Consider the following 72089-nt stretch of genomic DNA (forward strand, 5'->3'; position numbering starts at 1 on the left):
CAATATTGTTTGATTCATCCTCCCATTGACTTTGTCTTATTGTATGATAGTCCTTTTTGCTGACGTTGTCCCATTTCTCCTTCCAGAGAACTGTATATAAGACGCTGTACTTCTTAATAAAGTTGCTTGGCATAGACATAGCTTGTACAAGACTTCCCAATCCCAAACTTTATTTTCTCTGTCTCCTATTTCCCCTTCTGATTTCTGGGTCCTCTCTCTCTCAGGACCCTGTCACTGAAGAATCACCTGCTTGTCCAGACTAATTCTCTCTGCAGCTATTCAAAGACTAAGGTAGAAAAGTTTACGCAGAATGCAGTAAAAGGGGTGTAGTAATGAAACCCAGGGAGCCCATCAAAATTCCAGGGGGACCAGAAAGTTAGATATAAAGGCTAAACAGTGACTATGCCAGGGGGTCTCCCATTGGTTTTCAGGGCACCCAGGTCCCAGAGTATACACCAAGACTCTATGCTAAGACTTGAAAAGTAATGTATGTTTATCCTTAAAAAATGACCAAAGATGCCAGGAGGCAGTGGTGCACACTAATCCCAGCACTCAGAAGCAGAGCCAGGCGGGTCTCTGTGAGTTCAAGGCCAGCCTGGCCTACAGAGCAAGATCCAGAACAGGCACCAAAACTACACGGAGAAATGCTGTCTCAAAAAAAACCCCCAAAGACATAGATTATGATTAATAAAGACATTCACATCATTGAAGATTACTTCTGCTAGTTTAAAAAAATCTGGAGTAAACTAATTATTTTTAATTCATAAGAAAACTTGTTTTAGATAATTCTTTTCAGTTGCTCCAATTATTTTCTCACAAGCATTTATAGGTGCTTGCATTTATAACTCTAATTTTGAAGCATTTGGCATTTTTCAGAGCACCTGCTTTTGGGTGGCATTTAGGAAGACAGAGTGTGTGAGTTTCCTTCTGGATTTATATTTCCCAATAAAAATCTTCAGGCAAACCTTAGTTTTGATTTCAAGAAGTCTCTAGAAGTAATCTAACATAGTTATTAATACTCAGATCAACCAATCTACCACTATGGGATATGTGTGGAGTTATTTTTAAAAATACGTACATGAAGTATCAAGTAATGCCACTGTAATGCTTGACCTCTGGCGTAAGAAGGTACACATTTTATATGTTGAATGCAAAAGTACTTGGACAACCACTCCACTTCATGCATGTATGCATACATATGTAAATAATTGCCTAACATCGGCTCAGTGCTATGGAAAAACTGTAGGGTTCAGAATTGCTCAGTCTACCGCCTGAAAAACTGTAGGGTTCAGAATTGCTCAGTCTACCGCCTGCCTCTCTAACATGGCCTTGGATAGGGGTATTTGCATCTTTACAAACCGATGCTTGTGTTTTGAGCTCGATGCTTTATTGAAAGGTGAGTTATACCATGAATTTAAAAATGTGTTTTTGTGATGCCTGGGTGGAACATGCTAGGCAAGTTCCCTGTCACTGCGCTACATCACATTCCCTTACAAGTGATTGCTTACTGAGATGTCTTTCTTTGTTGAACTCTGGGCTCTTGGTGGTTCTCCACAGCATGCCCTGTATCTACCCACCTGTCATGTGACTTTCCTGGTGAGACATGAGCAAGCATTTACTTATCCCAGTTGGGGACTGGTGACAGCTTGCAACTAAGTCTACCTTGCAACTCTATTGTGGTTGCCTACAGGGGTGTGGTTGGCTCAGAGGCACAGGAAATGTGATACTCCCAGCATGGTCTACAGCTCACAAAAGCTGCATCTCCGGAGCTCTCTGCATGGCTTGGAAGCATCAGGCAGCTTGGCTGCTTGGGTGGTGGGAGCATGCTCACAGCAATTGTCACTGTTCACATAACCTCAGAGAAGGGCTTTGCGAAATTTAAGGGATTTCCTGAAACTTGTGAGTTGCTTTTGTCCTGATCCTTGTAAGTTTCATTTACTTTCTGAGTATTACTGGATCCCTCTCCAGGACAGAATGTTTCAAGTGGGAGGAAATTGCTACACAACACCACCAGCTTCGCCAGATACTGGAGCCCCATGACCCTTGTGCACAGAGTGCTGTGGGATGTTCTGTATGCTGTGAAAAATGTGTTGCTATGATTGATTGATAAATAAAGCGCTGATTGGCCAGTAGCCAGGCAGGAAGTATAGTATAGGCGGGACAAACAGAGAAGAGAATTCTGGGAAGAGGGAGGCTGAGTCAGGAGCCGTCACCATGAGAAGCAGATGTTAGGATACCGGTAAGCCACGAGCCAAGTGGCAAGGTATAGATTTATAGAAATGGGTTAATTTAAGATATAAGAACTAGATAGCAAGTAATATAAGTGTCTGAGTGATTATTTTATAAGTGGGCTGTGGGACTGCAGGGGCTTGGCGGGACCCGTAGAGAAACTCTCCAGCTACAACAGAGTTGCCTTCTTGTAGGACCTGGAAGCTTTGTGGGCATCTTACTATGCACTGAGTTCTTCATCAGTTCAAGGGACGCTTATTACGTGAGTCCCAGGGGCTCTGTTGGCCAAGGCTCTGTTCTGCAATTGTTTGAAACTGTCATAAGGGACTGACTGTCCACTTTGCGTCCGTGTTGTCCTGTATGATGGACTGAGGAGGTGTGGTTTGTGAGACTCAATTAGAAGCAGTCTAGCAACCCCGCAAGAAACATTTGCCTTGGGAGGAAGTGCTTCGTGGCAGTTGGCGGGAGAACAAAGTTGGAACAAAGTTTGTATCCGCCACTATGTCTTCCGCTATTCACTCTCAAGTCACCCAAATTATCTGAGTGGGTGAGTATTTAATGCAGCCGCATCGCGTATGTAATTCGAGCTATCTGCTTTTAATCTTCGCGCAAGTTTTATACTCTTAATAAAAATTTAATTAAAAATAAATGAACTGAATATGCCAACAGGATATTTTCGGTACAGACTGTATCAGGCTAGCCAAACTTAGCTGGAACTGCAAACAAAACTATCACAGGCCTCTGCTGGGAGAGCATCGCATTTCAAAGGGTCTGAAAAGGCGACAGCTGTTCTTGACTCTCAAGGCAGACAGATCCAGACCTCCTTCTGGTTCAGTTTGGGAGACATGCGACTCCAGTGCACAGAGCCTCCCGCCTCTCTCCGGTAGTCGCTCTCTGGGGTTAACTGCTCACGGGACTTTCCCTCTGTCCTGCACAGCTCCATGAGGCAGTAGACACAGACTCACGCTTTTCTCTGACACCCATGAACTACTCAGTTCAAATGATCTTATTTGACTGAGTTCATGTCAGTGGCAGTGATGGCTCATGCCTTTTCGAGGAGTCCAAAGTTCTGCGGTTTCAAGAACACATCTAATGAAATGTCAGGGGGTATTAGGAGGCAAAGTATAAAATTTGAGCACTGTGAATAGAAGCATTTCTAGAGTTATGAGCAGACAGCCTAGATTTCCCAGAGGGGAATTATGATTTCGAATAGGTCATGCCTATGTCCACAGAACGTCCAAAGAGTGTTCAAAGCCCTATATGTCATAGTTTTTAAAATAAAGTTTAAAATGACTCTATTATGAATGGGGGATGTAGCTCAGTTGATGGAGAGCTTTCCTAGCGTGCACAGAGCCTTGAGTTCAATCCTAGCTCTGTTTAAACTAGGCACAGTGGTGCACACCCACTAGAGATGTAAAGGCAGGGAGATCAGATGTTTATCCTTGGCTATGTAGTGAGTTCAAGGCTGGCCTGGGCTACTCGAGACCTAGTTTCAAACAAAAAGAAAGCACACACAAACATACAACAAAATTGTCCAGTTGTATATATTTTGAAGAAATAATATCAAATCCCTGGACCTCATTTGCAATGGGCTTGGGGTTTGCTTATCTGTTATTCCTTTGGACTTTTATTTATTTATTTTTTTAAACATTTATTTATTATGTATATAGTGGTCTGCCTACGTTTCAGAAGAGGGTACCAGATTGAATTATAGATGATTGTGAGCCACTGTATGGTTGCTGGGAATTGAACTTGGGACCTCTGGAAGAGCAGTCAGTGCTTTTAACCTCTGAGCCATCTCTCTAGCCCCGATTTGTATTTTATTGGAAATTTTCAAGCATTAAGAAACAAATACTGCCAAACCAAGGTAAAACCAAAGCTGCGTTTACTATGTGCCTGGTGATGGAAATCCTGCTGGTCAGCCAGGGAGCCAGTGGGCCCTTAAAAACAGAAATTAGAGGAAATGAAATGAAGACACATGCCAGATAGACAAGAATCTAGGCTCAGGGCTTTGCGTGCCTCAACCTGGCAGAAATGCACCGGCTGGTCACTTGTGGGATCACAGAGCTGATGCTTCCAGGTTGGTTATGTCGGACTTCAGGGGGCCTGGGTCTTCAGGCATACTTCTGTATGCCCGTGAAGCTCCGTGTGGTCACATTTCTTCTCTTCTCTTTTCCTCCCTTTCTTCTTTCTCCTTGACTATTTTTTATGTACTCAGTAAAATGTATTACAAGAAGATAAGTTATTATGCTACTGACATTCAAATACCCGGCCTCTTGGGTTTCAATTAGACAATATTGGGGTGTCAGTTCATCCCCTTTTCCTAAGTGTTTATGAAAGTGCCACTGTACATCCAACCTGGCTGAAATGTTCGGGATAACAGATGTAACTCGGACGTCACAGGAGATTAAATTCCTTTTCTTTAACGTCTGAGGAATCTTGTGTCTCCTATCAGTGATGCAGATCTAAAGCCTATATAGCCCTGTCTGTTCCTGTATACTTCACATTCAAAACTGCATCGACCTGGCTGGTTTTCCAGAGCATTCTTAACGGGGAGGCTGTGTGTGCCATGAACTTTCTGGAATTTACTTATTCTGACAGGAGGCTGTTCAACCAGACTACATCAAGGTAAACAGCTCCTTTCCCAGAACAATAAACTACTGAACAGAGTTTATTTAAAGATCGTTTACTTTCCAAAGCTGTTTTCAAAACCCTTTGCTGTTTTCAAAACCCTTTCCCCACTCCGTCTGTCGATTCTGAACTACCGAATGACACACCGTGCCCGGTTGTAAACAGCCTTCCACACTGGGAGACTCACTTAAATCCAGATCTTTGTCTTCTGTACTCTCTTTCGAGACTTCCAAGACTCTCGCCAAGGTGGTCATATTCCTTACGGCAGCGAGCAATCGACATGACTTTGCTTCATTCAGGTCTGGGGAATCAGCATCTAAAGAGATTCTTTTCTTCCGGGCATTCTGGCCCAAGCTCTTGATCTTGCTGAACTTTTGTTCGTGTTTGATCAAGATGCAAACCTTACTCATGTCTTATGTCTCGGCTCCTCAACCCTAGCAGCTACTGATACAAAGTCCATTCTCACAAAGCGTTTACATTCCAACTACAATTTAAAATTTTGGTAGTATGAGGGTGTAGGGGTTTGGGCAATAACACAATTTTAATTTCCCTCCCGGTACAAGACAGAGGAGATGCCCGCCTCTTCCTCTTCCTCAGGACTAGGGCATGGGTAAAGCATTGTTAGAACATTGTGTTGTTGATATTCATGCTAAGCCTTTACTACGAGCACCCTTTTAATGTTTGTTTTTCTTTTAAATAAGAGAAGACGGCAAGGGTCTGGGTCAGTTGACTCCCCAGTCCTGGCTACTGGGAGTCAAGGACTGTCAGGGGAGTAGCCAATAAGCCTACTCATAGTCATCACTGATGATTAGAAATAAAACAGCACCTCCCCAAACAAAACAACAAACAACAAAACGTGACCCTTTCCCATACCTGTTTTTGAGATCATTTAATCTTTATGATTATTATGAAGACTTCCAGGTTTTCAGTTTGCATGGGCTCCCATCCCACATGCAGGCTTAGAAAAATCAGCCTCCTGAGTGTCAAGCACAGAGCTCCGTACTCTCTGTGAGTTGGCTTGAGGTGGAGAAGGCGTACAACACACTTGGGTCTTCTGCTGAACAGCGGGGTGTGTGTTCTGGCTTTCACCATACAGCTGCATGGAAATGTGGGAAGAGGTCTGGCAATTCCCATCTTTTCTCTCCCTGTGAGGTCACTATAGGGAGAAGGCAGGACATTGAAGTCTGTTTTGCTTAATAGTACTGTGGCATTACTTTTCTAACTAGGTAAAAGATGGTACAGGCAGCTTTGTCTTTAAATAATATTCCTGTTTCACTACCACATAATGAATTAGATATTGTCCGTGACCTTAAATAACTCATTGTGTGAGGAAGTCAGTGTATATGTATCCCATGGCAACAGGGTAATGTGATTGCATGTAGGGAGAGCCCCCGGGGGCCAGAAGAACTCTGAGGGAGGAGCTGGAGAGAGTCCAGGGATTCGGGGAATCTGTTGCTTCGTGTCCTTGAGTCAAGGTTGGAGACGTGAAATGAAGCAGGTGGAATTCAGAGTGTAACCATGTCATGGCATCTATAATACACAAGTCATGCTTCTACCACCTGTGGGTGGCTGCAGTTTATTCTCTGGTGGTGCCAGCATGTGAGGAGGCTGGAGTAATGGCAGGCTCACGGTTACAGAGACAACACGTTTAATTGGATTCTTAAAAGATGGCTGATAAATTTGTTAGCTTTCACGATGAATTAATTCCTAGGTTGGATCGTTATCAAATAGTTCTAACCAGTCTCCTGCTAAAGATTTAACACTGTTATCTGCACCAATTCTGTTATGCCCTGGCTCAATTTAACGATTAACATGGCATAAAAGTAACAATTTCTTGATTATTAAAACTCTATTTGCTGCCACCCAACAAATACAATCTATCTCAAAGCCATTGTTAAATAAATACTTCATAATAACAAACCAACTTTGAATAGCCTTTTTATAAATTCTTAACCACAAGTTTATTAGGTAATTTTAGTTCAAAATAGTAAAACAAAAACAAACTTAGATACTGTGTTTTTTTTTTTTTTTAAAATTCTAAATCAAAGAACTTTTCAAGGAGAAATCACTCCATACGTCAGTAACAGTTAGGGACATGTCCCCAAACAGGCATAGCGCTTGTGAGAACAAGGGACTTCTGAGCCACAAAAATGGCCCAGCCAGGCAGAGCTCAGCAAGCCATCAACGTCTCCCATCACCCAGCGGCAGGGCTGTTTTTGTCTAGGAACATAGATTTAGAAAGTTGAGTGTGAGACACTTGACTGTGTCTCGGCTTCAAAAAACAAAACAAAACAAAACAAAACCATCCTCAGGGAAGTGGTTGTCGAAAGAGCACATGTAGGTGACATCCCATTGTGTCAATAGTTGCAGTCACACACTGAAATACTCAAGTCTTTTATGTCCTTGTATATTAAGGACACTAGGAGTCAATAATCAATAATACCACGGCTCATACATGGCCACAGTTATTTTGATGTATGTGATTCCAGAACTGTCTACAACTCTGTGTTTGTCCCAGAATTACATACATAACTATCAGGGAAGTGATGCAAATGTTTAGATGTGGATTGCCATGTGGAAATCTTAATATCTTAACTTGTGAGGAATCGAAAACTGTTCTGTTGTCACAGGTTGGGTTAGCTCAGAACACGTAGCTTGATCTTATACTTGGAAGTATCCTACCAAATTCCTGACCTGAAAATAAATGATCCCAAGGGTAGACGTCACATATCAGACACAAGAAGGAAAATAAAACAAAACCAAGTTCACTGTGGGTTGTGCTATAGTCTATTTTTATCTCCCTCACCCCAATACTTAAAGCCCCTCCGTCTCCCCCACTTTCCCCTTCATATCACTTGCATCCTGCTATTCCCATCTCTACTGCTCCCCTCCCTATAACGGCCCCCACTTCCTTCCCTGACTTCTGAAGTTACTCCAGGTCATGGATTCACATGTGAAAATTTGGAGCTAGGAATCTCAAATTAAAGAGAACAATGTTTTTCTGTTGTGGGTCTTGAATTACCTCACTCAATATGATCGTCTCTAGTTCCAAACATTTATCTGCTCTCTTAGTTAGGGTTACTATTGCTGTGATGAAACACCATGACCAAGGCAACTTATAGAAAGAAAACGTTTAATTGGGGGGCTTGTTTGTAGTTTCAGAGGGTTAGGCCATGACCATCATGATGGGGAGCATGGTGGCAGGCAGCTGGAGTGGTAGCTAAGAGTTCATCTGCTCTGTGAGTTGCAGGCAGAGATAGTAAGGCTGAGCCTGTCAAAGACTTCAGAAACTCCCACCCCCAGTGACACACTTCCCCCAACAAGGCTACACCTATCCCAGGAAGGCCATACCTCCTAATCCTCCCAAACAGCTCCACTAATATACCCTTCATATATCACAAACAGATATCTGAGCCCATGGAAGCCATTCTCATTCAAACCACACCTGCAAAGTTTACGATTTCAGTTTTCTTCACAGCTGAATAGTACTCTGGGGTATCTATGTTCCATGTTTTCATCATTCATTTGTCAGCTGAAAGATTTTTAGGTTGTTTCCATTTCCTAGCAATTGTGAATAGGGAGGCAATGAATAAGGCTGATTATTTGTGGAGTAGGATTGAGCCCTTTGGGCCTATGCCAAAGACTAGTATAGCTGGGTCCTATAGTAGATTATTATTTTAGCTTTTCGAGGATTCTCCACACTGATTTCCAGGGTGGCTGGGCTGGTTTGCAGTCCCACCAACAATGAATGAGGGTTCTCTTTCCCCAACATCCAACATCTGTTGTCTGTTGTTTTATCGATCTATTCTAACTGGTGTATGATGAAATCTCAAAGTTATTTTGATCGAAAGTTTCCCCTCTGAGGACCAGCTCTCACAGAACCAGAAGGGGCTATGCAAGCTTCCAAAGGAGGGACACAACCAGCTATGGGGTCTCTGAAGCACAAGGATGAGCGTGGCAAGAAAGCCCTAAGGGTACAATAGTGCAAGCATTTTAAAATTTGGTATAAATTGCCAAGCTGACCTTTGACCTTGGCATTCCAGGAGCCTTGATGCACACATTTCAGAAAGTGTGTGAGCATTCCAGGAGCCTTGATGCATACATTTCAGAAAGTGTGTGAGCATTTCAGGAGCCTTGATGCATATACTTCAGAAAGTGTGTAAGCATTCACATGGTCTCACCTATATACATTTGGAGATTTTTAACAATCCTGGCAAGGAAAACAGTATTACCTTCATGAGGAATAGGGGGCATAAAATCAGGATTCATAGCTTTTTAAACTTGTGTTATCATGCAAGAGTTCAGAGCCTTGGCCTCTCGGAAAGGATTTCATTGTTTGCTTGTCTCGAGACAGGTTCTTGCTATGTGACCCAGTCCATCTTACAACTTGGGATCCTCCTGCCTCCGTTTCCCAAGTGCTGGGATTACAGGCCTGGCTTTAGACATATAGTTGACTGTTGTTTTGATAGCCAATGATTAAATGAATGATGTATACACGATCATCAAGGTTCAGATCCTTGCATACACTTCATTAAATAAACGTGAGTTAATCACAATAATGGGAACAACATGTAAGAGCCTTGCTTCAGGAGCCACAGAACCCTGTGAATTTAGAGGTTGTGCGGTATAGACCCAAAGCTAGCATTTACACAAAAATGGTAACTTTTTTGTACTTACTAAGTGTAAAAGAAATGATTTCACTAGTCTAAAGGAATAATTAACAAATGCTCAAAGCATAGGTTTTAAAAGTTCAAAGGGGCTGGAGAGGGGGCTTTATAGTTAAGAGAGCTTACTGCTCTGGCAGGTGACCAGTGGTTGTGTCCCTGAACCTCTGGTAGGTGACTCATAACCACCTGTAACCTGACCATTGGGTATCTGACGTCATCTTCTCTTCTCTGTGGGCACCCACACTCATGTGCACATACATATACGTTATAATTAAAAATAATAAAATCTTTTCTAAAATGTATTTATTTTTATTTTGTTTGCGTTGGTGCTTTTGCCTGCATGGATGTCTATGTGAAGGTGTCAGGTCTTGGAGTTACAGACAGTTGTCAGCTGCCATGTGGGTGCTGGGAATTGAACCTGTGCTCTCTGGAAGAGCAGTCAGTGCTCTTAACCGCTGAGCCATCTCTCTAGCCCAAATAATAAAATCTTTAAGAACGTCTGAAGACAGTTTCCTTGAATGAACACGTACTAGCGGGGTGTTGATTTCATTACTTCAGTCTCCTCCCCAGACCTGTTGCAGAAATGCCTGTCGGCAGGCCGAGCGGAAGTCACTGTAGCTGACGGTGTGGCTCGGCTGGTGGCAGCCCTATGCTAAGTGATAGACGCGCTCGCCTGTGATTTTCTCGCAGTAACGTCTCTATTACAGTGACTATCATTTATTGTGTGAACTGCTGCCTTGTAAACAGTCCCACTAATCTCGCATGGCAACGGCTGTCACTCTTCGAAGCTATGAACGCTCCCGGAGCATGACACAGGCACACCTCCTGCTCTACCCTGGCGTGCAGCAGGGTGATAAGACAGTGGAAATTGGGTCAGTGAGCTTGCCCCCTGGTGCTGTTGGGGCTGTTCATGCATGGTTCATCACTCTCTGCAGCTGGCCACTCAGTCTTGGTGTCTTAGTCATGTATGCTGGGGAAGGAAGGTACTGCTCACAGAGTAGACCGTGAGCAGACTCCTCCACACCCTGAAGACATCAGTCGGACTCAGTTTCACCCACAGAACCAGAAACATGGCTCTGTCAGTCAGGGTCTTCGCTCCTTGGTGGACAGACTGTGGCCTCCCTCCTGACTTTTCCCGTTTGCCATAGCTACGCTTTTGATAGTGAAGTAGGAAATACATCAAGTACTTGGGAAAACTTCAGTAGCCTTCTAGAACTTTCTTTATTTTTTCGATGCATGTTTGTGTTTGTGTGTGTGTGTGTGTGGGTGGGTGTGGGTGGGTGTGGGTGGGTGTATATGTGTATGTGTGGTGTGGGTGGGTGCACATGTGTGTGAAGGGCAGAGATAAACCTCAGATATCTCTTCAGGTGTCATCCTTGGATTTTTTTTTTCCCTCAATGGTCTGGGACTCAGTAGGTAAGGCTGATTGGTGATTGGCTAGTAAACCCCAGGGAACGCTGGGATTACCACCATGCCCATCTTTGTTTAAATGGTCCATGGGGCTCAAACTCAGGTCCCCATGGTTGTATGGCAAGGGCTTTATTGACCAGCCCCTTCCCTGAGATCTCTATGTTGCCAATACTGTTTCACATTTGTGTGAGGCTTTGCAAAATGCTTGAACGACTTCAAGGTAGCCGGTTTAGCTGGAAAGGTCTTTCTCTAACAACCAACAGAAGTAACCAACGATCACAGTTAGAGGTTAGGTTGCCAGAAGAGGATGTAGTCCAGATGCCGTGTGGTCCAGCCCTGTACAAGAGACTGGGCAAGATGTCCAGGCTTGTCTGTGTGTTTCTGTGTCGGGGGAAGGCTAGGCTGGTAAGCACTGCCAAGCCCTGCTGTGGTTCTCAACCAGCTGCCATGACAGGGAAATACGTCATGGAAGCATCACAGACACATGGCACACAAACCCGCTATCTGGTATCCCTAGCCCATGATGACAGTACTATGGCTTAGTCACCCCGGTGACCAGAGTAAATGATTCTCAAAGCTGACACAGCTCCCATTTACAGTATTTAAGACTAGGCACATGTACGCATCAGCTAGAAATGGTTCTCAACCTGTGGGTCTTGACCCTTTGGGGTAGCATTATCAGATCTCCTGCATATCAGATACTTACATTATGATTCATAATAGTAGCAGAATTACAGTGATGAAGTAGCAATGAAATAATTTTATCATTGGAGGTCACCACAACATGAGGGACTGTATTAAATGGTCATGGCATTAGGAAGGTTGGAAACCACTGAGCTCGGGGACTGGGAGTTAGATAAGTAAAATGATTCACCTAAGACTATACTAAAGGAAAGATCTATGATTTAACATCAGACTGTTCACTTTAAAGAACTGAACAATTATCCAATCAACAGTATAGTTTCAGAAAGCAGGGTTCTCAATGTCTCCACACCAACTACTGTCCCCTGACGATCAGAGAATGCCAGAGATTTCAGATGCTTTTCACAACTTTTCTAGATTATAGAAGAATTCAGAGCCCTTAGGGAGCTAGGCCAAGTGTGGGTTATGAAACATCCCCCCCCCCAACCTCAGCTGGGAGCCATCTTTAGAAAATCTCAGCTGATGTGCATGTTGAGGTGGGTCATGCCCTTGATGGGTGTGACTGAGGAGTAGGGAGTTAATGTCTCTAGTTAGAACACATGAAACTGAATGGAAACAAATGGATATTATTTAGGACCCAGGGAAATGACATCATGTCCACTGTGAAGAGCAGGTCTGGCTCTTTTCTTTTCTGAAACAATGAGCAAAGGCTTAAAAGGAGCCAAGAGGAAAACCATTTTGTTGCCAAGCTTATAAATCAACATGTCTTGAAAAACCAAAAAAAAAAAATCAACATGCTTACATCTAAACAATTAACACAATATTTAAAAGAGACATTGTAGCTTTGCAAGAGGATATATTATCTAAACAGGTTCTGGGGCAATTTGAAAAGGGAAAAGGTAACAATTGTCATATATGAAGGTCTTGTTTTTTCTTTGAAAATTTCATACATGTATGTATCTTTTAAAAATGTATCTATCCCCATTTCCCCTCCAACACTCTAGATTCCCTATACATCTCCCTCCCAAAGTTATGTCCTCTTTATTATTTCTTTTATTTTTGAGATTATAATGCAATTACATCATTTCTCCTATCCCTTTCATTTCTCCAAATCCACTCCACCCATATACTCCTTATGGCCTCTTTTTTCATTAATTGCTATTATATATATATATATATATATATATATATATATATATAATTCAATTTAATTCTGATACATATATATTCTGAAGTAACCTGTTCAGTCTGTATAGTGTTACTTGTGTCTGGTATGCATGTTTTCAGGGCTGACCATCTGGTATTAGATAGCCCATTGGTGTGCTCTTCCCTGAGGAAGACCATTTCTCCTGCTCTCAGCGTCCCTTAGTTGTCTATGGTTGTTTTGGAAGGTGTGCTTGATGGTAGTCCAGAAGGCTGCCTCACATCCCAGACAGAAAGCCATGTTAGCCATCCCAGCCCCTGCCACCCAGCAAGATAAACCAGAGCCTTTTGGTTCCTTTGGCTGTGTCCTCAGATCTCAATCCAGATCCCTAGACCCACTTAGCTTTTCCAGGGAGAGACACCAGAAATAGGTCCCTGTAGATCCAGAGCGATTGATGGTCACCTTCATCTCCATTCTGCCTCTGGCTTAGAACTGCAGCAGCTGCATTCTTTACCCTGCCCCAGCTGACCTGTCCGCCCTAACTTTCATCCAAGAAGAAAGAGAAACATCAGGACGTGGGCCAAGCATTGGCTGCGAAGACTCAAAGAACGGCTGGGAGAAGCAGGCAGCATCCTCAGGAAGAACTCATCCTTCCAAGAAGAGTACATGCTTGGAGGATCTGGAGAGCTGAGCTGCCGCAGGGCAGCGGTGTGTGTCCCGAAGGCAGCTAGAAGAATAAAGGGCCATCCTTGGCTCAGGTGCTGTTGTTAGCAGCCTAGAACTTTAAACTGAAGTTTGGTACTATTTCTGCATTTTGTCACTGGGGGAATCAAGGTCCTGGAAAAAGAAGCAAGTTTCCCAGGTTCTGGGCATGTGAGGTAGACATCAACATCCTGCCTGTGCTTGCAAAGACTTCAGTTATCAAGGCAAGAAACCTCAGCCCTCACTCCATCTCCACTCATTCCCTTTCTTCCTCCCTCCATTCTGCTTACTTATTAATTGTGCTTTTGGTGCCAGGCACTCCCTGTGTTCCAGACACACTGTCCTGTATGCAAGGTTTCCTTTCTCCTGGTCTTCACTCCCCCTTGCCTAGCCCTCGATAATGACCTGTCAAGAATGACTGGACCACTAGCCCACTCACAAGGGTGAGAGAGTTTGTCAGGTAAAGGTTTCTTTGAAATAAACCAATGAAATGTGTGCAGGCCAAGTCTAATTCTACTGGACACTAAATTGGATTAAATTAGATTTTTGTAGGTAACTTCTGTTTTACAATACAAAGAGAAACGTTATATGCACCATTCTGAGGGAATTTTATCATTTACATTTAGAGAAATTGGTTTAATTTTCAAAATGCTTGCCAAATGTAGAGTCCTATCTTCATAGAGTTTCTGGGTTTCCAGCAAACCTAAAGTGGACATTAACTTATTGGGTACATGTTAACCAAAGTAACTGTTGAGACCAGAAAAGCAGTTGGCAGCCAATTTAGACCTCATTGCAATTCACAGTAGCCACTGATGCAGGCCGCATTTTTCCTGTAACCGCACAGTCTAGAGGCTTTTCTCAGAGATGCTATGGTGTCTGTGTAGGACAGATGGTTCATGCAGATCAATCAGTAATTTGGATTGAAGGCAGTATTAGCCCTACCATCATTTACAGCCAGCATGGACAGGCTTGGTACGGAAATGCCTTGCTTGAATACATATTACGAGCCCCAAGGGGACTGCCAGCACAATTTTCACATTTCAAATGAAGAAGACCTTGGAATTTTCAGAGCAGTAACAGTATTTGACAGTCAGCTATCATGATGTTCTCTTGGCAGCTTCCCATGCCATACCCTCAGCTCTTTCCTTTTTCAGCTCCTGGAGCAAAACGTTCTCTTCCTGTTCCCCCAAGGCACGTATCCATGTAGTAGTTTTAATTTTGTTGTACCGCAATGATGCAGGTAAAAGCATTTGATGTGTAAAGCTTGAGGACCTGAGTTCAAATCTGAGGAACCCATGTAAAAGGCCAGGTGTGATCAAGGGCCAGCCTGTCACGTCTAGCTCCGGGGTCAGTGAGAGACCCTGTCTCAAGGACGTAAGAGGCAGAGTGGGAGAAGAGGAGGATGCCTGAATAATATCCTTCTTTGGCTTCCACATGCAGATGTATAACTGTGTGTGCATCCCTGCATACAACACACACACACACACACACACAGAGAGAGAGAGAGAGAGAGAATAAACAATTCTATAAAAGAAAAAAAAACATGTAATAAAATGAGTGACCAGTGAGCTTAATCACTGAGCCAGACTCATATAAATGATTTAGTCCAAACAATTTAATTGTAGAAAACAATTCAGGTAACGATGGGCAAAAAAGTGTATGTCAAAAACAAGTACTCTAAGCTCTTATTTTTGAGGTAGTTTTCTATTGCTGTGATGAGAAACCATGGCCTAGGCAACTTACAGGTGAAAGTTTATTTGTACTCACAGTTTCAGAAAATAAGAGTTGGTAGCCATCACTGTGGAGAGCATGGCAGCAGCAGCCAGGCATGATGCTGGAGCAGTAGCTGAGTGTTTACATCCTGAGACAAAACCCTGAAGTAGAGCAAAAGAGACAAACTGGCAAGGATGAACGTCTTTTGAAACCACAAATCCCACCCCCAGGGACACACCTCCTCCAACAAGACCACACCTCCTAATCCTTCCCAAATAGTTCCACCAAATGGGGACCATCAATTGAAATGTTTGAACCTATGGGGGGGCCATTCCCATTCAAACCGTTACAAAGCTGTACTGGTTTCCCCTCCACAGAAAAACAATGGCAACTTGTACGTGAGGGTTTTGTGATGCTTTGTGATTCTCTAAGCAGTTTTGTATTTTTAAAAGATATTTTTATGTGTGTATTGTGTGTGTGTGTGTGTGGTAGTGGTGGTGGGGGATGGGGTGGTGGTGGTGGTGGTGGTGGTGAGGATGCCCATGCCATGGTACTCATATGTCATGGTGCGTGTAGAGGTCAAAAGACAACCTGTGTATCACTTCTTGCTTCTGCCTTTTTTATTTTTTATTTTTTGAGACAAGGTCTCCTTCCTACGGTTCACTACTGCCTACTTATGTGACAACCCTTTTCCTGGCAAGATGCAACACATGTCTACTCAATCCAAATAGGAAGCCCACGACAAACCAAAGTACAGATACCACCAAAGTCCAACTTGGTGAGCCAATGGGTTTTATTGAGGTCACTTACAGGAGTGTGGCTGAGGGGTCACTTACAGGAGCAGAAATGACTCACAGACAGCCGCATCACCAAGGCCCATCCTTGCATGAGTAACAGTTCACAAAAGCTGGGAACCTGGAGCACACTGCACAGTCGGCAGGCAACTCAACAGGCTGAAGAGTATCCTCTCTAGGTGACTGAGTTGCTCTTCCAAGCAGCTCGGCTGGTTTCTGCTGCTTTCAGGCAGCTTACTTGAACCCTGAATCTTCCTTGAAGCTTTATCCTCTACTCTTGAGGGGTGTGTGTGTGTGTGTGTGTGTGTGTGTGTGCGTGCGTGCGTGCGTGCGTGTGTGTGTGTGTGTGTGTGTGTGTCGGGGGTGGGGGTTGGGGTGAGGGGGGGGGGGATCTGGTGAATGGTCAGTTTCAGGAACTTCCTGAAGCTGTTTTGAGTTGTTTACCTTCCCGCTTAAGGAGCTCCCCTGTAGTACAGAATGTTTCAATCTCAGAAGGAAACTGTTACACAGTACTCCAGGGTAGCTGGCCTATACATTTCTAGGAGGCTTCTTTTCTTTTCCTCTCATCTTGCCATGGCAACACTGGATGGCGATGTGTGGCGATGCTGTGCTGGGCATTTACATGAGTCGTGGGAATTCAGGCTCTGCTCTCCATGTTTGACTGGCAAATGCTTTACACACCCAACTGTCTCCTTAGCCTGTACTTACAGATTAAAAAGTATCTTTGGTAGTCTGACATCTTTATGCTAACTCATTTTCTAAGTCATAATGCCCATTCTGTCTTATTCCCTGCAAAGGTAACAATGACTTACCTGCACAAACTAGGCACATGGCTAAAGACAATGATATTTGTTCATGTAATGGAATATTATTTGACCATTAAGAAATACGATTAGGAAATGTCATTAAAAATTATGATATGTTGTCAGGCTTCACAAGCAGGTTACATGGTACTTTATAAGGACAATTCTGCCAGGAATAACACATAAGACAAGGTGTGTATATATTCAGAACAGGGAAGGTCTGTAATGGTTTCTATGCAGATAATACCATGGCCATCCAGCATTATGATGCATATATTCTTCTGTTTGTATTTGTGATTTTTTAAAACAGTTTTTATTTTTAGGTCAGTTTTGAATACACAGAAAAGCTGGATAAGAGTTATAGCTGCTATCCATATCTTCCTGTATAAATTTAATACATGATATTTGTGGCAGAAGATAATGTAACCCACAAAGTGTGTGGATATTGCAATGTTAATTTAAAAAGCACAAAAAATAAAGCATTTACCCTTTCTGAGACATCAAGCTTCCATTAAGACTTTATGTTTTAGTACATTTTTATGAGTAATAACTGTTTTCACATAACAAGCCAAGAGAAACACATTTTTCAAAAAAAAATCAAAAGGAAAATATGCTTTAGAATTGTTTCTTTTAAATTCTGTTTTCTCAAACAGTTTACATATTTCATTCAATTGCCAGTGTTTTCTAGTTTTGAAAATTTGGTTGAGAAGACTTTTCTACCCTTAGTTGATAGTTTATAATGTACCTTCACTGAGTAAATGGTGTGATGGGGCATGGGAATTGATTTTTTTATGACAGGCAATTAGTTTTCTTCTAATATTATTTATTTGTTTTTATTATGAACGGTTCAGAATGTACACCAAATAATGAAACACATTTTTAAAAGGAAGACAATTATGAAAACCTGAGCCATTTCTTATATAACACACAAAAGACTTCCATAACCGTCTTACAGTGTACCCAGGGTAGCCATTGAGACAGTGACTGGGAACGCTCATTTTCAGCCTAGTGCTTGCTTTGGCAAGTGCATCTTCTGACCGATGTGTGTTCAGGATGTCCATGCATTCATCATCCTCTGAGGGGAAAGTCTTCCTACAGCTGAGCAGCATCTCATCTGCATTGCTTGGTTCTGGATAAACCTCACAGATGTGGATGTATACAGCTTACATTTCCCCACAAAACACAAGCAGAAATGCTGATGAAGTCCATGGCTGACCTTATCAAGTAAAAGAGCTTTGGGAGCATCTGGAACTGTGCTTGAGGTGAGAGGTGCTTATGAACATAGCTGCTGTAGAAATGGATGGATTATATGCATGCTAGCGTTGGGTAGGTAACAATTTCTCTTAGCTTTTCTAACCAGCAACTTAAAGGTCAATGTTTGTCCTCACAGAGCTGTGAGGATAGGTTGAGATCAGAAAAAGAGTTAGGCAAAAGAATGACTCCCAAAGATCTTCCTTCACACTCCTGGGACCTGTGAATACGATTGTGGCAAGAGGGAGCTGAAATTGCTTGATAGCTTGAGATGAGGTGATCTGAGTGGATTCCAGGTAACCATGGGGACTTTAAATGGGAAGGAGGTGGCAGGAAAGTCAAATGAAAGTGTTGTCATGTGAGAAAGACTGGACTGGACACTGCCAGGTTTAAAGATGGAAGAAGCCACACGGCAGGATGTGAGACAGATGCAAAAAGCTGAAAGAAAAAAAAAAAGATTTCCGGCTAGAACTTTCCAGAAAAATACATAACCTTCCCAACACCTTGGTTTGAGCCTAGGGACAACCATTTCTGGCTCTGTCCTCTAAAACTGTAAGATGATAATTTCATGCTCAAAGCCACTAACTGTTGCTCTGACTTGAGCAGTGGTAGATGGGAAGCGCATGCTTGCTTTACTGCCTAAACCTGTAGTGCCCCTGCGCGACCATGGGCGTGGCTTTGAAAGCAGGGAATGAAAAGCCAGTTTGTAGAACGTGTTAAAAGCATAGAATGATGCCAATCAAATGCTAGTAGAAACATCGATGTTCACTACTCAGATGAGGACTCAGAAATAAGTGAACAGCACAAGGGAGAATCCTAAACCACTGTGGAGAATCCTAACTGCCACCTCTAGTTGTCTAGGAACTATGGGGCATGGAAGACTCTGTCCGGAGAGGGCTCAGATGGAAACACACTCGAGGACCAGGATCCTTGTTTCATCTTGGCAGAAAATTAACCTGAATTGGGCCTTGTTGGGTGTAAATAAAACATACAGAAAACAAAACCAATTTTGATAGTTTGCTTCAACACTTTATAAATTGAGGAGTTGAAGGCTCAGCCTGTTGCTGCTGGTAGCAAAATGTGAACACTTTCTGATTGTTCCTTATACTGAGTAGCAGGAACTAAAGGAGAATGAATGACTTGAAGGAGCAGTTCCTGAGCAAAGAGCTACCAGTAACTGTCCATACACAAATGATGCTAAAATCAGAAGACTCAACTTTCAGGAAAGGATGCTCTCAGAGGAAGCCAAAGTTGTGCCAGGACTACCTCCTGCTAATGTGTTCAAAAGATCATAATGTCAGAAAATTAGAGTAGACTGATGTTTTCATGAGAAAACTCAGATGCTAAAAATTAGGGAAGGTTGATGGAAGTCTGTGGAGCATCCTTTTGGATGATGGAGTGGTTTCCCCAGTGGCATACATGGTTCTGAAGACGTGGAATATTTATTCCTTTACACTGTGTAAAGATGTGTCACTGTGATTGATTTAATAAAAAGCTAAATGGCCAATAGCTAGGTGGGAGATACAGGTGGGACTTCTGGACAGAGAGAGTCCTGGGAAGAAGAAAGGCGGAGTCACCAGCTAGATGGAGAGGAAGCAGGATGGGGAGGACAGAGTAAAGGTGACCGAGCACATGTTGTTTATAGTTGTATATGTTAGAGTTAAAACATTTCCTCTTTATTTAGACAAAATGGGGGAGATGTTGTGGAATAATCTTTTTGAACACTGTGAAGATGTGTCACTCTGATTGGTTTAATAAAAGGCTGAAGAGCCAATAGCTAGGATTTCCAGGCAGAGAGGACACTGGAGAGAAAAAGGCAGAGATGCCAGGAGATGCAGAGCAAGCAGGGTGGGCAGTACAGAGATGAGGTAATAAAGCCAGGGGGCAGAAAGTAAATTAATAGACACGGGTTAACTTAAGTTATAAGAGCTAATTAAAAACACGCCTAAGCTATTGGCTGAGCTTTTATAATAAGTCTCCGTGTCATTATTAGGAAGCTAACGGTCCTGACGAAAAACACTGTCCCGTATCTTTTGGAAGGGATGAAGCATGTAAGATGAAAGCATGTTGGTCCTCTAACATCCTATAACCGAGAGACAGGCGTAGAAACTGTTCAGCTGCAAACTGATAAGGTGCCTTCCTGCAGAAAGGGAAGGCTGACTCTGAGGTGGAGCCAGTGGTCCCAGAATGAAGAGTCTTGAGTCACAATCACGTGTTCTTCACAGATTTCAAGCCAAATGGAGTTTGCCTAGATTTCAAAATGCTTGGGACCGGTGCCTTTTGTCTCCAGTTACACCGCATTTATGGAACTGAGTCCTTTTTTTTCAGAGCTGAGGACCGAACCCAGGGCCTTGCGCTTGCAAGCGCTCTACCACTGAGCTAAATCCCCAACCCTTGGAACTGAGTCCTTAACAGGCATTCTGCATGCCTCACTTCTGTTTCTTACTATTACAGTTTGTTCTTTTGCCAGTTTCACGCATACGGGTAGCACGCTTAGGTTATCTTCACCCTGACACTCTCTTATTTCCTTTCTACCCCTGACGCCAGCCCCTCGCCCTCATCCCTTTCTCACCGTCATATCTTTGTGTTTGATTTGGGGACTGAGTTTAACCAGGGCTGCCTTTGCATCCCTGGATTTGCCCCCTTTCGATGGAGCAAGGTGAGCTTCTCCGGCAGCGCGGACGAGATGGGGGGTGGGGGTATACAACCGATGACAATGTCCGCCCCTCCCCCAATCCAAATCCATCAACTCCTCCTAGGTTCAAGAAGGAAGGGTGGGACCGCATCTGTGATACTGAAAGACGGCAGGCAGCCGCTGATGCTGTGAAACCCTGTTGCACTGGCTGGGTCATACCCACAGGACAGCGTTTGTTTCACAGTTCTTTTCCCTGTTTTACGTTCTTCTTGTCCACCTTTCTTATTGTTCTCTGGTTCTTAATGGGGCGATCACCACTGTATTTTTGAAACAGCTTGGTTTTTTAGTTTTACAGATACCTAGATCAGGAGGACTTAACGCTCCTGAGGGTTACCTAGTCCTGATTTAATATATAGCTTAGCCCCTGGCTGATAGAAAGCATGCTATGATCGTATCTGCTACTAATGTCTAGACTCTTTGGTGTGATAAAATCCAGCCGCTAATTACTTGGCTATAGGATGATTCTGGTAAGAGATGGATTAAAGTTATTATTGAAAAAAATTTCCACCTCTTGATTATTGCTGGAAGTTCTCAGAATTAAAACAGTCCTTCTTGCTTTGTCTCAAAGTTGGAAGCCAAATATGCTAAACTGTTGGAATCTACGGAAGAGTTCCTCAAGGGCCTGGGAGCTTCCAGGCATAGAAGGGAACATTATCTGCCACCAGAAACAAAAATAAGCATGTAAAGTCACAGCCTTAGCTAGGGTTTCTATTGCTGTGAAGAGACACCATGACCATGGCAACTCTTATAAAGGAAAACATTTCATTGAGAGGGGGATTATAGTTTCAAAGGTTTAGTCCATTATTGTCATGGCAGGTTATGGTGGTGTACAGACAGATGCGGTGCTGGAGAAGGAGCTGAGAGTGGAGAAGGAGCTACATCTTGATCCCACAATCAACAGGAAGTGAGCTGAGTCATTAGGCTTGGCTTGAGCACTTATTTGTCCTCAAAGCCCACCCCCACAGTGACACACTTCCTCCATCAACAAGGCTACATCTACTCCAACAAAACCACACCTCCAAATAGTGCCATTCCTTATGAGCTTATGGGGACCAATTACATTCAAATCACCAAAATCACGTGTTTAATTCTCTTTCTAACTGTCCCCAGCTGCTTCACAGGAAGAAAACTACACTGTTCTAAAAGCAACAATGAGTCTGAAAGCTTCTTGTGCTCCAAGAACCTACTTCTAGTAAGAGTTCTGCGTTCTGTGACGAAAGCCCACTCATCCCTCATCGACTTGCTACTTGTGGTTCTTCTCTTGAACTGTTGCAAGTGCACAGTGAAGCTTCTAAACAACTTATGTAAATAAATAAAGAGGATTGGGTACTGAGCCGTGTGGGAGAGCTTCATTTGGAAGTGCTGAAGTGTCTGTGACAGTTTGGTTAACCACTGAGAAGTCACTCTAATGATGTAGTCACCCCAGTTGCTTTAGAAATCAAAAGCTGGGACCAGAAAAACTCAATGACCAAATGCAGCTTGGAAACAGAATATACAGCCAACAGATGGGTGTAAAATTTTGTGAAAACATCTCCAGAAGTGATCAGAGGCGAGGTCACTGTCCCAAGCCATCAGGAAGATAAAAAATAAAGGAACACTGCTACAAGAAAACGGCAGAAATATGAGTCTCTGTTAGTTCTGTGTCCCAACAATGTATGTCAAGCACTCTTATGTACCGGGCACTGAACTTCCACTAGTTTATAAAGTCATTAAGATACATCTCTTGAATGCTAGAGAACAACCCAGCTGGAGCAGATAAGAGAAATAAAATGGAAACCTATCATAGTTTGAATAGAAGGTGTCTCCCACAAAAGTTTCTGTATTGAAAACTGAGTCCCCAATGCAGCTGTGTTCAGAGGTGGGAGCTTTGAGGAAGTGGTTGGATCATGAGAATGCTAATCTATTCAATAGATTAACCCACTGATGAATTGATGATTGAATGGATCATTGAGAGGTTGTATAAATGGAGGAAGGTGGATCTTGATTGGAGAAAATTGGTTGCTGTGGAAATCTGACTCCATTAGCCACCATAACAGGGGGAGCTTTCTCTACAATATGCCATCATGCTCCTTCACCACTGGCCCAGTGCAATGGAGACTGAAGGCTCTGTGACCATGAATAGGAAATACATCCTTTCTCATTTTCAATTGTTTGGCTTAAGAATTTTTGTCTTGGAGATGCAAGGTTGACTAAAATAAGAAACTAAACTATAATTTGGGTCCGATCAAGAGAATGGCAAGAAAAAATATCTTCACACAAATCTCATTCTGAGGCAGAATTAAAAAGTTGTTTATTGTGGTGGTTTGAATGAAAATGGTCTGCACAGGCTCATAGAGGGTGGGACTATTAGGAGGTATGGCCTTGTTGGAGCGAATGTGGCCTTGTTGGAGGAAGTGTGTCACTGGGGATGGACTTTGAGGTTTCAGATGTTCGTGCTAGGCCCAGGATCACTCTCTCTTCTTGCTACCTTCAGATCTGCATGTAGAACTTTCAGTTACTTCTCCAGCACCATGTCTGCCTGCATGCTGCCATGCTTCCTACCATGATGACCATGGAGCAAACCTCTGAACTGTAAGCCAGCCCCAATTAAATATTTTCCTTTATAAGAGTCACCATGGTCATGGTGTCTCTTCATAACAATAGAAGATGTTCATCTTAAAAAAAAATACAAACTCTGATGCTATTCCATGGGGGGGGGGGCTTTCTTTTTAAATTCAGGATAGTACTTGAGAATATAGATGGATGAAGCTTGGTGATGAGGGAAGGTCATGCTGGGCCACTCAGGAGAATGAGTAGAGAGGTTTGATGGACTTCTACTTTTTACTGCTCCTCAATTTCCTTGGAGATCGGCTTCTGTGGTCCTTATTCACTGAACTTTGACAACTATGTTGTCAATGGCAACTACTTAAACTAAGTCATCCAAATCAGCTTCTGTTCTTGTGCAATCAGAGTGAGTCAAATGAAGAGAGTCAGGTTTCTGTTTGTGCTGACATCTTTTGAACCCTGAGCGTGGCACTTCTGACAAATGTCCCCAGAGGATGGCTCCAATCTAGTCTTTATATTTATTTGCTATTTGATTAATTAAAAATAAATGGCAGAGATTTTCCTCTAACTGTACCATTTGATCTAAAGCTACTGGGTAATTTTAATTAGATGCTTTATGAAAGAGAGGAAAGTTAAAAGGAATGGAAGAAAGGATGGAAGAAAAATAAAAGAAAAAACATTTAAGGATAAAGAAGAGAGAAGGACCATTCAGCAGTATATTTATTTCTTGCTTATTTTAATTCATGATTACAAGTCTGAAATCACTTTGTTTTGATCTGATATCTTTCCTATCCCATCTTCCATCTAAATAAGAGATTTCATCCAAAGCTGATAGTATTTCTTTTGTTTTGTTTTGTTTTTCTCTTAAAACCCATATTTTCTGATACATTGAACAGACTTCAGCGGGACCTTTCTTTTGTACAATATTAGATGTGGTTTGACAGTATTATAACTTAAAGCCCTTCTGAGTCTTTCATCCAACTTCAGGGAGACCTAGGCTGGGAAAATTCCCTTACCTTCCCAAACTTCATCTTCTTAAAAGTGGGGCCAGAATGCTCCCTGCTCTAGAATTGGACGCTGTCTATTTCTGGGTGGGTAAGTATCACCTGCTCTCCTTGGTGCTTCATATGACTGTAAGCCTTTGTCTACATGTGGTCATTTCTTACAAGTCTCAACAACATCTCTTATTGCCACAACAATAAGACTAAACTAAACAATAACAAACTAAAGTCATACACTTCACAGCTGAGGTAGAGCATTTATTGATCACAAGGCTAATCCCTAGCTAGTGTCTGGTGGAGGTCTGTAAGTTGGACTTGACCAAAACGAATTTAGAAGGTTGTGGGAAAATATTTTTTTCTCACTGTTTGCTCAGGTATGCTTTGATACGGCCCAATGCTTTTCCACGAACTGAGGCCTGCTTTGTTCAAATTCTGCACCTCTTGTAGCCTGATAGACTAAGCCCCCAAACAAAAGCAAAGAGGCAAAGCATGCTCAGACAAAGGGCTGGAGGTGGCATGAGCAGAGATGTAAGCAACAGCGTGCCAAGGACAAATTCCAGTGGGAACATCTCGGGGACTGGTACGCCAGAGAAAAGCTGGTTCATTTTTTTTTTAATCTAATCCAAAATAAATCTTTAGAAATTACATCATCATCATCATCATCTCTCTCTCTCTCTCTCTCTCTCTCTCTCTATATATATATATATATATATATATATATATATATATATATATATATATTACTTAGAGAAGAATAAAGTAAAATTGAGAGCATACAAGGCTCCCGTCTCTAGTGATAATTATGGATGGGCACACAAAGCATCCTTCAGGGTGGATTCCAGGAATGAGCACAGTCCAGGAGGATTCCAAGCTCCCAATTAATTATTTAGAAAATGCTCCCCTTGCTGCTAAGTAAGCACATAATGTTCTCTGGCACAGGAATTAGTTTCAGTTCTCAGCCCTGAAGCCAAGGTGTCAGGCAGGGCTGAGGCATGAGGTTCTCACGGCAAAATGAAGAGAATCCTAAGGGAGGTGCCCTGGCTTAGCAGCATGACCCTGCTCTCAGGATCTCAGCCCAGGGAAATGAAAGACGGTTGGGTCTTCAAGGTTGATGGGAAAAGGGGTGATTAAAAAGAATCGATTAGCAACCTTAATTGAAGGGAAAGTGGAAGATATACAAATGGTGTGATGGCTGAAATTTCTCACTCTTAAGGGAGAGTTATTATCAGGAAGAATAGGAACTGGGCTAGGTTTGGGAGACGTTTGTTCTGATTGAGGACCAGGATGCAAAGGATCCAACTGTAGCTGGAAGCTTTTCTGTGTCCCGGTCGGCCGGTGGTCAGGACAAATCTCTCCCACTCTTGTCCCCCAAGTAAACACACAGAGGCTTATATTAATTATAACTGCCCGGCCATTAGCTTAGGCTTATTACAGACTAGCTCTTATACTTAAATTAACCCATAATTCTTATTTTTGTTTAGCCAAGTGGCATGGTACCTTTTCTCAGTTCTGCCTTGTCATCTTGCTTCCTCTGTGTCTGGCTGGCAACTCCTGACTCAGCCCTTCCTCTTCCCAGAATTCTCCTCGTCTGTTCGCCCCAACTATACTTCCTGCCTGGCTACTGGCCAATCAGCGTTTTATTAATCAACCAATCAGAGCAACACATACTCACAGCATACAGAATGACATCCCACAGCACAACACCAGGCGATGATGAAGTCTACTGAGTTTGGTTGGCTTCAGACGCAGTCTGACACAGTGTGGCATTGTGATACAACTGGAGCAAGCACTCACTGGGAAGCCTGAAGCTCTGAGTTCAAGTTCTGCATCTAAACTGGATCCCCAGCTGCCAGCGGCAGGTTAATCACCCAGTTCCAATGGTTTCTTATTTTTCTGCTGACCGAGGCTTTGTACTTCTCAGTCACCTTATCAAGAGTTTATACAGTGGCTGGAGAGATGACTCAGTGGCTAAGAACACTGGCTGCTCTTGAGGAGAATCCAGGTTCGATTCCCAGCACCCATAAGGCAGCTCACAACCATCTGTAAATCCAGTTCCAGGGCATCTGGGGCTCTCATTTGACTTCTGTGGGCACCAGATGTGCAAGTGGCGTTCAGATGTACATGCCGGCCAAATACCCATACATATAAATACATTAAAACATAATTTATACAGTGTCAGGGACCAGCTCAAACCTGTCGAAGGGTTCTTGGGGAGAGGAGTGAGGAATGAGGAAGTATTAGATAGAAATACAGATGGAGACAGCAAGAAAGACAGACACAGAATAGCTTCGTGAGGGCCCTGGGTTAATACCCAGTCGCCTCAACTTTGTTCATAACGGGACTTTTATCTTCCCCCTTCCAAGGTTGCGGTATAAAGTATCGACAAGTGTAGACTCTTCAAAACACCTGGTAACCACGCCCACGGCTAAATCATCCCATTATGCAGCCCCGCTGGGCAAAGCAAGCTCAGACTTTCTGACCTTGAGTAAGGCCTTACGAGGGAGCCTCTGTGGGCCCCCACAATACAGATATTCACTTACCTCCACAATAAACCTGGCTTCAAAGATGTTTATTTGGATTTAAATCATAATATTATATAGATCATTTTCCCCTGGGTTCATATTAAACCCTTTCCTGTCCCTTCTAATTTAGCTTTTCTGAAATATTTTTTCCCACTGAGTGACCATGAACACATGCTTTCTTTGTTAATGGCTTGCCTCTCTCAAGACAGTGTGAACTCCCCCAAAGAGAAGCTTCTGTCATTTTATATGTACCACATCCACAGCACATATAACAAATACATAGTTATGATTTTTTCAGTGAAAACCTGTATCCAGCATATAATATCCATATGTCTAAGTTCAATGAATATACATGTATTTTAGAGGGTATATACAAGTCTGCATGAAGATGTAGTCGTGTCTATGTGTGATGAATAGTGCTGAGTTCATTCTTCTTACTCAGAGTTTAACAAAGGAACTGGCAGTACTAATATGGCCCCATGGTAAGTTCAGGAATGTAATCCTTTATCAAGGAACCAGGCAGGATTTTCTTGCTATTTTCCTTTGTCAGTCTGTGAAGGGCTGACATTTCGGAAGCTTGGTTCGTTCTTTCGGGCCCGTTGTTCAGGTTAAGTCCCTGGTTGTCCACTGGCTATTTTCTGTGTTTTTTTCCCCCCAAGATAATCTCTCCATCATCCTTAAGAGAGTCACTGAGTCACTATGAGTGACTGAGCTATCTCTGGGATCTGAGATGCCACAACACTCTCATTGAATCTTTTGCTGTCATTGAAAATCATGAGGCATCTAACCCTCAGATGACACCATGGGGTCATTTGTAAAGCTCACACCTGAGAACCATAGAGTCAAATTACAAAAAAAAAAATTTTTTTTAAATTGCAAAAAAAAAATTTCTCATAATGATTTCCATATATTTATGATTGAGAGCAGGGCTGCATTGCTCACTGCCCTCAGCCTTATGCAGCCAGTGGGTGGAGGGGATCTTTGTTGAGCAAACCAAGGCACTAGGGATGAGGTAACCTGGAGCCAGGAATAGCAACCAGCTCTGGGGTTTACATCTCAGAGAGTGGTTCTCAACCTGTGGGTCACAGCCCCTCTACGGTAGAACAATCTTCCCACAGGGTCACATATTGGATCTCTTGCATCTCAGACATTCACATTACGATTCATAACAGTAGCAAAATTACAGTTAGGAAGCAGCAACGAAAATAATTTTATGGTTCAGGGGATCACCACAATATGAGGCACTGTATTAAAGGGTCTCAGCGCTAGGAAGGTTGAGAACCTCTGCTTCAGAATATGGTATCAGCCACCATTTTTAACCTGTTATGCAAGAGCAGCAGCCTAGCAGCTTTATGTGGAGTAAAAGTGATCTTGTCTCCAGACACTCTGATTTAGTTTGTGTGGAGTGGGGCCCAAGTTACTAACACTATTTCACGAGCCAAGCAAAGTGTTCAGGATGTGATGCATGGTGGCTCACTCTCAGTGTATTATCTCAGATGTGCCCATTTCTGCATCCTTTGTGATAAAATGATGTACAGACTGTTGGGAGAGAGAATGATGGATGTATCTTTTAAAATATGGTTGGTTTTCAATGCTCATAACCAACCAAGAGAACGGTCAAGTTCCTTGTCAACTGGAGCAGTACTAGGTTGTCAGTCTTTCTACTACCTACTACATTATATTTTTAAAATTTCTTAAAGGATTCAGTGTGTGTGTGTGTGTGTGTGTGTGTCTCATCCTATGAGACATGAAAAAAAGGATCCATAAAAGGCACAGCATCAGGGGAGTTGATTGGTAGTTGTGGGAAGTCATTACTGTGGACAGACTACACCTGGAAAAAAAAATCTATTGTAATATGGAATCCCCCCGTAACTGTGATTTTTCTTGTGCTTGTCTAACTTTATATAGTAAAAGAGGCATGCAGTCAGTAGAAACCACATTTTTAGTTCTCTATTGTGATCCTTTCTCTCTGAAGCAATATGCAGTCCACTAGTATCTCTTTTCTGGGCCACGACAGCAAAAGGACACTCCCTGTCGTCCCCACAGGATCATGAAGGTAAATAGCCAACACTCCAGCATCCCGTGTTGCTAAGCCAGGGTACTCAGTGGGTTCAGTGCATTGGATGCACTTTCGGCTTAAGACATTTCCAGCTTAGGATAGATTTATTGCCGTGTAATCACTTCATAAACTGAGGGACGTCTGTGTATCATAAGCCTTTTTACCTACTTTCCCCTGAGATGGAAGACCTTTTAAAGCTTCCTGAACATAATGATTATGGCACATTCAAGACTCAGCTTCCTTGTTTGGTCAAAGAAAGATCTGAAATCTATTTTTAGAGGAATTTCAAATAAGCTGGGTAGCAGGAAATCTTTTGAACCAGAATCAAGAAACAGCAGCTATTACCAAGGCTCTCAGAGCAAGACTCGTTGAAAGAAATGCTAGTTAAATGCTGAGCTTGCCTGGGAACTCCATGCTTATGCTTAGCACATAAAGAATGCTTGCTGTTTCTCTTAATACAGTGAAGAGAGTTTCTGCTGACCACTGCATTTCTGGTTTCAGCCCTTCAAGCTAACTGTTGGCCACTTCCCTCACTGACTAACTTGTATCCTGACATCATCCCTTGTCCCCTCTTTGCCTGTTGAATGATACCCAAAGGTCTGTGTGCTCAAGGGTTGTTCCATGCTAGGATGCTAGCAGAAGGTGGTAGCATCTCTGATAGATGAGTCTTGGTGGGAGATTTCTAGGCCACTGAGATCATACGTGCAAAGGGGATTGTGGGATGCCAGCTTGCCTTTCTTGCTCTGCTTGCTGGCTGATGAGGTCAGCGGGTTATTTATCACATACTCTCAGCATGATGTGCTGTTCTCCTTAGAGGCCCAAAGAAACATCTTGGACTAAAACTTCTAGAACTGTGAGTGGAAAATCAGTCATTTTTTTTCTTTTTATAAGCTAATTGTCTTAAGTATTTCATCGTAGCAGTGGAAAATTGTCATATTTTCTTTTGTTTCTGGGAATTTTATAGGAAATATTTTAACTTACTGCACTGATAAGTATTACATCTCAGTCAGTCTCATATTATTGCAGATTTTCAGGGGTGGCCCTTGCAATGGCTTAACCTGATCATCAACTTTATTAGACTGTGGAATGCCCAGGCTACTGGTGAAGTACCTCTTGTAACTTTTGTGAGGGCCTCTCTGGAGATGATGAGATCAAGAGGACTCTGACTGAGATCAATCCCTTGATAGATTCAAGACATAGCAACATGGTTGGGAGGTGAAGGAAGGTAGAATGTGGGGACTATTGGAGAAAATGGGTCCCTGGGGGTGTGTCCTTAAAGTCTGTCTTTTGTCCTCGGCTCTTCCTGTTTTCTCTTTTTTTTCTGCCTCCCACCCATGAGAAGTCAAGAACAACCTCTGCTTCCTGTTCCTGTTATCACAATATTTTGTCTTAGGGCTGGGGGATGGGGCAGACAAGTGACCAGTGTAGCTGGAAGTTTCTCTGATCCTACCCAGGCCCATGGTCAGGATGAATCTCTAACACTTGTATCTTGCAACCGCTTGGTCCCAAGTAAACACACAGAGGCTTATGTTATTTACAAACTGTATGGCCTATGGCTCAAGCTTCTGGCTAGCTAGCTCTTTCATCTTAAATTAACCCATTCCTATTAATCTATACATGGCCCCATGGCCGTGGTTTTACTGGTCTGCTGGTATCTTGTTGCTCCTTTGGTGGCAGGCTGGTGTCTCCTCCATCTCTCCTTTCTTCTTCCTGTTTCTCTTTTGGATTCCTCGCCTGGCTATAACCTGACTTGCTGTAGGCCAGAGCAGCTTATTTATTAACCAATCACAGCAACAGGTATTCACAGCATACAGAAAGACATCCCACAGCAGACCAGAGACTGAATCCTCTATAATGATGAGCAAAATAAATCTTTCCTCTGTCCAATTGTGTCCTGCCAGGTAATTTTTAAAAGCAAGGAGAAATACCAACTGTTCCATGCCTCAAAGGCAGACCTCAGCAATTAAGATGGCATCACTAACTTCAGACAACATGAACAAAAGACTCGTTATGAAATGCATCCAAACCAATAGTAAAATACTCTGGGTTAAGTTCCAAGGATCTGTTCCATTCAAAGCAAGGCAGTTGACTTTTAGAAGTTGCTTCCCCAACTTAAGTTAGAGATACCAGTAAGCACCTACCAAAACCCTCAACCCCTGGGAAGTTATTCTCAAAGCTTTCCAAAGTTCTGGCATTTTCGTCCTGGGCATCAGTCTGGGAGACTCTGGATCAATGTGTCCCTCTGCAAATTCGCTGTAAAGCAAGACCATATTTCGTGGGAAAGACATCTTTCTTTGAGTCATTGCTGTGTCTTCCTGGATGAAGAGCTTTTGTTATGGACACATGTCCCCACATGAGGCTTTGAGGGGAAAGTCATTTTGATGACACCACAAAGATGTTGGTACCCAGAGTTCAAGGAGAAAATGCAGATCTGTTGATATAAGCTGAGATGTTAGCTACCTAATGGCTTGTTGAGTTTTGAACCCAACCTTCCTTTGACCTACTGCTACTTCCTGTTGCCGAGATGCCCGTCTCCTCCTTCCACAGCCAGATTCATAGAGAATTGACCTGCATGGGTCTTTCTCTACCTTGGGAACGTTTGTGTCTTGCTTTCATTGACTTTCACTTCTGTTGTTGTGCTTTGCAAATTCTCTCTTATAAATGAGCAGTACTCTTTAAGTTACTTATAGTCTGGGATGGTGCTTCACACACAGTAGGGGTTTAATGAATGTTTTCATCCAGCAGATGTTTTGCCTGATTTACTAACTTACTGGAAGCTACCCATGACCTCTCAGCCCATGCATTTTTGTTTTTCTGATTTTCTGAGAGATGCTATGTGGTCACTTCACTTTCTGGAAGTCATATTAGCCTCCCTGGCATGTGGAGTCAAAGGGACAAAACAGTTTGAAGCCAACAAAACAGTTAGAAATTCTTGACCCAGCTTTTAAAATCTGTGTGTGACGTTAGTGAAACGATTTAAAATCTGTCAGATTCCCAGGTCTTTCTAGATAGATCTCCCACCTGACAAAACGGGATGAGGATCAAACGGACTCATCTTAAAATACTTTGTAAAGGGGGCTGGAGAGATGGCTCAGGGGTTAAGAGCACTGGCTGCTCTTCCTGAGGACCCACGTTCAATTCCCAGCACCCACATGGCAGCTTCCAACGGTCTGTAACTCCAGTTCCAGGGGATCCAACACCCTTACACAGACATACATGCAGGGAAAACACCAATTCACATTAAATAAATAAATAAATAAATAAATAAATAAATAAATAAATAAATTAGAGAGGTATCCAGGAAGACACTCAACATCAGCCTGTGGCCTACACACACACACACACACATATATACACACACACACACACACATACACACACACACACACACACACACATACACACACATACACACATATACACACATACATACACACATATACACACACATACACACACATACACACACATACACACACATACACACACATACACACACATACACACATACACACACATACACACACATACACACACATACACACACACATACACACATACACACATACACACACATACACACACATACACACACATACACACACACATACACACATATACACACACACATACACACATACACACACACATACACACACATACACACACACATACACACACACATACACACATACACACATACACACACATACACACACATACACACACACATACACACATACACACCACACACACACATACACACCACACACACACATACACACACATACATACACACACACATACACACACATACACACACACATACACACATACACACACACACACACACCACACATACACACACACACACACACACACACACGAGCACACATACGTTGTCAAAGTATGAAAGTATCTATCTGCATATACCTCTACATGTATATTCTGGATTTTGTTGACACCTTCTCACTGTGCCCATCTTCTTGTGCTGGGGGGGGGGGAAATAATATTAATACTACATCTATATGAACGAATCCAGCACATCTTCGGCCTGGATGGCAAGGCTGACCATGCGTGTATGGAAGGACACGTCGAGTAGGGTGCACAGCCAGTGCAATAGGACCGTGTAGGGAAGAAGGGTGTCCACGTGTAAGCGAGAGACAACAAAGGGTTTTAAGTGCAGGGAGCAAGGCCAGAGGGAGACACAAGGACACCGTGAAGATAGGCAGGGATCAGGCAAGAGAGAAACTTGGAGGTGTTTAGTTTTATTCTAAGTGTGATGAGTGCCATTTGGAGGCATGGGCAGGCGGTGGGATGATCCGTCAAAGTCTTAGAAAAAATTGCAATGGTCACTATGTGGGGAGCACGGGACAGTGGGATATGAAGATGAGAACTGTGTTATTGAGAGACTGGGAGAGACATCTGTTAGATCAATAATTGTGGAGGACACAACAGAGGACCTCTGGGGACACATTCTTGAGGATCAGTCATCAGATGGAAATACTTTCAAGGGCATTTTGTAATTTCTCTGTCATCCTCTAGCCTAACTTTTCTGTATCTGTTGCTCCTGATATGCCCCTTTAGTGCCAGTCCAGCTGGGGTATAAAGTGTGCCCTTTGTCTGCTCCCACACTCACACTGTGCTCTTATCTCTTCATTAATATGCTCTCCCTCTATAAGTAAGCTGCAAAGCTTTTGATGGGGGGGGGCTTGTGTCTATCATACACTCACATTTATCTTATAAATTATATATAGAAATAGTACCCAAATAATAAAATAGTAAATAATGATTCTTTAAAACTTAGAAATGAAAAGTTCTGATCATTTCTCCCACCACTTCAGCAGACGTCATGTGCTCTTCACTCCCCTCAATGTGAGCACTTGGTGAACACGGTACTAGGCTATCAGGGTCTACTTACTCTTTCAGGTTAAAATCAAGATACTTTGCCAGCTAACTTCTTTGAATCCCCTTTGGCTCTGATGTCTTCTAAAGACATGGATTCTGCTGCCGGGACTGTATTTAGCACGCACCATTTGCCATGTGTAGTGCTTCATCATAGCCTCTATTTCTCCTCCCAGAGCACAGGTTCCTTGACAGCATTGACTAACGTCTTACATTTGTTAGCTGGAGAAGGAGTCTAACAAGTTCTGAGAATCTCTGCTGGTCATAGACATCACAGTTCATTCATTAACTCAACGAGAATTACCCTGGGTCTGATGTCGACCAAGAGTTCAAGCAGCTAAGAACCAAGAAGTGACAGGACCAACCAAGGTCATTTTTATGGAGAGGGATTGGGAGAAAACAAATAAATGATGGATCATGATAATTGAAGATGGTGAGTAAGGAGCCTATGGAGACAGTAGAGATGCAGCCCAGGCAGATGTGCGGCATGGGTATCATTAGGGAAGGGCAATAATTCTCTCTCCTCTGTGAGACAGAAGACTCAGAACAGTTAAGCTCATCAGTGACACATTATAGATACTTCTCTGTCCAGGTAAACTACTCACTTGTCATCCACATTTAGAAAGCTCTGTCCTTAGCACCATGAATATTAAGATTAATTGAAACTATTTCTTCATAGTGACCATTACTCATTTTGAAAGGCTAGTCAAGAACTTTTGTTTTGTTTTTCGAGATAGGGTTTCTCTGTGTAGTTTTGGTCCCTTTCCAGGAACTCACTCTGTAGACCAGGCTGGCCTCGAACTCACAGAGATCCACCTGACTCTGCCTCTTGAGGGCTGGGATTAAAGGTGTGTGCCACCACCACTCAGCAAGCCAAGAACTTATAAGGTGGTATAACATCAGTTAGGCTAATGTTTACCGATCAAACCTACCGATAGCCGAAACTCACCCACTCGACATGTTAGAAATGTATTTCTTGTGTACATAGCAACTCATTTGTACTGTTCTCTGTTAGCAGGTGATTTTGTGTGTGTGTGTGTGTGTGTGTGTGTGTGTGTGTTATATGTGTGTACATGTCTCTCTGTGTATTATATGTGTGTATGTGTTTGTGTGTGTTGTATGGGTGTAAATGTCTATGTGTGTGTGTTGTATATGTTTACATGTTTGTGTGTGTGCCTGTACATGTGTGTGCATGCCAGTGAAGGCCAAAAGTCAACATTAGGTTGTCTTCTCCAACCCTTTTCTGGGCCCAGATCTCTCAGATTCTGTTCCACTGGCTGGTTAACAAGGTCCAAGCATCCACAGTGCTGGGATTCCAGATCCCTGGCTTTTTAAAACATGGATGCTGAGGATCCAAACCCAGATCCTCACACTTGTGTGGTAAGCATTTTACAAATCCAGACATCTTGCCAGCTCTGGCAGCTGACATTTGAGACACAGAACCTTCCCATCTTCTGGCCTCATTCTCTAGACCTCAGGATTCTGTACAACGAGTGAGAGGCTATGGAAAGAAAGGGAGGATCCCACATAGGCAGATTCAGTGGGCTTAAAATGAATGCGGTGACGTGTCTGTAGCGGAGCCAAGAGGCTGTATCGCACTGCAAAAGTGGCTGGAAGTGTTGTCTCACGATGGTCCTGGAGCGTGATGAGAAGTTTTCCTGAAAGCCTGGCCAATTCTGCCAGAGTCTGCTTCTCCAGAATTGCTTTTTCTTAGATCTGAAAAAACAAAAACAAAAACAAACAAACAAAAAACAACTTCAGTTGTGGGCCACCACAAAGCCAGGAAAGTGTGTGTTATGATAAAACATGCCCTTGAGTGAATTCCTCTCCGGTGCTCATTTCCTCCACCTGTTTTACCTCCCTGCAGTTAATTTCACACATTCTCCTCGTCCCCACAAAAACTGGCCCATTTTCACAACGGTAAAGAGTAGATGAGGATTCTATGCTGAATTACAATCGTAATACTCCAGCGCGGAACTTCTGCCATGAGTAGAAAATTCACGGCGTACGCGTTCCAGTTCATTAAACCCGAAGAAGCACCCCCTCCACCCCCTTCAGATAAAGAAATGGTTGGCGGCACAGGCTCCTAGAGTGACGGACAATGCAATGTGTAAATGTATTCAGTCAGGCATTCTTTGCCTGGTGGTGGTGATACGCTGTTTGTTGCTCTGTGGTCGTATGTGATTTTAAAAACCAGACTCAATTATTTTGGTGTGGCAGCACACGCAGCCCTTTACTCTTTAATTGGGGATGGGGTGAGTCAAGTGACTAGAAGCATGAGAAACCCCAGTGCTTTGACTCTTGTTTACTCGGCCTTCTTTGGTCTCGGTTGCCATGGATCTTGCCTATTGGACACTGCTTATATTTCACGGAGGCTCTGAAAACACGTTAGGATACTATAGACTTACTGTTATCCCTGAAATGAGGAGGGGGAAAGCTATCATATTGATTGTATCTGGGTTACATAGGAAACAAAGAAAATTTAGGCAAAAATATGCACGGAATTTTGTGGCTCTCTGTAGCTAGAGTTTTCCTGCCTGGCCCACAGTCAGGACAAATCTCTCTCACCCGCCAGTCCCACAGCCACTCAGACCCAACCAAATAAACACAGAGGCTTATATTGCTTACAAACTGTATGGCCGTGGCAGGCTTCTTGCTAACTGTTCTTATATCTTAAATTAATCCATTTCCATTAATCTATACCTTGCCACATGGCTCGTGGCTTACCGGGATCTTCCCATGCGGCTTGTCATGGTGGTGGCTGGCAGTGTCTCCCTCTCAGCCTTCCACTTCCCAGAATTCTTCTCCTTGTCCCGCCTATACTTCCTGCCTAGCCAATGGCCAATCAGTGATTTATTTACTGACCAATCAGCAACACACTTGACATAAAGACCATCCCACAGCAGCTCTCTTTGGCTTGACTGGGATGAGTTGGTTGTGAGATGGGTTAGGAACCAGAGTGACAATGACTAGATTCTGAGGACTGAACAGAGAGAAGATGTTTGTGACTGAGGGACCCCAAGTCAGGTTTCTGGGGGGGGGGGGAGGAAACAAGATAAATGAAGCTAAGCACAGGGTGCAGAGAAGAGGAGAAATGACCTAATGTGGATGCCATAAGACAAGACTGGAATTGCTTATGAATTCACAGTAATCACAGGAATCAAGAATTGACTGTTCTGGGGCTGCGGAGATGTATGGTGTTTCAGGGCACTTCCTGCTTCCCCAGAGGATCTCAGTTCTGTTCTCACCAGCCATGTGAGGCAACTCACAACTGCCTGTCATCACTCCAGCTCCAAAACATGGAATCTCTCCTCTTGAGCTCTGCATGAAAGTGTGCACACAACACACACGGCACACACACACACACACACACACACACACACCACATACACAAAAATAAATAAATAAATCTTGAAAAAAGAATAAATTTTTCTGACAGTTGATTACTATCTAGAATGTATAAAAACCCAATAATTAAAAAAGAAAGATAATCCAGTGAACAAATATTGGGACATAAACAGTTGTCAAACCTGATGCCAGAATGGCCAGCAAATAAATGAAGAAAACATTTGACATCTTTGGCTGTCAGGGAAATGCAAATCAAAACCACACTGAGAATATATCGTCGCATAGAGTCGGAATGGCTGTCGTTAAGAAAACAACACCACACTGCCCAGGGGGAGCGGCGATCAATGCTCCTACCAGCTGTAAAGATTATGAATCACCGCCAAGCCTGGGAAGAATCCCCAAGGGTGCAATAGTGGCATTTACACCCTGGGGGCAACCAATAGCTGTCTAATTGGACTTGGGGCCCATCCCATAGGAGGAAATTCATTCAGGGTACTGTAAATCTAGTCAATCACCGGAGCTGGTGAGCTCTCAGAGCCCGGAGGAGAACCTACCACTGTCACTCTCCCAAACCAATGTGATGTCTAACTACGTATTTCTAAACACTTGTCCTTACGCCCACAGGTAAGTGTCGCTCCCACCCCTCATTAAAGAAGTTTCTTTTTTTCCAGCAGTTGGAGGCCAATAGAGAAATCCACAAATGGTCAAAACATGTCAGAGAACAGCTGACCGTGATTGTCCCACACCAGCTGACACATCTACAGTGGGACTCCTACACCCAAGGCTCTGGGGGAGATTGTAGAGCAGCGGGGAGAAAGATTACAGACGCCAGAGGGCCAGGATGTCTGCCGTGAGATTGTGCCTTCTGCCTATGTCAGGGAAATTACCCTTGACATTATAATAAATGGTTGTCTAAACGAAACCTGGACAATGATAACACCAGAAGCCATCCTAACATGGATGGGGGACTGTCACAAGACTCCACCCCTAGATGAAGAGCGAGCGGCAGTTAATGGCTACCAAGAGAGGCAGAATTGGACTTCTCCAGGGATAGGTCCCTTATAGGTTATCCACCCCCAAGTGGGCAGGCATAAATACAGACAGGGAACACTAAACAGAATCAGCAGGTTGTAATTATATACACAATGTATATAAATGTGTGTGTGTGTGTGTGTGTGTGTGTGTGTGTGTGTGTGTAGCCATCATTAAAGAAGAGGTCATGAGTTTTGAGAGGGAGCAGGGGAACCTGGGAAGAATTGCAGGGGGACTGGGGGAGGAGAAGTGGAGATTATGTAAATACAGTACTCAGGCATGAAATTCTCAGAATAAAATAGACAACGAATCCTAGCATTGACGCATGGAAAAGAAAGATGCTGTTGGTAGCAATGTAAGTCAGCATGGAAGTTTCTCAAGTAACTAAAAACAGAACAACCACATGACCCAGGAGCTTCATTCTTTGGAATATACGCCCCCTAAAATCTAAGTTAGCTTACTGCAGAAATACTTGGCTGTCCATGTTTACTGTGGAACCATTCACAATAGCCAGGTATGGAGTCAACCCAAACGCCTATTAGTGGATAAGTAAAGAAAATTCAGGATATAATAGGAAATGGAGATTTAGTCAGCCATAAAAAGAAAAAAAAACTTTGGGAATGGAGAGATGACTCAGTGGTTAAGAGCACTGGCTGCCCTTCAGAGGATCTGGTTCAACTCTCAGCACCCACAGAGCAGCTCACAACCATCAGCAACTCCAGTTCCAAGCATCCAGTCCCCAATTCTGGCCTCTGTAGATACCAGACATGCAAATGGCATATGTTCAGGCAAAACACCAGACCCACAAACTTAAAAAAAGAACAAAATTATGTCATTTGAAGAAACATGTGTGGCTCTAATTAGTTGGACTCAGAAATACAAATATCATAGGTTTTCTTCCATATGGGGAACCTAGAGTAGTGTGTGTGTGTGTGTGTGTGTGTGTGTGTGTGTGTGTGTGTGGATACAAGAGAGGTTATTAGAATTGAGTATGGTCAAAAATACACCATACACTATATACTTGAATGAAAATGTCCTTGAAACTCATAACTTTGAACACTGAATGTATTCTGCTAAAAGTTTTTTAAAGTATATGTGACCAAAACCGAATCAATTCTTCTTTAATTTTTTTTCTTTGCAGCTTTCCAAAGCCCATAAAATGTAATGCTCTTTATGAAGCTCTCCTCTCTGTAGGAGCCATGAAGAGGTAGGGGTAAAGGTTCAATCCCCTGTCACTCTCTGTCAAGTCCAAGAGAAGATTGTTTGCTGTTACTCATTAATGCACAGTTAATGTCATAAAGTATTTGTTTATAGCTAAGCTGCCCAATTTCATCAATTATTCATCATGCAAACCTCTATTTTGCATCTTCTCAGTGTCAGGGCCATGTATATAAAAATAAAGGAATAAAAATATTTTGGTATTGAGGGCTTTATAATCAGATGGGAACAGAAAGAGAGGTAAATTATCAAACAGGCATAATTCAAGTCTTTTGAAGCTTTTCAAGACATCTGACTAAGAAAATTCGTTTTTTTTTATCCTTCCCTGATCCCACTGAAATAATAGAGAAATATAAAAGTGAGAATAAGCCCATAGTAAAATGTAAAATTCAAGAAGGGCAGGACCACTGCATACCACTGGGAGGTGATAAAACAAACAGACAGACAGACAAAATCTCACCACCTTGTTTCTGCTGGCTCTACTAGAGGACACCATCAAAAGAACATGGAGAACATTTTGGAAGACACAGAGAAGAGGACCTTACATAGACAAAGGAATTCTGTGGCCTGTATATGTGAGAGTGGGTGTCGTTCAAGTGCAGATTTCCTAGTAAATAGAGGAAGAAGCCCCTAACCAGAGACTCAAGACTTGAAAAGTAGGAAGAAGTTGAAATTTCGCCCCTTGATGATTATTAAAGGTCTGGTGGGACTCATTGCTTCAATCTCCTCTGAGTTGGCATTTGCTGAAGTCTACAGACCAGAAATGGTGCTTAAAACCAACGGGGCAAGCGTTTTATGGGAAAACTCCATTCTGGATGTTGATTCTGGGGAAGGAAGTGGGATAGGTAGCTGACAAGAGCTTCTAGGCTTCGAGGATAAGTTCCCTGCTCACTGTTCACCCAAGTTGGGTTTCTCTGTGGGTGAGAGGCCAGTCTTTCACTATAGAAGGAAAACACTAGCTGGCTGTTGAGATACAGGAGAAAAGCCTTCCTAGACATTGCCAGTATCTTTCCAGTGACACCAAATAGGGGAGAGAGCAGGGAAAAAGATAAAAATTTTATCTATTATAAATTATTTAAGATGAATGAAGCATTGATGGACAAATCCCTGAGTAATACAAATTAAATGGTATACAATTAGAAACGTGTTTGTGAAATTTCTGAAAAAAAAATAACAGAAAATTTGATCCACTAAAGGAGACAACAAAACAAAAGTCACTTAAAAATGGCAAGAATCAGATGAGATGAAGGTATTAGGACACCCTGTATGAGAGAAAACCTGGTATGCGTCTTTCTAAATCTGGCTTATATCGCTTTAGAGCAGTGGTTTTCAACCTTCCTAACACTGTGACCCTTGGACACAGTTCCTCATGCTGTGCTGACCCCCAATCATAAAATTACTTTCATTGCTACTTCATGACTGTAATGTTGCTACCGCTGTGAATCATAATGTAAATATCTGTGGTTTTCCATGGTCTTAAGTGACCCCTGTGAAAGGGCCATTTGACCCCCCCAAGGGTCATGACCCACAGGTTGAGAACCACTGCTTCAGGGACCCATCTCCAGTTCTGTTTCCTACAACTGGCATGATGTTGTTCTTGAATATGGTTTTAAACTATTTTTCTATCTACACACATCCACACTCATGCACACATACACACACACACACACACACACACACACACAAATGAACCAGTCAACATTCTATTTAACATTGACTATTAACGTGACCCAGCCTAGTGTTACCTGAGAAGGGACCCACAATGAGGGGTTACCCAGAGTAGATCGGCCTGTGGGGGAGTCTGTGGGGGAGTGTCTTGATTGTCTTTTGATGTAGGATAACCCAGTCCACTGTGGGCAGTGCCCTCCCTAAGTAGGTGGTCTTCTGCTATACAAAAGTTCTAGCTAAGCATGGGTGAGCCTTGAACCAGCAAGCGGTATTCTACTACGTTTTCTGCTTGAGTTTCTACCCTGATTTCCCTGACTGTTGGCCTGTGACCTGTCAGCTCAGGTAAACCCAATCCTTTCCTAAGATGCCTTTGCCCAGAGTGCTTTGTTACAGCAGAGGCAGGAAACTAATACATGGAGAATATATATTATCATTGTATGTGTGTAATTAGAAATACATACATATTTTACATAATTCAAATTTATCACACGCGCGTGTGCACACACAGACACACAATCCAAAGAGAAATGAGACTATTTAGCACAAGAAAGGGAACCAGGGAGAGTAGGGGAGAGGATGAGAAGAGAGAATGATGGGTGAACAAAATGTATAATACACATGTAAGAAGATGTCATAATAAGAGCCATGATTTTATAGTGTGGCTATATGCCAATAATGAAAAAATGAATGCTAGCAGGTGGGGCTTAAAATGTAAGACTCCAACTGGAAGAGAAAGTGAAAAATAAGAGACAGAGCAAACCAGAACATTAACGTCACGAGAAATAGACTTCCAAGCAGGGAGTATGAAATGAGCCAAGTTCTACTTCTAATGAGAAGAGATCTGGATTCATGAGGCAGCCATGACTCTGAGCTTTTGTGCTTATAAGAAATAGTAATGAAACTTGAAAAGCAAAGCCTTTTGGAAATAAAGGAATAACGATAAGCTGGTAGACTTCGCCCATGTCTGTCTCAGAAATACATGAAGCAAGTAAAACCAAAATACGCTAAAGAGTTTTAGGATATAGATACAGGAAGTTTTAGTATAGAAGATGCCAATAAATTTTTATATGAAGGCCCCATGGAGCCAGACATATAATTTACCACAGAGAAACCACATGTTTTAATTTAGCCTGCCTTTTGAACTGTAAGATCCTTTCTGTAATGATCTTCTTGATGCTCTAGTGTCTTAGAGAATGGCAGCACAATGCTTCACCAGGCAATGTACTCCTGTGAGGAGACCCGTGGCATGACTTCTCTCTCGTGCTGTGCTTATTTGGGAGGTTGTCCTGCCCTGCGTCGCAGGACACGTCGACTCTGCATTGATGTGTGCTGCCTCCTGGTGATGAAGATCATACAGATGCTTCTCCTCAGCTGGTAGAGAGACTTTGATAAAATAAACATAATAGGCTTAAAAAGGACAGCGTTCTAGCATCTCAGGAAGGGAACGTCAAGTGGTGAATGCAGGCGGAACTGTTACACAGGAAAGGAGTGAGAGGAATAAAGGGAGTAATGAGCGTGGAATGAATTACCCGGGGAAGAAATGGGACGAGACTGTAAATAAGCTTGAGTCATTTAGATTTCTTTTTCAAGATGAGTGAGGCATTAGCGGGATCAGAAAACGGTAAAATTGAGGTCAATTGACAAGATATGGCCTGTGGTACTTCTGCATTTCAGGTTCACGTAAAAATCTAGTACAGATTAGATCCTTTAGCAAACTGAGAGTGTACATGCACAGAAAGTGATGAGGGAAATCAACAGGTTTAGGAAGATGGTTGTGCTTCATCTATAGCTAGAAGTGTCCACAGCAAAGCAGGGGTGTGACAGTTTGAATGTAACTGGCCCCCAAGATCTCACCAGGAGTGGCACTATTAAAGGTGTGGCTTTGTTGGAGTAGATGTGGCTTTGTTGTTACTGGAAGTGTGTTACTGTGGAGTCAGGCTTTGAGGTCTCAAGGTACCCAGTGCCTCAGGCCACTTCCTGCTGCCTTCTGATCAAGATGGAGCCAGCGCCATGTCTGCCTACAGGCCCCTGTACTCCCAGCCACCATGTCCCTTGCCATGATGATAATGGACTGAATCTCTGAACTGTGAGCCACCTCAGTTAAATGCTGTCCTTTATAAGAGTTGCTGTGGTCATGGTCTCTCTTCACAGCAATAGAAACCCAGAGTAAGACAAGGGATTACCCTGACTTCTGTTTTTCTCTTACTCTCTGCAGTCAGGCCATGGATGGGATCGACTGGGTCCTCCTCTCAATGTCGGCCCAAACCCCACTTCTGGGAGCAACTTCAGCTGTCGTTACACTGGCCAGGACACTGTCACCTCTTGCCTGACCTTTGGCCATAGCCGCCTAGCCTTGTCTGTGTGCTTCCCCGTGCTGTAGTGGCTTCGTGGTTGGCGGGATACTGTCAGTGTGTGCCTCTGTCTCCTTCAAACTCTCTCTGCTCTTTAAATCTTCCAAGCTAGCCCCAGGCCTTTTTGTGAAGGGTCTTTGCTTGGAACAATCCTCCGGCAGGTAACATCAACCCCTCTCCTCCTCCTCCTCCTCTTCCTCAGCTCCCTGTACTTGCCTCCCTGTTTTCTTCCCTCCCTGCTCCAGGTGGGGGTTTCACCCCTCCTTCATCCTGTTTGAAAACTCTGAACCCTGCCTGGAACTCTTCATTTCTGCCCATGCCTTAATTTCCTCCGCGTCCTTGTCCCTTTCTAGTATAGGACACAATTTATTGTATTTACCTTTCATCCTTTCTAGTAAAATATAAGCTGTTTTTTTGGTTTGAGTTGTTTATAGCTACATATCCTTAGAAGAGCTCTTAGGATCTAGTAATGAGCAAAAAACAAACAAAAAAACCAAAAACCAAAAACCAAAAAACCAAAACAAAAAACAAAAAAACACACATCTAGGGATAATGCTTATGAAAGTATACATAACAAATTAATTTAAATGGCATTTTCAAAAGAATGTTTGTCCTTTTATTTCATCTGACAGAAAAATGGGTGCATTGTATAGTTGGATGGTGGCATTTGTCTTGGTGCTCAGGATTCTAAAATAGGTTATTTTCATATTAATTAAGACCCAAAAGGATGCCATTGGCTATTAGGTAAAAAGGTTTTATTTTCTTACTGTCTTTCAAGAAATCTGACTTTATAGTTCACAAACTTGTGCCCCTATAAAGCCAGAAAGTTAACTGAAAGGAATTAATTTAGGAAGAAAATTCGTGACTACATAGGAACGAAATATGTCTGACCTTTAGACATTGTGACATAAATCTGCAACGTTCATACAACCTAGTTCCAAAAATATTGCCAAAAACAAAACAACAACAACAACAATAATAATAACAAACCCAGCAACTCATGTTTTAAGTAAGTCTACAATTTTGTACCAGGCAGAATTCACAGCTGTTCTTGGCCACATGTGGCCTGTGGGACACAGCTTGGACACTCTAGATCAAGAGCTATTTTTCTATTATATTGCACTTGGATTTTCAAATAAAGTGTCACCATTTTAAGTAGTCATGAAGATGGAATGGAAGAGGTGTCAGAACAGCACAAAGCTGGAATTTCAAGAGATGCGAAACCTTAGTTCAAAGTCAGCGAAAAGGCCCAGTTCTCCCCAGGCACTTCCCTGTTGTAGGATCTTTTCTTAGTCCAAAAATTGGAATCAACTGTTTTCAGGTGTTCTGTTTCAGGGAGTCCATGGCCCTCAAAGACATGGGTTCTTAGCTGCGTTAACTGCTGTGATCAAATAATGTCAGATCTAAAATGTATTATTTGGTGAGAATTCAAGCAGGCCCATTTTCTGGAGCAATTTGTAAAAGGCTTATTCCACTCCAATTCTTTCGAGACAGGGTTTCCCTGTGTAGTTTTGGTGCCTGTCCTGGATCTCACTCTGTAGCCCAGGCTGGCCTTGAACTCAGAGATCTGCCTGCCTCTGCCTCCTGAGTTCTTGGATTAAAGCCGCGCCACCACCGCCCAGTACAATTCTCATTTAACAGATTCTCCCCCATGTCTGTGTCTGTTATTTGCTCTTGCTTCCTGCCCTCAGCTGGGATTCTTCCACATTTCCTGCTTTCTGCGGATCTGGCCCCGGTCTTCCCCACACTCCTCACACCAGAGCACCTGAGCTTCTATTATCCTTTTTTAAAAACTCTCTTCCCAGGGGTGGCTATAAATGGCTATGAAGGAAGAAATCAGTGGTGTTGTTTCTGGGTGGATACTGGTGCCTGGCACATAGTCGACCGCACTTCATTATTAAAATAAATAAATAAATAAATAAATAAATAAATAAATAAATAATCCTTGAGTAATTAATATGTTTGCTAGTTGATGCCTACTTGTGGTGGCTGTGACATGTGACAGTGAGGTGATCCAGCTTATCAGGATAATAGGAATAAAGAAAGAGACCCTAAAAATATGAAGTTACACACTGTTTAAAAATTTAAAAGTGGTATTGTGAAAAACAGCCTCTTTCTGCCACTGGGATCAGAATAATAAGTTTCTTTTTTCTTGCCCTTGAACACACAGAACCAATTCCTAAGGGAATTTATTGAAGAAAAAAAAAAAGCTTTTTTTTTTCTTTGTAAGCTTCTGGCCTTATGTTTTTAGATATAAAATGGAATTAAAGTTTCTCATTTTGGCGTTCTTGCTTATCTATCCTGCCTACTGCTGATACCAGAGATGGTATCGGTGTTTGGAGGGTTTGATCTCACCTACAGATATCCTCTCCTGAATGCCCGCAGGCTGTTTTCTTTTTTCCAGTTAGCGTGGCTCTTCAGTTTGCTGTGGCTGAAATGAACTCTTACACAAAAGCAGGCATGGGGAGAGAGGGAGGGGGCGAGAACTCAAAGCAATGTCTCCCTGGAGTGCACTTGATTCTCAGTGGTTTGCTGTTAAATCTTTAAATAATTAAATAGAAGAGCAAACATCCACACGCGACATTAAAGAGTTCCAACCATATGTTGAAAATAGAAACGGGAGGGGGGACAGGTGTGGAGGTGGCTGCAGAATAAACATCGGCCTCCTTAACCTTGCCCCGAGGTGTCTGTGCAGACCATTGCAATGCATGGCCCATGCACTTGCAGGATCCTCCGCTGTAGGTGGGCAAGCGGGGAGTGGGGGTGGGGATGACGAGTGGATCATCAAAGGGTTCTTCGAACAAATTGTCCTCTTTAGATGTCTAGGCTGATCTTAAGGTAAGCTATCTCCTTGCTTTGCAGGGCTCAAGGCATGAACTGGGACGTGACATCCACAGTGATGGGAACACACAAGGCTGTGGTGACATCCACAGTGATGGGAACACACAAGGCTGTGGTGGGCGACTTCTGGGTGCACAGTAAATAACTGACAGGAAAACTGAACACAAGGGAGAGAAAGTCAGGGTCTTAGACGTGAAAATGCACCCAGAGTGACACAGAGTGACAGTGTTAAGGGTTTACTTGGTTACCCCCTCAACCTTAGAAAGTCCTAGTTGCCTGCATCTGCAAATGGGACCCTTTAAGGAAAGCAGCGTCTCAGAAGTAATTAGGTAAGAAGAGGTCATCCTGGAGTACTGTCAACTTCTCACCCTGTGTCACCGTTGTCCTTAAACAAAGGGAGAGACTGGCTGATGTTTTTATAAGCCAGGGAATGTCAAATACTCCCAGGAAGACACTTGAGAACTAAAAGAGAAACACAGAACAGATTCTTCCTCATGGCCTTCACAAGGAGCTAGCCATGTCGACACCTTGAACTTAGACTTCGTTTACCTTCTAGTGCTGTGCAATAAGAGATTTCCGTTGTTTAGGGCATTTAGTTTTTGGCACTCCATTATGGCAGATCTTCTAAACTAATAATGAGATGCTGTGAGGATCTCCTTTGTTATTCAAAGTAACATTCCACCCATGGCTGCCTGTCAGTCAGTCAGGAAGATGTCACCATGTAACTCCCGTATGCTCATTAGCAAATACTCCATACACACTGTTGTGTGTCAAGCAACGAATGGACCTACCACCCCCACTGACATTCAACACAGAGCCGGGCACTCGGGGAATGTAAAGAATCTGAAAACGATCCTACTGTGGTTTGAACTTGAAATGTCAGCGAGGCGCTCATGTGTTTGGACACCTGGTCCCTAGCTGGTGGCACCATTTGAGGGGTGGGCAGAGTGTTATGACACCTTTAGGAGGTAGAGTTTTGCCTTGCGGTTTCATGGCTTCATCTCTTTGGCTTCTAGACGCCAACAACTAGACCACCACCTGTTATATGGTGTGGTGGGAGAGAAGGAACTAAATGTGTTACAAGTTTAACAGGTGGAAGCATGCCAGTTTATAGAGAGAGAGACTGGGAGCCCCCCTTACCTTTTCATCACCTAAGGAGCAGAGCTTGAGTGAATGGAAGCCCGAGAAACAAGTGGAAGACAGGCAGGCTGCAAAAGACCACACCACACGTGGGTGGACAATTTCTTGGTGTTTTTTTTGTTTTTTTTTTTTTTTTTTTTTTTTTTTTTAACCATCTCTCTAGTCCACTTCTTGTCTTGGAAGGCTTTTTCCTTTCTTAATTCAATGTCCATTTCATGCCTAAAAGCTGTGGCATTTTCCTCTCTTTTTCGGGGGGCTTTCGGGATTTTCACTTAGCTGGTATTATGTTTTCCCTTAAACTCTAATATAATTGGCCCTGAGGTTCCCTTTGAGTCCATTTCTGAATTCTTATATTAATGAGACTAGGAACTCCCAAAGGAACTTCAGTTCAATTGTCAACATGTGTTTGCTGAGTGAGCGAGTGAGTGTAACTCAGTGATTCTTCTTCTGTGAAGACGATCCTGCTTTATGTTTAGAGGGCGGCATTTCAAGGCGTTTTCATGTACAGCAATCCAGAGAACTCTCAGAAGCTCCTTGAGTCCTGGTTGTATTGTTAAATGTGCTGCTGGGCTTAAAAATAAGGCTTTGCTGTGGGATAACCCTCTTGTACACTGGTTTAATAAAATGCTGATTGGCCAGTAGCCAGGCAGGAAGTATAGTTGGGGCGAACAGACGAGGAGAATTCTGGGAAGAGGGAGGGCTGAGTCAGGAGTCGCCAGCCAGACACAGAGGAAGCAAGATGTCAAGGCAGAACTGAGAAAAGGTACTAAGCCACGTGACTAAACAAATGTAAGAATTGTGGGTTAATTTAAGTTTAAGAGCTAGTCAATAATAAGCTTGAGCTAATGGCCAGGCAGTTATAATTAATATAAGCCTCTGTGTGTTTACTTGGGTCTGAGAAACTGCTGGACCAGGAGGAACACAGGAAAACTCCAGCTACAAGGCTTGCTATTTACTTTGAAGAGTGATGGTTTTTTGTGTGTGTCATCTTGTTAGTAGATGACTTGACATATGGGTTTGCAACCGTAGTGTGCTTTGAGGATTTGGCCTGGGACCAGTGTCAAGCACAGTGTTCTTCAGGATGGAATGCTGGGCTTGTGTTTTTGCTGACGGTGCTGGAGGGAGAGAGAGTCCGTGGGGCTGTTACAGACAGTCCCTCTCAGAAATCTGTGTGCCTGAATATTGGCAAGCATGCCAACCCTCAGGGAATCATTCTGATCCTTCCATTAAATTTCTCTTTAGTTGATAATCTATTTTACTTACTTCATTTATTGGACATAGTTACATAAGCCCATTTTCATGACAGTTTATAATGTATAAAGTTTAGTATGTTCTCCTTGTACTCCATTACTCTACCCCTCTCTCCAGTCCATTTGTTCTCCAACCTTTTGCCCGAGAGTTTAAGTATTTGGGAAAAATTAAAGTAAAAAATTCCACTGTTAGTCATTCTAAAAGGTAATAGGGATAAAATGACCTTCCTTTTTTTTTTTTCTTTTTTCTTTTTAAATTCCTTTCAGGGAGTTTTTGAGGAGCAACCACAAAGTCAGGCTCATGATACAACCGCAGTCAGGCTTACCATGCTGGGGGAATTGGGCCAGAAGAAGGAAAAGTGAGCCCACTGTGAGGAGGATGGATGCTGACCTGCAGGTTCCATCATCCAGTGGGTGCAGTCCCTGCCTGCATGCTCTGCATGGTGGCTAAGTGCAGGAATATGCCTTCCAGGAGAAGCTGGACACAGGAGGAATAGGAGCTCCCCAGGAAGCCTTGCTTTGGCCCCAGGGGAGGAACATGATGTATTACTCCCATGGTTTCTGTGTTTAATCATGTACTCTTACAAAATGTTCTTCTCTGTTTCCCACTCCCAGTTAGCAATCATGCACTGAGCATGCCCAGAAGTTCCTAGGCTTTGTGATGAATTCATGGTGTTTGACTTGTATACCTTGCCCCTAAGAGGCTTTTTTTTTTCATTTTTAAAATAAGTTTATTTATTTATTATGTATACAGTGTTCTGCCTGCAGGCCAGAAGAGGGCACCAGATCTCATTATAGATGGTTGTGAGCCACCATGTGGTTGCTGGGAATTGAACTCAGGACCTCTAGAAGATCAGCCAGTGCTCTTAACCTCTGAGCCCCCCAAGAGGCTTATAATTGCTCATGAGATGTGATTTTTTCCCCCCAAACAGATTATAAACTTAGCAATATACATTGGTTTCCTCTTTCATTTGTTTTTGAGACAGAGTTTTGCTATGCAGCTCATGTTGGCCTCAGCCTCCCGGGAGCTGAGATTTTAGGCATGTTACCACCACACCTGGCCCTTCAGGGCTTTTTTTTTTTCCCCAAACCCTATCACTTGGATACTCCATGGATAAGCTCTGGGTTTATTGGGCATCGCTCAGTATCTGGCACAGCCCCTGGACATTCCAACTGTGAGAGGATGTTCATGTCACACGTGCTTGCCAGCTGGTGTCTATTGAGCAGCATAGACCCTGTCTGTCAGTGTTCACTGAACAAGCCACAGTACGCCTACCACAGGACTGGTTCAGATGTACGGTACAGGCAGGCATGTCTTCACAGCCACAGAGGCCCCTCAGGTGTTCCCTGCCCTGTATTCCCTACTTGTTGACCGTAGTCCTACTTTTCTGCCTTTTGCAAACACAGGGAAATCAACAGATACCCAACTTGATACTCCTTGAGCTCTACCTGCTTGACAACCAGGCTGGGAGCTGAGAAACAGACCTGTCCAGCAGCCCCCGTACAGTAGAGAAATTTATTACTATGTCCTGTTTCCTCCACAGGGGAAAAAAAAGAAGTCTAGCCCATATTTTGACATTTTAGGAAGATGTACTGGAGTTCTGCCACATCAAATGAGGGGACGCTGTGACATGCTGACAGTAATGTTCAACAAAGCGCATTTATTGCAGAATTGAGAGGCTAGTCACATACCTCCAAGGCTTTTTTTATTACTATTATTTCTTCTTGGTCCTGCCTACCTGAGGGTTTCAGGAAAGGAGACCGTGAGGCTTTATTTCCGAAAATTCAGCTGACGCGCGCTATACCTTGCGCATGTCCTCTTAGCTCAGCTCGCCGGCGTGACTGATAAGTCACACACAGGTTTGCCATTATTTCGGGAGCCTCCTCTGAAGGGTAATTCAAAGTACTCTACTTTCAGACCCTCGTACTGAGGGCACTTTGAAGAAAACACAATTTATCCTTAGAAATCCAACCACATTTTGCTTGCTTTGCCCTGCCTCGGTATCCATAAAGCAGATTTTTCCATTACAGAGAATGATCTGCAGTTGCTGAAATGCCTAATGTCAATCAATGTGAGGCATCTCCTTTGTGTTCATCCCTGTGGAGGAATTCAATTCAGTCCAATACACTTTGATGAGCACCAGTCATGTGTATAACCCCCAGGCAGTTGCTGCAGGGCATGTATGGATGAACTTACTGCCTACCAGAGGACAGAGGACTTGCACACAATTAACTGCTCTACAAAGTCAGGGTCATAAGAAAGGCATGGACCAAGTTCTTCATGGTTCTAAGGGCATAAATCCTGTAAACAGCAAGGCCCACTTTTATGATACCCTGCATCACTAGGAGCCTTCCTTACCACCAGGGCTTACTATTTCTTAGTAAGTACTTTCTGATTGTATGAACATTTCATCTGGGGATAAAGGAGAAGGATCAAGGTCACATGAGAGACTCGGATGTCTAGTCTGAGTTGACTCTTAAGAGATGAGGAGGTTTTATCAAGAGCTGGTACAGATAGTAGGAGGGTGGTCAGGGTGGCAGACACGCTGTTGAGTAAGAGGTGGAGACTGGAAAGACTGTGGAATGTCCTTGGCAGGATTTGACTGGTGTGTGTGTGTGTGTGTGTGTGTGTGTGTGTGTGTGTGTGTGTGTGTGTGATACCCAAGTGGTGCATGAGAGTCATGAAAAGAAAAGCCAGAAATGCCTGTTGGGAGCAAATTATGACGACTCTGCAAACCAAGTTGAAAATAGCCATTAGAGAAACACCAAACTACTATTTTTTTCTGTCTCCTTTTTATCATTTCAGTTTTTATTTAATCTTTGAGATTTTCATACACGTATACAATATATCCTGATCATACCCACCCCTACCTTCCCCCAATTCCCTCCAGGATCTCATGTCTCTTCTCCAACTTCATATCCTCATTCTATAATTTTATTTACGTATTCATTTTTAACTCACTGGGTCAACTTAGTGCTGCCCGTGTGGGACATGGGCAAACGACAGATGGCCACCACACTCCCAGAGGAAATCAGCTACCAACTGCCAGTAATTCCTCAGTTAGGGTGGGACCTTATGAGTCTCTTCTCACCTAATTCTTGACTTTGTGATCTACAGGGTTATACAGACAACCATGGCTATGAGTTTATATGTACAACAGTCATGCCATGTCCAGAGTGTTGTGGAATGTCGTTCTGTCTGCTGTGAATATGTGTTGCTCTGATTGGTTGATAAATAAAATGCTGATTGGCCAGTAGCCAGGCAGGAAGTATGGGGGGGCAGATAAGGAGAATTCTGGGAAGAGGGAGTCTGAGTCAGGAGTTGCCAGCCAGACACAGAGGAAGCAAGATGTAGAGGCAGAACTGAGAAAAGGTACCAAGCCACTTGGCTAAATATAGATAAGAATTATGGGTTAATTTAAGTGTAAGAGCTAGTCAGTAATGAGCCTGAGCTAATGGCCAAGCTGTTATAATTAATATAAGCTTTTGAATGATTATTTTATAAGGGGGCCTTGGGACTGTGGGGGCTTGGTGGGACCAGAGAAACTTTCCGACTACACCAGAGGACAGAGTTTCACAGCATCTCTCCCCATCATCTGGATCTTTCATTTTTCTGCACCCTCTTCTGTGGCATTCCTTGAGCCTGAGTGGCAGTGGCATAGTTGGTGTCCATGACCAATCTGTGGCCGGGGGTACTCCAAGTCACTTACCTTCAGCACTTTGAATGGTAGTACTTCTCTTCATTAACCACTATCCACTGCAATAAGAGACTTCTCTGATCAAAGTCTGGAGAATTACAAATTTATAGCTAAAAACACAAATCTCTATAAGGCAACATGACCGTTTAGGAAAGAACAAAATAAATAGGTTCTCCCTTGGGGCCTGTGGCTTCTCTAGTGATGGAGTTTTGAGCATATTTACAGTACCAGACATAAATCCCTCCTGTGGAACAGGCTTCAAATCTAATCAAGTGAGTAGTTGGTTACCTCCGTCAACAGTCTTGCCATTATGGCACCAGTGGCTACATCTTCCCGGCAGGTCAGTATTATAAGCATGCATGGCCCAACACTGGGTAAGACAACCGTTGACGTGGATGTCTTTTCTCTCCCAGCGTTATGAAAGCTAGACATCAGGGAGAGTTTCCTGGTCAGTTCAAGAGTGATTAAACAAAACATATGGTGTCTTCCGTGACTGGATTATTTTTATAATCTAGTAATGATGGGAAACCAAGAGCAATGGCACTAGTCTATGCTGGTTTTGGGGTCTTTGATGCCTCTCTGACCAACAGCTCATAGGGAGGTAAGCCATGACTGGCCCTGAGATTTCCATTTAATAACTCATGTCCAGTTTGTGGGTATAGGGATGGAACTGGAAAACAAATATACTGAATGAGGCCATCCAGACTCAAAAAGACAAATGTCACATCCCCTGTCATGCAAGAGATGCTAGCTGCTGCCTCGTGGTGTTTAACATGGAGTACATGTGGAAACCGAGAGCTTGGACATTGGCAGGAGGATGCGTTTATGGAGAGAAGATAATGGAGTATATGTGAACTGAAAGAAGACAGGGAGGATCCTAGGGACAGAAGGGTTCAGGCAGAAAGTGTAGTGATGATGGGGGGTGGGGGGGAGAAGGAACAGGGAAAAGCCTATACAAAACAAAATGTATATCAAGAAGTTACTTGGGACTCACGGTAGTGTAACCCAAGGGAAAAAAGTATAGTAATAGTAACAGGGGATAGAACATCTGCGACCTGAAGTAACTTGGGGAGAATGTTTGGGATTTAAATGTTCAAGTAGAGATGGGAACAGGAGCTCAAGAAAGGAAGACTATGGGCAGATTAACAAAACTAAGAATATATGAAGAAGCCTTATGAAACCTCACTAATGTGTAAACTAATTAAAAATACATTTTTTAAGAAATGGAATTTGAACAAAGTATCCCACATTAGTAAACAATGTTTCTCCCAGAAGATATGGGTAATTAAACATTTCTTTTGAGAAACACCTTATATGTTATGAACCATGATTTAGGAAAACAGATTTGCTAGTATTATATTGAATGCAGCTTCCATATGTTAACAGATGTCAAGATTTCTATATTCTACCCAAGATCTCAGGAACCCAAATATCTACTATCTGTATTTATAGCAAATTCTTACAAATTGGTCACAGCCAGTCCCACGGTTCATAAAATTCCGGGATCAGTGTTTGGGGAGGAGCTGTGTAGAGAACAGGGCTGGGGATGTAACTGTCTCCTTGCATGAGGTATCTGTGTGCGAAGGTAGAGGGGGAGTATAGAGAAGAAAAGAGAGAAAAATGGGGAAGGAGAGGGAGAAAGGACTGAGGTCAGAATCTACTGAGGACCACAGCAGAGAAACAGTGAAAACTCTTGAGTTGCTATTCGAAGAAATAATCCTTAAGTGGAGAGTTAAGTGAGGAGTCTCCAGACGAGTGTTCAACACCAGGAGCAGGGTCAGGAAGAGCAGACGTGTGAGGCGGGAGCTCAACACATCATCACCCCTGTCTCAGCATGCCAGGCAAGGGCTTCCCAGCAAGGGATTAATGATTGTATCCGTCATTAATTCACCCTCTTAGATCACTCACTTGTACATGACACCAGAGTGGAGATTTTGTGTGATAATTCGCACGAACTTAGATAAAGTATCAATAAGAGGTGGTGCTGAGGGTTTTGTAGCTACTGATTTTTTTCTAACAAGAGAAGCCTGGTATAATCACAGTACAGAAATGGTTTAACCTTATTTGCCGAGTAACGGAAGGACTGCAGAACTCTCACAGCAGCGCTATCCTGAAGTCACAGCATAATTTTCTCCATGTAATAAAAGAAACATGAACGATGACTAGAAAAAAACCAAAGGCTTCCAAGATTTATTAACTGTTCGAATGCTAGTCTAAGCACTATGCTTAAAAGTCTGCCCTGCGGGGGAAGGCAGGGGAGGGACATTTAAATTGGTGGAGGGTCATACTTGAGATTTAAAATTTTTTATTGCATTGTATTTTCTTTAAAGGAGCAAGGATTTATTTTGGAACTATTGGCCAAGGAGGTTAGTTTTGGGAGGAAAAAAAGAAAAAGAAGCTTGAATAATGTAAAATAGTAGAAGGGACGATGCATGGACATGAAGAGAGCTGGATGATGTCATCAATAACAATGGTGACCATCACAGTGATGCTGTACTGTGGTGACTCCTAAGTACCAGCTGCTTTGTTAAATGCTTTTCATACATAGTTCCTTGTGCCACTGGCTCCATCTCACAGGGGGTCACCGTGGTTCAGGGACAATAGATAGAAATCACACGCTCAAACAGGTCCCCAGTGGCCTGTGGCAGAACACTTGAATCTAAATGCAAATTGGTGACCAGCTAAGTTACATTGCTCTAAAAGATTAATTACTGTGTGAATCCTAATGCCAACCCTAGGAGTCAGGCACTATTATGACTATATTCCCATTTTATATTATTTACCTTTTATAGATGAAATCAGTGAGACGCAGGAATCTTGCTTCATGTTTCCCAAATCACACAGTTAAGACACAGAAAAGCTGGGACTGGAAGGAGATCACACAGATTTGGGGGCTAGAGTGAGGACTCGGCTGTTATTCCAGTGTAATCTCAAGCAGAAGACCTGGGTTTATTCCCCAGCATCTAAGTGGGCAGTTTAGAACTGCTTGCAACTCCAGTTCCAGGGGATTGACTGCTCTTCTGAACACCTTGGACAGCTGAACACATGTACACACATCCACAGGTGCGTGCGCACGTGCAAACACACACACACACATCCACATAATTACCAATAAATCTCTGAAAAGTATTCCAATTCCAAGTTTGCCTTCTAGCCCAGTTGACATAACAACAAAGGCTGTTTCCTACAGATTGACATCAATTTTGGTCACTCTTGTCCTGACCAATCTTTTTATCAGTGTTGAAGTCAACAGCATAGAATTGTGCAATTGCCTTGTGAAATCACACACACACACACACACACACACACACACACACACACACACACACACAGAATCTAACTTTGGCTCATAGATTCTCTCACGGTCATTTTGAAATTTCGAATACTTGATGTTCTCATTCTTCTCATATGAACCAATCAATTCTCCAGAAGTTTTCTCAGTGGATAACTGCTGGATGTCTGTTGATTTACTTCTGACTCTACTTACTCAGATAGAACATCAGATCAAATCCACTTTGATTTCCACCATAAACAGTTAAGGTGGAAATGTATAATTCTGACCCTGGTGTAACTCAGAGTTTTCAGGACCCCCACCCTTGGATTGGATTATTTTGTTAGAGCAGTTCACTTTTGAGTTTCCAGTAGTATTCACCTTTGTTGGTTTATTATAGAAGAGCTAGAAGGATACAGATAAAAAAGGTAAAGGAGACACATAGGGTGAGATGTGAGGGAAAGGGTATTTATGATCAACTTTACCCATCACTCTTCTCTTCTCCCTGGAGATTGAGAGTGGATCAAAAGCCAAACATCCTGATCATAGTTTTGTCTCTGCTCTGAAACTCCATGTGAACCAGCCACCTCATTCTCCAGTAACATTACTCGAAAGTTGGTCTTATTCTCTGGATTCCAAGGGTTTTGGGAGCTTGTTACCGGAAAATGGAGACAAAGAAAAAGCACAAACAGAAGTTCAAATGATACATATTTTCAGAACTGCACATTGTGTGATTAGTTATGGATTGAGACAGATGGTAAAACAGAAATTAACAAAAGGATAAGTGACATATGTAGATGTAACCAACCGTCTTATTAAATAAGAAACACAGAGCCGATTCAGAGAAGAAAGCCAAGAGGTCAGAACTAAGAGCCTTACTCTTCCTGCTTCAGCTATCCTGCTTCAGCCAAGAGAGCTCTCCGAAAAAAGGGGCCTACTTCCTGTGTGTATGCCTTTTTATAGTCTAGCTGTTATGCCTCCTCATTGGTTGTAAACCTAAACACGTGACTGCCTTGTCATTGCCTGTATGTACCACCCTCCAGGTCCTTAAAGGCGTGCGCCACCACTGCCACGCACTTGCTATGGCTCTAAAACTCTGACCCCCAGGCAACTTTATTTATTAACATACAATTAAAATCACATTTCAGTACAAGTAAAATACCACCACAGACATAAATATCAGATCTTACACATCAAGAAGCCAGTGAGAGGGCTCAGCAAGGAAAGGTGCTTGTCACCAAACTTGATGACCTGAATTGTCTCAGGGCCCACTGTGATTTGAATGAGGCAGAGAACACTTGGACTTTGAACTCTCAAACTGTGCTGTAACTGTGAAAGATTGGGACTTGGACGTTGGACTAAATGCGTTTTCACTATGATGTGGTCACAAGCCTGTTGACCAGTTTGTTTTCTCACACAACCCAGGACAATCTCTCCAGAGACGGCACTGCCCATGGTGGGCTGGACCGGGGTCTTCCACAACAATCATCAATCAAGAAAATTCCCCGTCCAGAGTTGCCTGTAAGTTAATCTGATGGGATCAGTTCCTCAACTGAGGTCCCCTCTTCTCAGATGTCTCTAGCTTGTATCGATTTGATAACCCAGGCAGGGCAATTATGATAGTGGAGTTTACAAAGATACCTCTGAGGCACCAGATAGCTAGATTGTGGTGTGTTGAAGTGTGTTTAGGGCAGATTATGAAGGCACAGTTGCTGTGGGATGTATGGCAAATGTGTTGCTGATTAATCAATAAAACACTGATTGGCCGTTGGCTAGGCAGGAAGTATAGGCGGGGCAAGGAGGAGAATAAAGCTGGGAAGTGGAAGGCTGAGTCAGAGAGACACTGCCAGCCGCCACGATGAGAAACAGCATGTGAAGATGCCGGTAAGCCACAAGCCATGTGGCAAGGTATAGATTAATGGAAATGGATTAATTTAAGCTGTAAGAACAGTTAGCAAGAAGCCTGCCACAGCCATACAGTTTGTAACCAATGTAAGTCTCTGTGTTTACTTGGTTGGGTCTGAGGCTGTGGGACTGGCAAGTGACAGATTTATCCTGACTGTGGGCCAGGCAGGAAAACTCTAGCTACACACAGTGGTGTGGAAAGGCAAACACCCTAGATCAATAACATTATCACTGGAAACAGAGGACTAGGAAATGAGACGGAGTTAGAGGATACAGCTGAGGGGAAGGTTTACAAGAGGCATCTCTGATGTTTTCCTTATTTGAAATGCTTTTCTAAAGTTCTAAGACCTGATGTCTGGTATGAGCGGGAGGGAGGTTGTCTTCTCTCTGGCTGAGCAACTCAAGGAGAAAAGATTGTAGCTCTTCAAGGGACGGGCGGGATGGTATGAACATGGAGGCCAGTCAACTCAGACTCACAGACTCCTGATGTGCCTTGCCAGGCTAGAGAGGGTTTCTCTGACACGCTGTGTCATGTGGTCATTTGGACTGCCTATGGTGAACTGGGTTGCTCTATGTCCATTAGCAATAAGAAAATACTTCATACATGTGGACACAGACCGATCTGATTGAGGCAATTCTTTAGCTGAAGTTCTCTCAAGTTCCGGGGGTGATTCTAGGTTTGTGTCAAGAGAGCTGAAGTTTACTATGACAAACTGTAAAGGAAACGGAGGAAGGAGGGACAACTAACACTAAGGAGGTTTGAAAATTCCTTAAAGAGTCACAGCGTTTTATAATTAACTGAAATTATATGTAATACATAAAGTATGTGTGTATACATACATCTCTACCTATATCTATAATCTATATCTATAGCTTGGGGGCTGACAATGCTTCCCCCAACAGTTGTATACCATTTAACAAAAATCCCAGCCCCAGGATTGAGTTGTTGGTCAAGGAAGTCGAAGACATCTCCAAAACAATGTAGGCTATTGCTGTTGTCCTTGGTCGGCTCCCAGAGGTGGAAGGTAAGTCCCTATTGATGAAGACAGCATGTACTTCAGACACAGGACTTGGAAGATTCATGCTGGATCCGACTTGAAAGCCGTCTCTCTGCGGACTAGGTTTCATAGTTCAAGAAGGTGCTATGCACATTTCCAAAGGGGGAGGCAATCAGTGCTCCTACCCAGCTGTGACATCTTTGCACAACAACAATCAGCATGACATGTAGATATCCCAAAGTGCACAGCAGTGGCATTTGTATATTGGTGCTAACTATCAGCTGTCTAATTGAGCTTAAGGCATGCTCAATAGAACAAAAATCATTCCCGGTACTGGGAGCAGGCCAACTGTTTGGGGCTAGTGAGGTCATGGATCTATGAGGAGAATCTACTACCACCATTTTACTAAGCCTGAATTATTCCAACTTTGCATCATATATACTTATCCACATACACACAGATAAGTATCGTCCTCACCCCTCATCAAAGAAACTTCTCTTTGCAGCAGATGGAGAACATTACAGAAAACCACAACTGGTCAAAGTGCAGAGAACAACTGACCTTGGGATGCCCAGGGTCAATGGATATATCTACATACAGCACAACTATTGACTGCTCAGAAAACACCACAGAAGTGGGGTCAGAAAGAGCCTGATACACAGAGGACCAGGATGTCTTCTGTGAGATCATGTCTCTCAGAAACAGCAGGGAAGTTACACCCATGATAGCTCAACCATATGGCTGCCTAAACAAGACCTGAACAATGAAACCACCCATAGACACGCTGACATGATATGGGGAAAATCTCATGGAGCCTTATCCCTAGGCAAAGAACTAAAGACAATTAATACTGCCAAGAGAGAAAGAATTAGTGTTTCCCAGGACTGAGCCCCCTAATTAGTTATCCTATACCAGTTGATCAGCCTAGAGATCATATATGTACAAGCAACACCAAATGGACTTAGCAGCTTATATATTTGTGCATTTATATATAATATATGTATATAACAGTAGCAATCAAAGAAAAAGGTACCAAGAATTTGAGAGGAAGTGATATAGAGAACATAGGACCGGTTACAGAGAGGGCATGGGAAGGGGAAAGGGTGTAATGATGTTTTAGTTTTGAAACGAAGAAACATATTTTGAGAGTCAATAAATGGAACTACACTATCAAAACATCACTGGCTAGAGAGTGGCTCAGAGGTTGAGTATTTCCTGGTCTTGTAGAGGACCTGAGTTCAGTTCTCAGCACCTGGTCCCTCTCCTGGCCTCCAAGGGCGTGCACACAAGTGGCATACATTAGCACACACACGTAAACACTCACATTTAAAAAGAAATTAAAAATAAAACTTTAAAAAGTTTCTGAGTAATAAAAGTGACAATTTTAAGTTGAGGAAAAGATGGAGGATCATTCAGTAAATGATTTGGGGCCAAGTCGATAAAAGTTTCCATCCAATTATATGGAGAAAAATATTGCTTTTCTCCACACTTTATACAAAAATATTTTAAAAATAGCATGACATCAAATAAAATATAGCAACCTGAAAAACCAAAGCGAGGATAGATTTAAAAAGAAAAATCTAAAAACCAAACAAAATAAGCAGGGAAAGAATATCATCAAAACATATTGCTTAAGGCCGGACGGTGGTGGCGCACGCCTTTAATCCCAGCACTCGGGAGGCAGAGCCAGGTGGATCTCTATGAGTTCAAGGCCAGCCTGGGCTACAGAGCGAGATCCAGGACAGGAACCAAAACTACTTGGAGAAACCCTGTCTTGAAAAACCAAACAAAAACAAAAACAAAAACAAAAACATATTGCTTAAAAAACATTTTAAATTAAAAATTAAATAAATTAAATAAAACATTAAGGACCAGAATCAAAATTAATCTTAAAATACATTGAAAATGGGGCTGGAGAGCCGGCTCAGTGGGTTAAGAGCACTCGCTGCTCTTGGAGAGCAGGTCAGTTCCTAGCACCTATGTGGGGCAGCCCACAATTGTCCCTAGCTCCCGTTCCATGAGATCTGATACCATCTTTTGGTTCCCAAGGGCGCACACACACACACACACACACACACACACACACACTACACACACCATATAGTCACAGAAATGCATAATGTGCATAAGATTAAATGATAAATAAATATTTTAAAATGTTTTTAAATGCATTGAAAGAAGAATGCAAGCTTTCTAATAATAGTAGACACTATAGGCAAAAATACCAGAAAGAAACTGGGCAAAATATATATAATTTGTACTCCTTCCAGTTGTATTCTTAACATATTATTATTATTAATTTGAGGGGAGGGGGGTTGTGAGACAGGGTTTCTCTGCATAATTTTGGTGCCTGTCCTGGATCTTGTTCTGTAGACCAGGCTGGCCTTGAACTCACAGATCTGCCTGGCTCTGCCTCCCTAGTGCTGGGATTAAAGGTGTGCGCCACCACCGCCCGGCGTTGTTTTCCTAACATATTATACATTAAACTGAATACTACAAATGATCACAATTTTTTTAAAGGGCAAAACATAAAAATGGGTTATTTATGAATCCCTATCGCAGTGGGAAAGCGCAAATACAAATACTAAATACTAATACTAAAAGAAGAAGGGAATTTTCCATTAGAATTTCTAATTTTCTATTAGAAGAGGCAAATTTTGTACAGTTTGGAAGGAATTACTTAGCAATACCCTGCAACAATTAAAATGTCTTTACCACTTGGTAAAGTATTTCTTCATGTATATGGAAGTTTAGAAGGTGTTTGGGTCATGAACTGTCCGACTGAACATGTGTGGTTGATATTAATGGCTGTTAATGAAGAACTTACTTTAAACAGCTGTGGTTCCTTTATGCTTCGGAGCACTATGGAGCTTTTATTTACTAGTTCAAGAGTTTCATACAATGATTTTGATCACGTTCATCTGCCCTTTCTGCCACTCTTTCCAGGAACTGAAATTTATAAAGCTTTTAGAAGGATAGATGTTTTAGACTATGGTGAAATATTGTAGATGATATATGCTTCAATAATAAGACAATTTGCAAAGTATGTACAACTTGTTTGGAAAATAGGAAACATATACTGCATATAAATGTGTATTTATACACATATTATATGATGCTGCTAAATGCACAGAAAACTTTATGGTCTTTTTCCATTGTAGCATGAGTGTGGGTATGATTTCAGTTTGTTTGATCAGTGTGCATACTGATACATTTTGAAGAATATTCAAACCAATGATTTTCCTTAACTTAAAAGTTTTACAAGTACAATTAATTTTTGTTCTATCTGAATGCTTTCCTTGATGTTTGTAGTCATAAATACTTTATATTTACTGAGAACTTCACATATATGTTGCATATTCATGTAATAGGAATGTAAGGGGCATTCTCTTTGAGCATGTAACAGAAGTAAAAGGTTTGAGGCTCAGAGTTTCATCAGAATGTAGCATTTCCCCCTTTTAAGTAAGGAAGCTGTTGGAAACGTTTAGCTTCATAAGGAGAAAGGAAATCACGGAATCATTACACGCTAACGTCTCTGCCTCTACCCACCAGAGACTGTCATCCAAGTGTCTCATGGAGCTCTGAAGATGGGAAGTTACACAACATCAGTATTCATTAAGACAGGTCACTCACTACAAAATGGGCTCATTTTACCAATATACATTTGCAGGGATCGAACGAAGAGAAATCAAAGTGGAAGGAAACCCAGAGTGTGACCTTGAGCCATTGCCTGTGGGCATAGTCTTGTTTCATCAGTGTCAAAGAAACAGAGACAACTTGAAAGTTATTTTGGAGCAGCCGTGCATGCAAATTACCTTAGAGCTCCGTCCCCCAATGAGAAATCAAGCTAATACGTGCCTGTCCACTTCACACAGAAGCATCGTTTCTTACTTCACATAATGACAGAGAAGCCCAATGTGGGCTACAAGGTTTTGAGTCTAGACAGCACTCAAAAATGAAATGACACAGAAGAGTCAACCATAATTCATGATAGGATTGTGCTAACTGACTTAGACAGAGCATCTTCAGAATCTGTTACTTACAGATGCCAACTTGTTATAGGTACACCCAGAATTTACTTTGAGGAATGTCAATAAAGTGGAGTGCGTTATACCTCAACAACTCAGCCTCCTTCTGTGCTGTGGTTAACATGTGAATAAGAAAAGTTTTTTAGTAGGCAGACAAAGCAGGTAGATAAGATGCCAGTGAGAGTGGAAATACCCATGCCACATTGGACGGCCTAGACTTTTTTTCAGGACACACTTCTTTCTTCATCTACTAAACTGCTGGCCTCCTCATTCTTTAGGACCTAGATCATGAGCCTTTTCCTCTCTGAGGCTTTCCTCCATCCCTTTGCTAGCACCAGTTTTCTGACCTTGTGTCCTCATATGCTCTATAACATCCTTATTATAAAGTGATTTATACATATATATGTGTAATTTAATATTGTTCAAATATTTTGTTTGTTTTGTTTTTTCAATGCAGGGTCTCTCTGTGTAGCACTGGCTGTCCTGGAACTCACTCTGTAGACCAGGATGGCCTCAAACTCACAGAGATCCACCTGTCTCTGCCTCCTGAGAGCTAGGATTAAATACATGCTCCACTACCACCCAGCTTAACCAAGTTTTTTTAAACTACGAAAATTTATGATCTTTGAAACTAAAGAATGATTATTGTTTTATATATCCCCAGATTTGACCATAACAATTGACATATGTGATATCCATGGATAATATTTATTAAAGGATGAATGGGTAAATAAATAAATGAGCAAACATAGAAATTATCAGATAATTATTTTACTAGTGGAAATAGGAAATAAAGATAAAAATAAGTGCACGAGCAGGATGTCTATGCACTAAGAAAGATAAAGAGCTGTCTTTGAGGCTGAGTGATAAGACGTTTTTATGGAAGGTGGATTTAAATTAATCCTCAAAGGATGAGTAAGGTTTTACTATCCACCCATCAACAATATTATTCATGAACGTGCTCTCAGGAGACTAGAAAATGCCAAAAGCAGCGAATTGTTGGTTAATATTTACTATGATACATAATGTATACTGAAATACTTGCATTGATATGCCAGAAAATACTTACAATGAGTAAAAAGAAAGAAAGGGAAAACTTTACATGCAGTGAAAATGAATTAAAATGCATGGAAAAGATAGATACATTTGCCTAAGTATCTTCTTTCTTTTTTCTTGAAATTATAATTTGATTACATCTCCCCCTTCCCTTCCCTCCCTCCAAGCCCTCTCATTTACCTCTTCCTGCTCCCTTTAAATCACAGCCTGCTTTTAAAGCTAATTGTTACTGCATGCATATTATTATATACTAATCAATGTTTCCAATAGAAAATGAAATCCTTAATGGTTTAAAAGTTTGTTTTTGGGCAAAGCAGTTATTCGATCACCCAATATTTGAATATAAAGATCTTTGTATTGTGTTCTACTTGGGGAATAACTTTAGTTGATAGGGTCAGAATCTAGAAGATTTGATACCTTAAAATGACCCATGGAAATTATCTCTTCAAGTTCATTTATTTCCTAAATAACTTTGTAGACTTTCCTTTCTAAAACTCAGAATTATGCTATACATTCTGGAAAGAAAAGAAGAGAACATAGCCCATACCAGAACCTGTTTACTGTAGCTTTGTCTCTAAGTGCACACTGGGAAGAGTATTGGAAAAAGACTGACGGTTGAATATAAAGACTAGGTTCAGAAGAGTAACTGATATTCACTTATTTCTGAGTTAATTTCTTATTTATCTAGAAGATTGGCCCTCAAATCTCATGGCTATCAGATTAAATGCCAGCTATTTTATTAAGATCTTCAAGTTCATTTCCGGTTGCAACTATGACACAGATACCATGTGGTTGGCTTTGGGACCAGCCCATCTGAGCAAAGGAAGGCACACTAGTGTTGATGGAAGCCTCAGAGGATCACACATTCCCGAGTTAAATGTGATTTATGTTGAGTTCCTCTGGCTTATGCTCAGTGAGTCAGTATCTGTCTGCACAATGAAGCAACTTATCCTGAAGGAGAGCTTTTACCACATGTGAATAGTCCTGAGCCTCCCTAGTGAACCTTGAGTGACACTCTGCCTTTTCAATGGGGAATGTCTTTCTGTGTGCTGTGAATATGTGTTGCTTTGATTGGTTGATAAATAAAGCCATTTGGCCTATGGGAAGGCAGCTTAGAGGCAGGTGGGAAATCTGAATAGAGAGACAGGAAGAAGGCGGAGAGAGACACCAGCTGCCCCCGAAGGAACAACATGCTAGCAGATGGGCTATGCAGCAACTTATAGATTTATAGAAATAGGTTAATTTAAGATGTAAGAACTAGCTAGTGAGAAGCCTGCCACAGCCATAGTTTAAAAGTAATATAAGCCTCTGTGTGTTCATTTGGGTCTGAGCAGCTGTGGGACCAGGAGAACTTTCAGCTACAAATGGTGCCTAACATGGGGCATCCATCTTCAGCCTATAGGTCTTGAGTTTTTTAATTGCTTCTCCCTGTGTCCTGTAGAATATCTAGCAGTCTCCTTTGTGAAGCAAGAACCTGAAGAACCATCTCTCCTTGCAAAGTTCATTGGTTACCTTCCTATGGGTCTTACATGTCCAATCAATACAACATTTTGTTAAGCAGTACAGGCAAGAACAGCTTCTTGCCTAAATGGCTATTTTTGCCAAGAAGAAGATAAACGCCATATAGAATGTCTTTGATGCCCATCTTTCTCTCTGAAGTAAATTGGTGCTGCCAGGAGCAGACGTGTCTCATTGTCCAGGAAATCTAAGTTTTTAAAACATTTTAAATGCCATATTCTGTAGGTCTTTGATGTTTTTGAAGATTACCTATCTATCTGAAATATATCTATGTATACCTAGAAAACTTAACTAATATAACTATAAGTATGATTATCCTGGATGACTAATGATTAATCTGTATTTCTTAATTATACATTACAATTTGAAATGAGCTGCACAAATATACTACCTTAAACAAGAGTAGAAATATACATACAGTATAACAAAATTAACTTTAAATTTGTATCAGTAAACTAAAATCCATAGCAATGTAAAATATTTTAAGCAAGTTGTTGCTCTTTAAAAGTAGATTCAATAATCTACCCTTTTATCCTATCATATCTATATCCTATATTTCTAGAGCACCTTAGAATGGCTTGGATTTTACTGTCTTATCCAAAGTGGGCTGAGCAGGTCCAGGGGAAAACAAGAGATGGTTTCAACATTAGACCCTCTGCTAGACTGTGTACTCAGCATGGGTATTATCCAACTCAAAACCAATCATTTGGGCGAGGAGAACACTGAAAATATTGTCTCTGAACACTGACTGGCATTTAACTACATGAATCATATTTTCAAAAGATGCTTTTATCACTTACTAATTTTGTTCTAAGCACTATGTGAAGGGTGTAACAGAGGCTGTCGCCTTTAATCCTCTCTGTGCCTGTATGGAGCAGATCTCAAGTGGAATGCCAATTTCATTTTATTAAATTGTGTGTGTGTGTGTGTGTGTGTGTGTGTGTGTGTGTGTGTGTGTGTTATGGTGTATGTAAGTGTGAGTGTGCATATGCCACGGTGAGCATGTGGAGGCGAGAAGACAACTTTCAGGAGTCAGTTCTCTCCTGCCACCTTGTCTTGAGGCAGGGCCTTTCCTGTTTCTTAACCTTGTATGCCAGGCTAGCTGGCCCTTGGGCTTCTGGGCAATTCTCTTTGGACCTACTATCTTGCCACAGGAGTGATGGGATTATGGATGGATACCACAGCCTACAGCATCTTCTTACAGATGATCTGGAGATCTGAACTCAGGTTTTCAGGTTTGCACAGTAAGTACTTTTACACATGGAGCCATCTGTTTGGCCCCGTGAATCCCTACATTTTTGTAGATGAGTAAATTCAGGCTAAAGTAATGTCTTTACGATCACCAAGATGGTACATGGGGAAGTTAGGGCATAATCCCAGGTACTTTGGTTCTAGGATTTGTACTCTTATAATTTGTGTGTACTCTGTGGTGAAACTCCCTTTGACTATTTGATATATTAACCCCAGAAGGCTACCAAGTAGATAGCAGAGGGAAGAGCTAAGGAGTTAATATGTCGAGGTTTCCATGGGGCCAGAGTTTATCACAATCCTTAGTATGAAATAGGGGTTGCAGTTGTTTCTTTTTTTTTGGAATTTGCATTAGTCAAAGAAACTTGATTATAAATCAAAATACAAACAACCATAGTGGCTGCAGTTAGAAGCTACAGGGAGTGCGGGGTCTTTTTGTCACCTGGGCACCACTGATTAACATCAATCCACGTGAGTCTATTAAATGGGTAACAAATTATTAAGATATAAATTGAGGCAATACACTCACGATTACGGAACAGAGTAGACAACAAAAGTCATCATCTGATCTGACCGGGAATGAATCCACCTCACAGGCAAAAGCAGGGAGAAGGGGCATGTGACCCTTCTCCAACTCCTTATCAGAAGTCACACATGACGGCAGGAAGCACTGCCTCCTTTGTGCCGTATAGCCCAAGGTCATGGGCAGAGCAAATATCACTACACACCACTGATGTCATCCTTCATTGTCCACGTTCATCTTTCAACATCACTACTTTCCTGATCCCCTGGACTCTAGGCATTCTCTATTGTTCACTTGAAGATCCTCATTGTCTTTGTCCATTTGCTTTGGCTGGAATATAAGATCTGACAATGTTTAACATGAACCTTTAAAGAAGAGAGGCTCATACAGCCTGTAGTCCAGGAGGCTAGAAAGTCCAAGGGCACAGAAGCAGTATCAGGTGAAGGTGACAAAACATGGCAGATTGTGTCAAGCTGAGCAGGTACATTTAAAAGAGGCGAAACGCAAAGGTTGCTTTGCTTTTTTGTCGTCTGCTGATGTAGGAACAAGCCCACCCCTGAGGCCAACCTAACAGTTCCACTTTCTGACCTAATCACCTCTCTGCTGAAGAGTCCACACATGGAGTCCTCACATCAGTCCAGGGCAGGGTCAGGAACCACACTCAGACTTCCGGCCTCTGTCCTACAGAGGATCCTGCGGTCCCTTGCTCTCAGCACACGGCCCTCTCAGCTGTGTATGGGTTCTGCACGGCGGCCTTCTGGGAGTCACATATGCTGTTATCAGTGCATCAGGTTTTCTGTGTAACTCTCACCACAGACTCTGAAATAACCCCGATGCTTGGCTTCAAATGTTATTTCCCTGCTCCGGTCTGGGAGGTCTCTGCCTGTGAGAGGGCCCATTGGACACGAGCCCATTTGAGGCTGTGACAGATTAGCCCACCTCATATTAGATCCTCAAATACCCGCCTCTGGTCCTCTTGTCTGCTGTCTGAGAAAAGTCCCTTCTGCCCACTTAGAGAGAGGAAGGAGTGTCCCTTTGGCTCATTCCATTTGGATCCATGTGGCCTCATGGTGTGTGGGGAATTATGGTGTAAAACTGTACTAGCAGGTGAGTCTGGGGCCAGAGAGACAGCTCAGTCCGTAAAGAGCTTGCCACACAAGCATAAAGACCCGAGTTTGAGCCCCAAGTCACATTTCAGTAAATGGTTGAAACACTGTTCAGCATTCTTAGCCATCAGGGAAATGCAATTAAAAGCCTTTGAGATGCCATGTCACCCCGTTCAGAATGGCTGTCATGAGGAAAACAGATGACAACCGGTGCTAGAAATGATATGAGGAAATCAAAAACGTGCGTACGCACTGCTGGTGGGAGGTTAACAGCTGTGGCCCATGGTGATATTGTGTTCCCCAAAATATTGTGCACCCTAATAAACTTATCTGGGGTCAGATACAGAGGCCAGAAAATGGTGGCACTCACACCTTTAATCCTAGCATTCCTAAGGCAGAGATCCATCTGGATCTCTGTGAGTTTAAAGCCACACTGGAAATAGCCAGGCATGGTGTCCCACGCCCTTAATCCCAGGTGATGGCAGAAAGCAGAAAGGTGTATAAGGCGTGAGGACCAGAAACAAGAAGCTTTTGGCTGGTTAAGCTTTTAGGCTTTTGAGCAACAGTTCAGCTGATATTCATTCTGGATGAGGACTCAGAGGCTTCCAGTCTGAGGAAACAGGATCAGCTGAGGAATTGGCAAGGTGAGGTGGCTGTGGCTTGTTCTGCTTCTCTGATCTTCCAGCATTCACCCCAATACCTGGCTCCAGATTTGTTTTTATTAATAAGACCCTTTAGGATTCATGCTACAGTGGCCACTATGGAAGTCAGTGTGGCGATTCCTAAAAAACTCAAACCACCATAGGACATACCTGTGCCAGTCCTGGGTATATACTTGAATGACTAAGTCTCCATTCTATAGAGACAACCATCTATAAAATAAGATTGTTATATAAAGATAGAAAATATCATTGTATAATAGAATGGTGAAGATGAGAATTTGCTAGGAGTATACAATTTTAAATATATATATATATGAGTCCAATGCTGGAGCAAATTACGTATACAGAAAATATTAATATATGCTATATGTAGATTTTTTATATATAAGGAACAATAATAAATATGAAAATAATGTAGATAACAGAAGCAGTGATAATGGAGTAATATTAGAAATCAATAAGGAAGAATTTGGAAAACTCATAAATAGTTGGAAATTAAACAATATTCTATTGAACAACTAATACATCAAATAGAAAATTTGCAAAGTATTTCCTAAAACATCTCAAGATAAATGAAAATGGAAACACAATGTACCCAAACTGATGAGCTGCAGTAAAGTTCAGTGGTAAGAGGGAAGTTCATAGCAATAAATTATTCTATCAAAAAGGAAGAAATCTCTCAGCTAAACAGCACTACGCTTGGGAACCTGAAAAGAAATGATAGACTGAGGCTAAAAGGAAGGGAATAATAAAGGCTAAGATAGAAATCAATGGAATAGAGATGAGCAAGGCAATAGAGAAGATCTGCAGAACTCAGTGTTGACTCTTTGTAAAGCTCCACCAAATCAACACACTTTACCTAGACTAATAAAAGCAAAATCAAAAATAGGAGGAGTAGATGTCACAGCTGATACCGTGGAGATTTAAAGGACCACAGAGACTGCCATGGAAGACTGTGTGGCTGTAAACCAGACAGCCCAGAAGAAGCAGATAAATTCTTGGAAGCATGTGATTCATCAAGACCAAATCAGGAATAGAAATCCAAGCAGATCAATTATGAGCAAAGGAGTTGAATCAATTATAGAAATTTTTACATCAATGAAAATCCCAGAAACAGATGACCCTACTGTTTAAAAAACCTACTACACATTTACAGAAGCAGCGACACTCCTCAACCAGAAAGAGAACAAACGCTATGAATTCAGTGTAGGTCAGCGTTGACCTTTTGTGAAAACAGGGCTACAGAACAGTAAGAAAACGAAACAAAACACTGATCAATAAAGCTGATAAAAGTAAAATTTAAAATCAGCATAGTGTCAAACTACATCTAACATCACATGAAAAAGACTGTTCATTCTCTCTTTTGAAAACAAACAGGGGAATAAATCAGAATAAAACAAACCGATAAACAAAGAAAGGAAAAAGAAAATGAAAAACAAAAACAAAAGAAGTTGGGGAGTGGGGAGGATATAGAAGGAGATAAGGAAGGAGAAATTGTGAAGAGTATATATTGTATGAAAAAATTATTTACAATAAAATTAAAATTAAAAATTAAAGAAAAAAGAAATGGAGGGGCAGGGAATCATTCACGATGACCAAGCACATATACTCCTTAGATTCAGGGATGCTTCATGATGTGTTAACAAAGGCGATGCACCATATTAACGGGATGAAGAAAATATGAATATCTTGTCAGATTTAATTAAAAAATACATTTTTTAAATCCTCAACAAATTTGGTTTAGAGGAATAAACTTCAATACTATAAAGGGCATGCACAATAAATCCAAACCCAACATATTCAATGGAGATAAAAAAAATGTAAGTCCCTCTTCTAAGGTCCAGAAGAAGGTTCCGACTGTTATCACTTCTATTCAACAATCTCCTGGTTTCCCTTCTTTTTGTAATAAAAATAATCTTAGGGAAGAAAGAATTCACAATTCCAAGTTAGAGTCCATTATGGCAGGCATTATAATTGCAGGCACTTAAAGCATCAGAACCACAGTTAAAGTCAGGGAGAAAATAAGCACAGAGATCCTTGCTTCTTGGCTTGCTCTTGGCTAGCTTTCTCCTCTTCTATACTGAACAAGAACCCCTGCCTAGGGAATAGTGCCGCCCACCATGGGCTGGGTCTTCCTACATCCATTAACAATCAAGACAACTCCCACGGGCCATCCAGACATAGACAATTCCTCATTTAAGACTTCCTTTTTGCCTGGTGGTGGTGCAGACCTTTAATCCCAGCACTTGGGAGGCAGAGCCAGGTGGATCTCTGTGAGTTCGAGGCCAGCCTGGGCTACAGAGTGAGTTCCAGGAAAGGCTCCAAAGCTACACAGAGAAATCCTGTCTCGAAAAACAAACAAATAAACAAAAAAAAGACTTCCTTTCTAGGTAATTTTAGCATTAAAGATCATTACCAGAGTAATCAACTGAGAGGAAAAAAAAAATTAAAAGGACTCCAGAAATGAAAGGAAGAGGTAGAATTGTCATTGTTTGCTGACAACATGGCCAAACAGAAGTCAGTACCTAACTTCTCCCTCCCTCTGTTCCCCCCCCCTCCTCCTCTCCACATCTTCTTCTCACTCTTTCTCTCTGACCTACGTCTCTTTGTAGAGCGCAGGCTGACCTCCAACAACCAAATCTCCTGCCTCAGTGTTAGGTGTATTTGCACCCGACCTTCAGTAATGCTTCATTGCACCAACATTCTGGAAAAGAAATGAAGAAATCAATGATATTCCCGATAGCAACAGAAAAATTCTTAGGATGAAATTTAATAAAAGAAGTGAAAGATATGTACTATATATGGGAAGCTGTAGGGCAACGATAAGGAAATTGAAGAGGACAGAATGGAAATAGAAATATAAGTATTCATACAGAAGAAGAACTGACCCGGCTAAAATGGGCAAGTCATTCAAAGCAATCTCTCAGACTAACTAAAAGACGAGGGTCATGAGCAATGACACATAAGGTTGACCTTTGGCCCTCACAGGCATGTGTACACACATACATGTGTACCAACACATGTGTGCATAAGCACACATGCATGTATGTGTGCACATGTACATGCATGTACACACACACACACACACACACGGTGATATTTTATTTGTATTAAAATGTTATTTGTATGTTAATAAATAAGGTTGCCTGTGGTCAGAGCTATTAGCAAGCCATAGGAAAGCAGGGCAGTGGTGGCGTACACTTGTAATTCCAGCACTTGGTATGCAGAGCTGGGTAAGTCTCTGTGTGTTCAGGGATACAGCCATTATTGGACACACATGCCTTTAATCTCAATACCAAGCAAGGAAAACCTGGAGGCCTATACAGACAGGCCGTGACGAGGCGGTCATGTGGTTGGGTTTACAACCAATGAGAAGGCAGAACAGGAACACTATATAAAGACATTAACACAGGGGTAGTGAGTTCGGAGAGGTAGGACCACTGCAGGAGGAAGGGTAAGGTTTTAGCTCTTAGCTCTGACCTCTTGGCTTTCTTCTTTGCATTGGTTCTGTGTTTC

This window comes from Peromyscus eremicus, chromosome 18 (assembly GCF_949786415.1).
Source record: "Peromyscus eremicus chromosome 18, PerEre_H2_v1, whole genome shotgun sequence".
In the NCBI taxonomy this organism is placed as follows: domain Eukaryota; kingdom Metazoa; phylum Chordata; class Mammalia; order Rodentia; family Cricetidae; genus Peromyscus; species Peromyscus eremicus.